The following is a 72,089-nucleotide window of genomic DNA, read 5'->3' as shown; positions in this document are numbered from 1 at the left end:
CTCTTGAGAGTTTATGTTTGAATTGAACACTTTAAGAACCTTAGTCATTTAAGCATATGAGAAGCACCTCAAGCTTGGGCAAAGTTCCCACAAACACTTAGCAAGCCAACAAGCACCTCATGCTTGGGTAGGATTCCCACCTCAAGGTCATCCCTAGCTTGCCTAAGGTCGGATTGCAAAGTGCAAGAGCTTCATCTCCTTCTCCAAGCTTGTTGAGAAGTAGAGAGCCTACACCAACACTCTTGGTTATGAAATGCAAATCCAACCAAGCGCCATGTTTCAATGCTTAAATTTGCCATCTTCTTCATCTTCATTACTATGCTATTATGCTATGCTAAGCAAGATGAGTGATGATAAGTGAGGAACTATTTCTTTCTCCTATGGATGATTCTTCTTCCTCTTCCCTACCCTCATTCCCCGCTAGCTCTCTCCACCTTCGAAGGTGTTTGAGGCCTTGGGACTGAGGCTTGGGATAATTAATGCTTTTTGCAAAGTTTATGTTATGCTCGTGATGCATGAAGCTTTCCATCTTCATAGCATCACCAAGGTCACAACAAGGAACACAATGATTGTATTGTACCAAGTCTCTCTTGATGGAAGAATCTATAGTACAAATGCCTTTTGGAGGGGGGACCGGCTCAAAGTAAATCCGATTTTCAACTATTGTCATGTTCTCTAATACTCTCTCTCTTGCAAAAGTATTGTTCATGACAAGTTAATTAAGTACTATGTTTATGTTGCTACCATCAATTAAGTTCCCCCTTTATGTTCTCAAAGTGATCCCCACTTTAATTCTCTTAATTCCGCTATTCTCAAAGTTCATAGGCCATTCCCATTACAATAATCATGATTGTTTGCTTTGGTAGATAATTGTGAGGAGATTGTGGAAGAAGATGCTCTAGTTTGTGTGGGAAAAACTTTGGGTTGTTTATCTAAAAAAACCCTTACTATTCCTTTTCATTAGGCATCCCCTCATCTTCGTTTGCCAAGTGTGGAATCCTTGTCCATTGAACATTTTTTATCCTTTTTCCTCATATTTGCCTTTAGGAGTGGTCTTAAGTACCTTTTGAAGACTCTTCAAATACGTGTCATTATCTAACCTCCTTTAGAATGGAATTATTATCTTCCCCATAAAGAAATATGATAAACATAGCCATTTTGATATAATGTGGGTTATGTTGAGGAGCTCACCCTTGTAGAATTTGGTTACTATATGTGATGATCCTCTTTTGTAGTTTTGCATGATGTAGAAAAATCTCTTATTGCCTACATGAAAGTCCCCTAATGCAAAGAATGGATTTCTAAAGAGTTGTGAGAATGGTCCACTGCTTGAAAAAGCAATGGGAACGAGGTGAGAGCGGCAACTAACTTTGAGGGGAGTGAGATTCCTCCAGACACACCCAAAGGCTTCAATTTGATCAATAGTACTTTGGCATCTGTGTATATCACAAAAAGAGGGCTACATGCCCATGGGGCTCCTTGCTAGTGGAACCACCAATCTAGTGAACCACTTGGAACAAAATATTTCAAGTGTACCCACGTTCTCTCCCAAAACCACGTGCTTGAACATAAGACCTCACCCAATATAGCCTTTCCACAAATAGCCTAGCCAAGTGGCCGACATCACGGCTATTGGAGAGAGCCTTTGAAAAGTTCTTTTACTCTTTACTTTAACTAACGTGAATCAACCTCTAATTGAGAGCAATAAAGAGGCCCAAATTATTCTTGTTCAGCACAATTCACACACACAATTTCTTGAAGCATTTGGGGCTTTGAATTATAGTACTTAAGGATGCAAAAAATTGAAAATGATGTACTAAATACCCTCAAACGAGAATGCTAATCAACCAAGCATCAATCCAACATCCAATTCAATTTCTGAAGCTTGGAAATGCTTCCAAAAGGTCCAATTGAAGAGGATGGATTGGATCAATGTGGAATTTTATCGTGCGAATGAGAGAAAACCTACACACAAAGGAAATGCCCTAATCTTCTCTAATCAAAACTTAATCAAGCAAGGCTATTAGTGGCTCATGAGACATAATACCCAAGAACAATTGATTAGAGAAGCGCACTAACACACTCCTAAGTATACGTATTAGGTTAGCAATGTGTTGGCCCTCATTAGGCTTTGAAACCACTTGTTAGGTGCGGAGCTATAGAGGATTAAGCAAAGTACCATTCATAATTCACATAATCATAAGCACACACAACAAGAGAGATTCAAAATGAAAGTAGAACTTGATTACTTAACTAGCAAAAGAAAGTACAAAGGGGCTATCTTTATAGCAAAAAGCTAGTCTTGCGATAAGGTGATATATGGTGTAGATACACACTCGTAAGAGGCCAAATGCATGTCCCAAATTACCAATGCACCTAATTTTCATATCATCTCATGTAATGTGATTTCATGTAAATGTTATGCCCTATGAATTTCCTAAGGGTAGGTTCATAGGCTAAAGCCCATACTCATTAATGTTGACATTTAGCTATTAACGAGGACTACAAGAAGAAAGAGTGCAACAAGATGTTGTCAAATATTTAGAGAGACAAAAGCAAAAAGGTGAAGAAGCTGCAAATGCTCAAGCTGACAAAATTAGGATAGCAAAAGAATCTAGCCATGAAAGAAGTGAAAAAAACAAAGTTACAATCTAAATCTCCATGAGATGAAGACAAAGAGTCAATTGATAAGTCTGAGAGTGAAGGGGACAAAGGGAAAAAGGGAGATGCGGACAAAGAGTAGCATGATGACTTCCAACACTCTTCTCCATTGAGAACAAATGAACCCACGCTCGTAGCAACATTTATTGTTCAAATTGGAGAAAAAAACAACCTAACAAGAAAAGGAAAAAATATAAAAGGAACTTTTGTTGGAATTAGGGTTGCAGAGAAACACACACAGCTTGGAGAAGACGAAGGAAGCTCAAGGCACACAATGGAGAGTGTGTTACTTAGTGTGCAATGGAAAGATTGATAGCCCTAGAGTGATGGGCGTATATACAATGCACGAGGGAAAAAACCTACTAAAGAGGGAAAAAATGCCCCGGCGGTCCTAGTGTGTTCACACACATCACTACCACATGTATATTGCTGGAATTAGGGTTGCAGAGAAACACACACAGCTTGGAGAAGACGAAGGAAGCTCAAGGCACACAATGGAGAGTGTGTTACTTAGTGTGCAATGGAAAGATTGATAGCCCTAGAGTGATGGGCGTATATACAATGCACGGGGGAAAAAACCTCCTAAAGAGGAAAAAATGCCCCGGCGGTCCTAGTGTGTTCACACACATCGCTACCACATGTATAAGGTAACAAATCCCCCCTGGAGTGATGCGATGAATGAGAGCTGGCACATGAGTAAAGGGAAGTGCCATGCCCTGAGGACATGATCAGTCCACAAAGGGGAGTAATCCCAAAGATTTGCGGAAAGCTTCAAGCTTCTCACGAGACAATGCCTTTGTGAAAAGATCTGCAAGGTTGTCCTGTGTTGGCACATAAGCCAAGCTGATCTCTCCTGTTGAGAGCCTCTCCCTGACATAGTGGTAATGCACCTCAATGTGCTTTGTGCGAGCATGAAAAACTGGGTTCCTTGCAACTGCCAATGCACTCTGACTGTCAGTGTAGATAGTGTTGGCAGTGTCTTGTCCAACACCCAAATTAGCCATAAGGCGTCTGAGCCATACACACTCAACCGTAGCTGTGAATACTACCCTGTACTCAGCCTCACAACTCGAAGTGGCCACAGTAGGTTGCTTCTTGCTCAACCATGATATACATGAACTGCCAAGCATGAAACAAAAACCACTTGTGGACACTCGCGTGTCAAAACAACCAGCCCAATCTGAGTCCGAAAAAGCATGTAAGTCTGGCGGCAATGATCCCCCCTTGGGATAAAACAAGCCAAGATGTAAAGTGCCACTAAGGTAGCGGAAAATCCTCTTGACAGCCTGCCAATGCTTAGACCCTAGGCTATGCATAAATCTGCTGACCTGTGAGACTGCAAACTGAATATCCGGCCTCGTGTTGCATACATAAATGAGGTAGCCAACAGCAGTTTGGTAAAGAGTGACATCAGCAGGATCGCCAGCATCATGTAGACTCAACTTCAAACCTGTTTCCATGGGAGTGGCAATAGGTTTGCAATCCTCAAGTCCAAACTTACATAGCAATGTCTCTATGTAACTTTTCTGACACAAGGCAATACCACCATCACACTGCTTAAACTGTATACCCAAATAATGATGCAACAGCCCCAAATCTTTCATCTTGAAAGTAGCATTCAAATCAGCCTTAAATTCAACAATATGTCTCTCATTTGGTCCAGTGATCAGCAAATCATCAACATAAAGAACCACAATGAGAAGTACATCACCCTCACGCTTTACATACAATGTGCTTTCTGTTGGACTGTTACGAAAGCCTTGTTTGACCAATGAGTGTCAGCTTTCTCATACCAATCACAAGGAGATTGCTTCAACCCATACAAAGCCTTGTTACATTTGCACACTTTGTCCTCTTGTCCTTTTATGACAAAACCGCGAGGCTGCGTTACATAAACTTCCTCAAATATGTCACCATACAAGAAAGCAGTAACAATGTCTGATTGATGTACATCCCAACCAAAATGAGCTGCCAATGCACATAGAAAATGCACAGTAGTACGACAAGTGGGAGCAAAAGTCTCTTCATAGTCTATGCCTTTTTGCTGTGCATAACCTTTTGCAACAAGTCGAGCCTTATGCCGATCGATCTCACCATCCGGTTTGCGTTTCAACTTGTAAACCCACTTCGTACCAATGGCCTTTTTGCCAGGAGGCAAATCACATAAAGTCCATGTGTCATTCTTTATAAGTGCATCATATTCTGATTGCATGGCAGCCATCCAATTTTTTGAGTTTTGTGCTTCATCAAAAGTCAGAGGCTCCTCAACATCATGTAAGCTAGACACAGCCAAAGCATAACAATCTGATGCATAAGATGCATGGTGAGAGCCTGAACGAGTACGACTAGACAAAGGTGCATCCAATTTACTGTCACGCAAAGTGTGCACCAGCCATTTTGGCAAACCTCTAGCCTGCTCATTTTCAGCCCTTTCCTCATCAAGTACATCATGTACATCTGCATCAGTAATAGGCTGATTTAAAACATTTTCAAAAACCCCCATAGGCTGTACATTTACCTCATTGGAACTTACATTCGTATTTCCACCACTGAAAAGAGGCAACAAAGTGTCATAAATGTCCTGTGAGCTTACATTACTGTCTCTAGTACATGACAGCAAGGGCTGAACAGAATCTTCCACAAACACTACATCCCGTGAGACCAGAATACGTTTTGTTTGCGGATGATACAACCTGTAACCTTTGCTTTCAGCACTATAACCAACAAAAATACATTTGACAGCCTTATCATCCAATTTTATGCGCTGCACTTGTGGCACCAAGGCATATGCCAAACAGCCAAAAACACGCATGTGCTCAATAGAAGGCTTTCTATCATGCCATGCTTCATATGGAGTAATAGACTGCAAAGCTTTCGTAGGACACCTTTTAAGTATATAAGTGGCACACATAATGGCCTCAAGCCAAAAAGAATGCGGCAAAGCTTGACTTTTGACTATACATCGTGCCATTTCCGTCAGTGACCTGTTTTTCCTCTCAGCAACACCATTTTGCTGAGGTGTATAAGGCACTGAACATTGGTGTTTTATCCCACGACTAGCCAGAAATGCATTAAATTCATGAGACATATACTCCCCCCCTTGATCAGAACGGAGGGTGCCCATAGTACATTCAAGACATTTTCAGCCATAGCCAGAAATTGTTTGAAGCACATAAAAACTTCGGACTTCGCTTTAAGCGTAAATACCCATGCATGCCTGGAGTGATCATCAATGAAAGTCACGAAGTAGAGGTAATTGCCCAAGGACGGAGTTTGCATGGGCCCACAAACATCACTATGCACAAGCTGCAACCTGCATGTGGCCCGAACTGAACCATCCTTTGGAAATTTAGAATGTTGCATCTTACCCAAAATACAGCTTTCACAAACATGTTTGACAGGTGCTTCAAGAGGCGACAAAGAAGCAACCATATCAGATTTCTGCAAACGCAGCAAACTGGCAAAATTCAGATGACCAAAACGTGCATGCCAAAGTTTTGCATCTGAAATAGCCCTTGAATCTGCAACAGCATTTGCAAAGTTTTGTCCACACTTGTCATACAAAGTGAGCTTATACAGCCCACAACACAAAAGCCCAGATGCAACAATTTCATCACCAAAACTGAGATCATGAACTGTACATCTGTCATCCACAAATTTGACTACAAGTCCAAGTCTAGCAAGTGCGGATACAGACAAGAGATTCTTCTTGATCCCAGGTACATAAAGTGCATCAACAAGTGTGAAAGAACTGCCATTAGTAGCAGTAAGCACAATCTTTCCAACTCCCTGAATTGGATAAGAGGCGTTGTTGGCACAAGTGACTGAATTCCCATGAGGGACAGACTCGAGAGAGGTAAACAATTCACGATGTGAGGTAATGTGCTTTGTAGCACCACTATCGAAATACCACACATGTGAATCTGCAGCAACTGACAAGCATGCATCATGGACAGCAGGATTGTAAGTGCACTCTGCGCTAAAAGCCCATTCTGCATCAACATCAGCATTACAGTCTCCTTTCACAAAAGACTCAACAATGGTTGCATTTGTAGTGGAACCAGCATTTGCAGTGGAACCACCCTCTTTCTTCTTAGCCTCTTTGGCCTTCAAGTTAGGACACGACTTGATCAAGTGATCATTGGCTTTACAATAATGGCAACGCATCTTCTTTTTGCCCTTATCACCAGAATTTCCAGACGAAGTAATACCAGCAGAAGCATTAGGAACATAATTTTTGCCACTCGCAGCAGAACCATAAGAAGTGGTTGCATTACTATTACCACCCTTTCTTTGAGAAGCAATAAAAGCCTGTTCAACTGCACGCTGCCTAGTCCTGTTTTTTCTGGAAAGTGACTCTTGCAACAGGAATGTGCCTAATGCATCAAACTTGACAACTTCATGATTTCCTTGGGTCATTAGTCTCCAAGTACTAGAAAAAGTCTGGTAGGAATCTGGTAAGGCATCAAGAACAGTCTGCACAAGGGAACTGTCTGAAATGACTTCACCTGCAGAAATAAGCAGCTCATTGATATCCTTGACACTAGCAAGGAAAGTGTTCATATCATCTTCCTCATGCATAATCTTCGACTCCAGCTCTTTACGCAGCAAAGCAATTTTAGCCTCATTGCGGCTTGCATAAAGACCTGCTAAAATATCCCAAGCTTGTTTTGTAGATTTTGCTGAACGAATGTGAGGAACAATGGTGCGCTTCACAGACAACGCAATCAATGCATGAGCCTGCGCATCCTTAACATCCCAACGAGCTTGTTCTACCGTAGGCAAAACAACTCTAACAGCTGCAATCCTTGCAGCAAGACCTGCAACATCCTCAACATCGCCTACATCCTCAGAACCAGGACGTACATCAATGCCCTGCACAATGTTCTAGACACCCTTTGACACAAGAACATGTTGCATCATATAAGCCCACATAGGGTAGTTGTCCCCATCCAACCTGTCCTCAGCAGCAAACATCTTGAACACATCTGTGTTGTTGTTGTCAGCCATGGTAAATGCTGCACCTGATGTGAAAACTGCCCGAAAATAGGAGAAACAGAGCGGGAACAACCTGTGCTATATAGCACAAACCGTAGAAGACTATAAGGCACATGTTATGCAGAAAACGGCATTGACAAAAATTCTGCACAAAATGACGAAATAGCCTGTGCAGTACTGCCTGTAGTGGAAACGGAGGCCGAAATGAGCCCAAATCAAAGTTCTGAGCAGAACCAGCTCTTTGAGCTGTCCCAAATTTTTTGTCGACCTGCGAACGCTCGCCAAAGCTCATTGAAATCGAAGAAAGTGAGCAGGCGTGTGCTGGAGCAGTTGGCGACTAAGCCCGAGAGGACGTGACCTGCTCTGATACCAATTGTTGGAATTAGGGTTGCAGAAAAACACACACAGCTTGGAGAAGACGAAGGAAGCTCAAGGCACACAATGGAGAATGTGTTACTTAGTGTGCAATGGAAAGATTGATAGCCCTAGAGTGATGGGCGTATATACAATGGACGGGGAAAAAACCTCCTAAAGAGGGAAAAAATGCCCCGACGGTCCTAGTGTGTTCACACACATCACTACCACATGTATATGGTAACAACTTTGTGAGTTCATTGCCATATTTTCACCCTTTTTAATTGTTTTATAGTGTTAAGCTTTTGAATGATTGCTTTGCAAATTTTCATTATATCATGCAAATGCATGTTCTGGTAGCCATGCATCCACGTGATGAGACTCATACCACAACATACATATGTGCATAAATTTTACTTGGAGGAGACCCCCTGGAAAATACTAAAAGCTCATTGCTATAGTGAGGAGACAAAATGCAAAGAAGATAGAGCCCTGGTATCCACTCACACACTGCTACTTGGGTAGATTGGTGGTGTTAAGTTCAAATGACAAAAGTGAAAGAAAAGAGGCTAGAACAGGTGAGCCATGGGAATCTCTAAGGAGGAACTAAAAAACAAGACATTAAAAAATCAACATGATTTGATAATGAAGTTTAATGATGGCATTGTAAATGTATTTGTATTTAGCTTCTATTTTAAACCTTTGAATATAACACATTGTTTTGATTACTTGGTCTAAATTAGTCTTTTAGCTACTCAACATTGTTGATCGAAACCTCAAATCCTTTTACTTTGATGAGATAAAGTTTGAAGCTAGGTCCCACCTCTTTCCTCTTGAGATGTCTTTGGAGAGAAAGACCAAGGATATAAAGAAGCAAACATTGAACAAAACAACACATTGTAGATGGTTGATCAACTCTTATCTCATATGTACATCATCTTTGTGGATATGTTTGTGTTGCTACATTTGTGCTAACGTTGGTTTCTATATGGATGCATATGTGTGGCCTCCTGTTTATTACAAGTGTTGCACTTTGTAAGTTCATGTTTGTCTTGGTGTCTAAGAGTTTGTAGCTATCCATTCCCTTCCTTTCAAGATAATGGGCACAATTAGCAATAGTGGATGCATGTATGTACTCCCCTTCTATGCATTCTCTCTTGGAAGATATATACTTGCCCTTGGTGGAGAGATATGGGGAAAGGCCAAGTACTTGCCCACAAGTGAGAGCTCTAGGAAGCGTTGTCAAGGGATGTTGCAACATCTATTCTTGCACCTCCACAATTGAGGAGATTGATACTGGTAGACTTCCTTCTTTTCTTTTATTGCTACATCTTGGAATGTGTTGATATGAAAATGCTCTTTGTAAGCTATGCACAATGTTTGTAAGGAGAAGGAGACGATTTTTGAGTCCACTCTTGAGGAGCACAAGGATCTAGAGCCCGATGAGCTGCAAATTTCGCTCCCATTGGTTTCATTGTCCCACTATACCATAGTCCCACTCTATTTTACTTCACTGTTGTAGTCACTCTTGGCACACCATTTCTTTTATCTACCTTGTAGAGACTCACTTACATTATACTTTCTATTTGCATGATTCTTTGTGATGACCACATTGCTCTAGTAGCTAAGTTTGACTGAACGTGATCCATCCAACATGGATCCTCATTCACGAGCTTGTGAATGAGGATGTGAGTTAGGCATGCTCGAATACAACTTTGTGCACTCGTAGTAGGAGGACCGTTTCATGGGATTCCCATCTCATTTTTTTGGATTTTCCCTTCAATGGAAGACACCTAACCTTTGTTGTTGCACCCCATTGGACCTTTGTACAAATATCATGTTTGTGCTGCCATCCATCTTGCATACTTGACCCTAGAAAAATCTAGATGGATGTTACTCGTGGCCTCTTATATAAGTATGTGCTACCAACTTTGAATTTCTACAAAGATTGACTCCCATTTGCTTTTGTATATGTTGTTTGCATTATGAAACACACTTTCAGGAGACACCACTAGCTGGTGTGAGAGGTTTTACCAAGCTTCTCAGATGGTTGATCTCGGTGCATAATGGTGCTTCATCATGGAGCAATTGACTTGCTGATAGCTATGTTGGTTGTGTTGAGGTGATGTTTTTTGCGAATCCACACCTATCCTCAACATCACTAAGTTTTGCTTTTTGGAATTATTTTGAGTGCCATTTATTTGTCTTGTGTATGGTACATAGCGTTGGTATGCATCCACCAAGCTACATAGCTAAGAACACCTCTCTATTCAATTGACTTGGTATGCAACCTTCATATTCCTTCATGAAATATCATCTCTAAAAGGCTTAAGGCTAGATTGTCATCAAGGGAGCCATCGAGTGGTGGATTGCAATTGAATCCATCCTTCATTGCATGCTTTGTAAAGCTCCTTTACAGGTGTGGAGGCATTTGTTTGGAGCTAGGACATGGAACAATCTCCGTACAGTGGCGTGCTTCACTTGGGTGCAATCTATCCTACATTGGAGATTGATGAGTCACTAATTTTGGGATATTTTCAGCCATTGCTTCACTCTAAAGTGGTGTAGAAAGGAGGCCTCCACCTCCCTTGATGCTGAGGAGAGGGTATCATGCCCTTGCTTGTCAACCCCTTTGAAGACGAGTGAGTCCTTACTCTCCCTTGCCATTGCATTGAGATCACTTTCATAAGTTTTACTCAATTTGTAGCTTGTATGTTGGTTTCGTATGTACTTGGGCCTTATTTGTTTTTTGTTTAATGGAAGTGCATTGGCAATGTACGTTGAAAGGACCACGAGAGCCATGACAACTGACACATAGTACGATTATGACATCCAAGTAGAACGACGAAGGCATAATATCCTCATTGAGGATGGTTGTGAGTCTTCGTCGTGTGATAGTGATTGGGTAAGTTGTGCTTGTATTTCTTTTATTTGAATGTTCTATGTGCTACTTCACATAGCTACATGAATTTCCCTTTTCGATTTAGTATGTACCAGATGTTCTGCTAGTTTTATTTGGACACTTTCTAAGTGCAATAACATTGCTGTGTTGGATTTGGGAAGTGACAACTTTGAGTTTGTTGACAATTTCACATATTCATATAGGTGAGGGAATGACATGTAAGTAAGTACACCATAGAACACACCACGTAGCACAATATGGGCCCATGCCATTCAGATCTTTGCTTGGGTTTTGAGCTTGCTTGGAAAATCTTGCTGCGGCTATGATAAGACTCAAACTAAGGTCCATGTCACATGTGGGCAGGCGGACAAGCCCAAAAAGAGTTGTTTTTGCAGCTTGCATGTCACACGCGGGCGAAAAAGGAACTAAAATGCATTTTCAACATAATTAACAACTAATCAACATAGCACAACCGACGTGATTTCGTGCAGGGAAGCAAAGGCTGCGGAGTCACTACACTCTTTCCTTGTGCTGCTTGCGGAGCGTGTTCGCTAACTACATGGCTTGGGCGTAAGGGTCACCAGGGGAGTATCTCTGTCCTTGCAGACATCCGTAGAACCACTCTTTTTGTGCCAACGCAGACTCACACAAGTCCGAGTGAACGTGTGTGATAGAGGCTTAAATGTCAATACATAAGATTCATTAGGCTCATCATATGCTCCTGTGCTAACATTGCACATTTCCATTATTCAAGCTAAGATGCACTTTTTTCCATTGGTTTCTTCCCTTTAGCTTGAATTTTCTAACTACAATTTAGACAAGAACATGCTATCTTCAACATTCATGTCTTGCCATGGGGCTAATAACATAGTTTAATGCTTTTAAGAAGTAGCTCAAATTGATCAGATGGTTATCCTTCTCAATCCATGTTTTTAGACCTACACCATAGCTCGTAGGTTCTTACCCCCCCCCCCCCCCGAGAGAGAGAGAGAGAGAAGCTCTGTTGTGCCTGCTAATCCTTCTCTCCTTGGCCCTGCTTCCCTTTGCACACACAACGATGACACCTAAAGAGAATTGGTGTGTGTGATAAGGACAAGGAGAATAGGTTAATGGAAGTTACGAGAGAGACAGAGAGTAGTCAACGAGGAAGAAAGGGAGAGATCCCAGACATGCTAGCCACCCATAAGGCATAAGCGAAACATTATCCCTGCCATGTCACCCTCACCCTTTCCCATCTGTAGATACCCTCTAAACAATTATTTTTTTAACATCCTGCACACATACCTGGGAGGCTATAAGGCCTTTTAAATGGTCGGGATTTCGGTTACCCCACTCTTGCATTGTCCACCAGGTGAATTGAGGCCCTTTGCTGAATGCAAACAAGCGACCGGTCCATGGCTCCATGCACCACCCAAGTTACTAATGCCTTCGAACCAAAAAGCCATTTAATTTCATCTGTGTGTTTCCCGCTGCCTCTTTACTAAACTCAGTCCGGACATGTGGACGGGCGGGAAGCTCGAAAGTGCGATCACGACGAGCCTGCATGCGTAAATCCGATATCACAGATTAAGCAGAAGTCTGCTGATTAGTGCAGACGTATGTGCGTGCAAGCTTTTCTTGCTTTTTTTTTTTTCTGTTTGTGAGCTCACTTTTAGGGTTTTCTCTTCGCATGTAATCTGATGCCCAGCGCCATTCAAAGATTGATAAGGGCATATTCAAGGTTGATTTGCATGTGAATTCCTGCTTTTCTTGTGCCAGCAGATTGAACGTTTGCAGAGACTTTGTAGAGAAGCTTCATGGCAAAGACTGATGAAGGAAAGAAAAAGAGACCAAGGCCAACCGGGTCTGAAGGGTCAGCAAAAAGCAACAAAGAAGATGGGAAAACCCCCCAGGATGTGGTTGCAAGTGCCGTGCAGGATAAATCTTCGTTGTTGTGGAGTAAAGAAAGCCCTCTCACTAAGAAGGTCCGCATGGATGAGCAGAATGTCAGCAAGACGCCGGAACATGCAGAAGACAAACAGATGAAAGTTTCTCCTATTCTTGATTCGACTGGTTCCAAGAAGAAGCCCAAGAGTTCTCCTGGTGTAGATGATTTGAGACTGTATGTGGAATCATTGGGTGGGATGCTCGAGGATGGCTGGCAGGTTGATTCATATAGGAGGCATGGAAAATTGACAAAGACATATATATCACCAACCAGTGAGAGGTTCCGGTCACGTGTTGAAGTGGCCAAGCATCTGGGCCTGGCTCGTAACTCGTTGAAGAAGGGTGAACCTTACTTGAGCAATGAAATAACTCCATCACAGATGGACAATGACAAAGAAGAGCAGCTGGACACAGCAACAGATGGTTATGTAACTTCGAGTCCACGAATTAAGAAAGGTTCTAAAAGTAAGCTTCACGAACATAGTTCTGCAGAGGTTTCAGTGCAAAAGAAGGTCAGTTGTTTCCTCTCTTTATGACTTTTCTCTCTTCTGGCCGTGCTTGAATCGGTGGTGCTTTGAGGATGGACAGGAACATGGCTCCAACATACCTGACTTTCACGAGGAATCTGTCATAAATACTACGAACGGTCCAACTTTGACATGTAGTGCATTTAAGGGAATTGCTGATGTACAGAAGACCCCTGTTACCTCCATTGTGACGGAACGTTGTCAAGATGCATTGAGGAGTATTATCTCAACTGAGAATTTTGCAACTCTTAGCAATATTCTTAATCGAGGATCTCCATCTGGTTCTATAGAGTCTCCTCTACAGCTCAAGGCACTCCCTGGATCCATCGACTTGCAGTTGATACATCTGAGGCTGTCAAATGGAGTATATGGGCTTACCCCTGAGTTGTTTTCTGCAGATATTAAGCAGGTATTGATTATTTCTTCTAGGTTTAGCTCTCAAATCTTATTAGGCATACAGAGACTTTAAGGACTGTTAGCGTTTTGTATTAGAAGTGTATTAATTCTGTGGTTAATGGGGAACAACAGCCTCTTGGCCTCTCAGGTCACTATTGTATATGTTCAATCATTGCTTTATGTTCTGCTCGTGACTTCCACTATATTTTTTGATTGTTAGGACTATCTGTCTGTTCATCTTATTGCATTGTATGTTTTGGACGGACTTATTACACGATTAGCTGCTTGTGTCTTTATTCCTCGAATTATATGGTGATGACATTTGCAGCTTTTTGAGTCTAGAGAGAGGGTTGCTCTGATTGTTATGCAGGGAATCATTTGGAAACACCTCCTGTTGTGGAAACTCGCGTGAGAATTGGTGAAGGTAAGTTTTTCAGTCGTCGCAGAGACAAGAGACTGCTTTTAGAGAAGGCTGTGGCTTATCTGGTTGTGTGTATTTATTGCGTGTCGGGGTTTGGCTGAGTCTGAAGGCAATATACCAACATGAACAAATTGATTTTCATTCTGATAACCATATTTGATTACAAGAGAGGTGATGAGAAGGAGTGCTATTTACAATCTCTTTCTTGGAAAGAGATTGTAGACTTAGAAGCTTTGGCTTTCTTTGGTGGTTTCTGGTTTTGTCAACGGGTCCGTCTCTTTGGAGTTTGGGGAGGACAACCATGGGGCATACGTGGTTCATAGTCACAGGGGACGCCCATTTTTGGGCTTCCCATCCCCACTTTTCCGTCCCGCCCTCTTTTTTACACTAAAAATCCATTTGAGCCCCGTCCCGCGTCCCCCATCCCCACTCCTTGGGACGCGTCCCTTGTGACTATGACGTGGTTACCTCGCAAATTTGTTAGTATGGTCAGGCAGTCTGATTTTCATATGCAATGGAGTGTTGAACGCCTGAATTGGTTTTTATTGCCACCACCTTGCATGGTCAATTTACGCTTGTCTTGGGGAAAGCAAGCGACAAGAAAGTAATTAAATGAATCCATTGCAATGTGATGCAAGGGCCAAGTTAAAGAATTCAAATATTGGATGGGACACACATGTTATCATCCACGTAGTGCAGAAAATGTGGAGGCTTCTATTTGAGTTCTGATTCCATGCCAAAACAAGAGAGGGTATGCAACTATGACCTGCCTGGACATGCACATCCTGCTAGAGGCTCACAAAGTGCCAGGCTGACGCTAGACTGTAGCATATATATATATATACATATATATATTGTGTGAGAGAGAGAGAGAGAGAGAGAGAGAGAGAGAGAGAGAGAGAGAGAGAGAGAGAGAGAGAGAGAGAGAGAGAGAGAGAGAGAGAGAGAGAGAGAGAGAGAGAGAGAGAGAGAGAGAGAGAGAGAGAGAGAGAGAGAGAGAGAGAGAGAGAGAGAGAGAGAGAGAAATGAAATGAAATGTTATATTAACGTCTTCAAAAGGCCAAAGTGACCTATGAGACCAGAAAGTTACAATGTGGTGGATCTGATACAAAGTCAGAGTCAGAGTAACAAGATGAAAACAATGACAAAAATGAAATGACAAATGTCACAATAAAATACTATGGAATCCTAAACTACTAGGTGTGAACAGCAGCTAGCTGGGATAGCTAGATCACAAGAGATCCAGCATCGGTCGTTGGCGAATCTCATCAATCTCCTCCATGGTCAATAGTCTGATCGGGTGTCGTGCATGTCGAGCCAAAGTGATCTGAATCCTCTGATGCAGCCTCCGCCGATGCTGTGTAGTCCTCCGCAGTCGTGGGCGTCTGGATCTTCCCAGCTCAGTCGCTCGGTCGATCAGTGTGCCTATGGTGTGAGACGACGAGCTCTGCTGTGGTAGTAACTCCTCCGAGTGTCCAGTTGGCAGCTCTAAAGAAATCTGTGATCTGTCTCTGGGACTGGCTAGCCTCTCCTCTCATCAGGCTCTCTCTGTGTCTGCGTAGCTCAAGAAAAAACAAACCCAAGCATCTCTGATCCTCGTACTGCATGACTCTGGAGAATGGTCCAAAGCCCTCTCTGAACAAGCAATGGAAGCGGCCTCGTATCTCGTGGCATGTGTAGTGCAACTCTGTCTCAGGCTCGATGTCACACAGGGGGCATGTCCTGGCCTCTGCTGGTACTCTGCTGTATCTCCCAGTCTCGATCCGCAGCTGGTGTGAAGATGTACGTATCTGGCCGATAGCACATCGTATCCCATGAGACAAGTGGGTGTTCATGTATCTGGGCCTCGTCACAAAACCATCAACCGTAAGCTGAAGGAGATGCTTTCTGTAGAAATCCATCTTCGTGCCCAGCTCCTGTGCTGGCTGTATCCATGTCCTCTTGGTGTCTAGCTGAGTCAAGTCCTGGCGGATGAGCTTGGTGATCTCGGACTGTGTAAGAGTCAGAGAGGGTGCATCCAATGAGTACTGGAAGGGAGGCAATCTGTCTATGCTGAACCCATGCGCCTGAAACCATGATGTCATCTCCCCATACCAGCATGCTGTATCTCTCTGCATGGCTAACTGTCGAGAGGACTCAAGTGCAAGGCGGGCATATCTGTCTTTGGGAAGTTCCCACATGCGGTGTATGAAGGAGACCGATCTGCTGAGCGTCTCAACCACTAGTGGGGGGGTAGCTTGCTCTGCTCGAACAATAGCACGTGGTACTGAGGCCTTGGCTCTAATGAGCCGCGAGATCATAGAGACCAGAGGCTTCTCCATGTCCCCCCATCCATCACTGCGGCCTGTCCTCTCGTGATGATCTAATGAAGGTCCCCAAATCTGAGCTCCATAAAGCAATGCTGAAGCCACCAGAGTGTCAAAGAGCCAGAGCTTCGTCCGAGGCTCCTAAAACTGAACCTGTGAACACATCCTTTCCAATCTACCCAATGCTGCATGGCCTCAATGAAAATGTTGGCCCACTAAAAACCACTCCGAGGTAAGTGTACGCATCTGTATACTCCACAGTCTCCTGGCCGTATGTGAATGCTGGCGCTGACCTCTTGATCCACTGTGGGGTGGTATTAAATAGCATGACCTTGGTTTTACCAAGGTCGAGGGACAAACCACTTTCCTGAGCAAACCTATTCAAAGCATCCAAGTGACGTTGCATCCCCTCCGGAGAGTCGGAGATCAACACAATATCATCAACATATAACAATAATGGAATCCATGTCCTTGCCAGCTGTGCACCTCTATCACCATCTCTCTCAATGTAGTCAGAAACCTCATTCACATACATACCAAATAGAGTAGGAGAGAGCGGGCAGACCTGCTTCACCCCAATAGTGGAGTGAATCGGTGTGGAGAGACCCTCTGAGGTGCGTACCTGTCCCACTATTGACCTGTATAATGCCATGACCCCCCAAATGAGCTCTGTGGGTACTCCCATCTGCTGTAATCTTCGCATCAATCTAGCTCTAGGCAGTGAGTCAAATGCTTTGCGGAAATCCACAAAGCTACAATAGATCCGTCTCCCACGCGATCTACCCTCCTCAATGATGGCTCTGAGTGTCAGGATATGGTCAAGAGTAGAAAAACCCCTCCTGAAAATGAAATGAAATGTTATATTAACATCTTCAAAAGGCCAAAGTGACCTATGAGACCAGAAAGTTACAATGTGGTGGATCTAATACAAAGTCAGAGTAACAAAATAACAACATAGTAAAACAAAAATATATACTATGGGATCCTAGACTGGTCAATGTGAACTAAGCCAAATGGGCGGCTTGTTCGGATAGCTAAATCAGAGGAGATCTAGCATCGGTTGTTGGCGGATTTCATCAATCTCCTCCATGGTCAGTAGTCTGACTGGGCGTCGTGCATGCCTGGCCATAGTGCTCCGAATCTTTTGATGTAGTCTCCGTCGATGCCATGTAGTCCTCCGCAATCGTGGGCACCTGGATTTCCTCTGCTCAATCGCTCGGTCGATTAGTGTGCATCTCGTGTTAGACGAAAGGGAGCTCTGTTGTGGGAGTGGCTCTTGCGGCTGCCCCGTGTCTGCTCTGAAGAAGTTTGTGATCCGTCTCTAAGACTGGCTAGCCTCTCCACTCATTAGGCTATCTCTGTGTCTGCGTAGCTCGAGCAAGAACAAACCCAAGCATCTCTGATCCTTGTATCCCATGACTCTGGAGAGTGGTCCAAAACCCTCTTTGAACAAGCAATGGAAGCGGCCTCGTATCTCGTAGTAGACGGGGCAGCGGCAATACTTAGCAGGAGCTTGAATGCTCTGGGAAACTGGAGCAACATAGATGAATGCCGCTTGTGCTCCTCGTCGTAATTCACGCTTTACTTGCACATGAGAGATGAGAGGCAAAGAATTCAAGCCCTCCTCAGCAGGAATGATGAGGGGGGAGTCAGTTTTGGCATGCAAAGTGAGAGTGTTATCCTCCCAATCAATGAGAGGGTTAAGCTCACGAAACCATTTTATGCCCAAAAATATATCACATCCTGAGAGAGGAGGCACAAGAAATTTTCTACGGAAAGCAGCTTGTTGAACGGTAAACATCACAACAAGGCACTCTTTTGTGATGAGAGAGTCCATACCAGGAGCGAAGCCAGAAACCTCTAGAGGAGATTTCTGACTAACCTCTAGGCGGGCTCTCTCAACAAGAGAGGGATTGATCACATATGCATACTACCTGGATCAAACAATATAATAAAACACTGACCCTTTACATGATCATAACACTTGATGAGAGACTCATCAATGTGTGTGTCAGAGTCATGAGAAGATTTAGCTTGGTTCACTATAGTGCTTGTGGTTGCTGCGGGTACCTTTGGTTCTTTAGGTGGGGCTGTCTTATGACAAGCCTTCTTAATGTGACTCTTGACGTGACATTGATAACATCTACCTTCCTTAGCATAAATCACTTGTTCTTCAGCCGTGATGTATCCTCCTATAATTCCTTGTGCAGCTTTTTTATCGGGGGTTAGCTTAGGTTTTGCAGGTGCTTTAGCTTTACCCTTAGATTCATTGTTAGAGTTCTTTTTCGAGGAATTGGAGGAAGAAGGGCGAGAAGAGTTACCATTCTTACCGTTCTTACCATTCTGCAATTCTGAGGGGTTCCTTGAGAAGTCTTGTTTTCCGTAGGCTTTGCCTTGTTGTGCTTCATCTCGTGTGCGAGAGCAATCGCTACTGCCTTGTTGAGGTCGATTGGATCAAGTATCTCGACATCATACTTGATATACTCGTCCAATCCATAAAGGAATGCCTCCTTGCGCTCCGTGTCCGATTTGCGTAATTAAGTGCCGAGCTGTAAAACACGATTAGAGAAAGACGTAACCGGCATACCATTTTGCTTGAGAGCGCGCCAATTGTCCTTCAATTGTGCAAGGTACTGAGGTGGCATAAACCGCGCCTTGAGCTTGTCTTGGAAATCAGCCCAATTGAAAGAAAGGGGCGTGAGTTTGTCGGCTTTTTCTAGGTGCGCGGCTAACTGTGCCTCTTGCGATGCGTGGTACCAATTGATGGCATCACTGGCAAGGTACATAGCTGCCGTCAAAACCTTGCTATTCCCTGTCTTCTTAGTTGTCGCAAAATAAGCATTAAATTGATGCAACCAAGAATGAGTAACAATAGCATCCATCCTACCATCATACTTACTGAAAGTCAACTTCTCTGTGACTGGATTGTTGGCGTCCGCATCACGGCTTGCGTCACTTGAGGAACTACCAACCTCTTTTGTTGGTTCAGACTTCGAGGCAAGAACTTGTCGAACCAATTCTTGAGTGCGGAGTTCTCTTTGAGCCTCACGCTCGGCCTCCAAGGTCGCTCGTTGAGCCTCTCGATTGGCCTCCCAGGCCGCTCGTCTCGCTTCAACTTCCTCCTTTCTTTGTGCCTTTCTTTCTTTTCATTCGTCGCGCTCACGTTCCAAGGCAATGTGAGTCGCTTCTTGTTTGGCCATCATGTCCGTCATTGTCTTGACCATCGCCTCCGTAGGATTTGGTACAATTCGTGGCGTAGATGGCGAAGGGGGAGGGTCGGAAAAATCTCTTGGTGGGGAAAATCCTTCGTCGCCTCTCTCATGCCATCACCTGTATGCGAAGTACCCATTCCGCTGCGGGTGATGACCATGCACTATGATCTTTGGTTCTTAAGTTCACGAGGAACTTGGGTTCTTGAGGGTCTTGAGGTTCTTGAGGGTTTTCTTTCGCTTGCAATCTGTGTTTGAGAAGGATCTTCTCTTCACCTGAGTTCTACTCTTTTCCGCGGGCGCACCCCTTGGTGGCCTTGCGCTCACACCAAGGTTGCTTTTTCCCACGACGTGAGGCCGATCACATCAAGGTTGCTTTTTCCCACCTCACGTCGATTGGCCGGCTGCTAAGTGCACGGTCCGCTCTCAATGAGTAAAAAACGGCACAAGGGGAGGTTGGACAAGCCCTTCTTTCTTGGGATTCCTTTCACTCTTCAAAAACATGATACGCCCAAGCGAACTTGGGTTCGTGCGATCGCAACAAGCAAAAAAAATTCTTGTGATTCTTGTGGTTCTTTCCTTGAGTGATACAGAACACTGCCAAAGCTCTGATACCAATGTAAGGTGCAACGGAATGAATGTTGTTCCTTCTCAAGATGAGTGCTCCATTATGTGCTCAAGGTTCCTTTTGGTTCTTATGGAAGGGAGAGCCTTCCGTCTTTAATGAGAGAGTGAAATGATCACGAACAAAGTGAGTGGACACTGTGCGTGCAAGTGTATGAGATTGAGAGATAGAGAGAGAAGAGAATACGACACCAAGATGTTGTAAAACCCTCCTCCGAAGGCCCCACTCTTGTTGGCGAGAGTGGTCTATGATTGATTGCACAAACTGGTACAAAGTGTATGCATGAAACTGATGCAAGTATAGACTAGGTCGATGTCGACGACGGGGATGATGAGACCGACATTGTGGCTGAAATCTGATGGTCTTTATGTGCTGTCCAAAAAACGCTGCTGGCTGAATTCTGCTACTGCTGAAAACGCTGTGGAAAACGCTGATTTTGCTGGTCTTTATGGCTGAAAATCTGTTGCTACTGTGGGGCTGAAATGGCTATGGAAAGGGGCTGAAAACAACGGGCTGAAAATCGCCAAATGCTGAAATCTGCAACGGTTGCAATGCCTGGATGAAAAACGCTAGGTTGGATGAGGCTTGGCGATGGGTGTTCTGCTGAAAACGCTAGGTCTTGTGATGGCTCTGCGGTGATGATCTGCTGAAAACGCCATGTTGAGGGAGGCTAGGCGATGATGACCAAAAACGCTAGGACTTGCTTGAGGGGAAAATCGCCCAAGTGGGAGTCTTGCTGAGAGAGAGGGAAACCTGTTGCCAAAGGCCCGTGTTCTTCTTGCTCATCTGCCGAAGAGTGCTAAGCTTGGTTTGCTTATATATTATCTTACCCAATTTGCCCTACCTACTTTCCAACAAAAGACTTAACAAGTGAAAAATGTCAAAAATAGGTAAAATAGGCTAAATGCACTGGAAAATTCCCCTTAAGGATTCTGATGGATTCTGACGGGAATGCTTATGATTATGCTGTGTGCAACCAGAGGATATGCATCTACACTAAGTGCCTGGTCATGCACGATCTGCGAACAGACTCACAAAAGTGTCAGAACACTTCTAATCTAGACTGACTGGTCTGACGAAACCCTTGTTATTGAAGTAGCTTGTCCAGGGACACACAGGGTTGGATGTGTCACGTGACAATGGCGGCCACTGCACGTGCATCGAGCGTCATGACGACTATCCATGCACCCTTCACTTGGACATCTTACCTGATTATGAAGGACCTAGCAAGTATCGAGGCGGCCACTAGACGTTATCTGGGCCGGAGAGTGGTTGGGTCTATGGTAGGCCTCTTCCCTTTATGTGGCACGGTTTGAGAGTGGCTCCAAAATGCCCTTGGTGGCTTTGAAGGCAGCATCTTGGAGCTCATCATGTTGGGTAGTGGCATCTTTCAGGTATAGCTTTGAGACGACGGTTGCGTTTCGTCTCTCTATGGTCGCTCTCCTATTGTCGCAGGCATAGTTGCCACGGAGTTTCGAAACATTTCGTTTGAAACGAGTTTCAGAAGTTTCGAAACGGTTTCGTCCAAGAAAGAAACGCCAAAACAAAAGTTTCGTGCAAATTAAAGAAATGTACGTAAGTTTAAGTGGTATAAGATGAGATCTATGTTTTAAGCATTACATTACAATTAGACATGAAAAAGAGGGAGAATAGGATTAACTTTCATCATTAGAAGCAAGACAGAAGCTACATTCATGACATCGAGGATTTCATGACCGAAACAAAGAACAAGAGGCTTCAAGGTTTACATGTAACATGAGCCTTGACTTCTTTACCTTTGAAACGTCCAAACTCGTACAGAAACGTTTCATACGTTTCATGAGTGAAGAAACGCGTTTCTTGGCAACATTGGTCGCAGGGACTCGGTTATTGGTTTTAGAGCATTGGACGCTGAAACTAATTTGACTATCTTGTTTCTAATTTCTATTTTCTATTTTCTAGAATTAGGACTTTAATAAGAAATGTGCACAAGTTAACTAATAAGTTAAGGAATCACAGATCTGTAAGAAAAACCATCAGGAAACAAACAACTTTGGTGTGTCATATGATGGGTGACAAGAAGCACCGTGAAGGAGTTGGCCTGTTAGTTCGGTGGGAGAAGACCAGGTATTGGTGGTCTCTAATGAGTCACAAGATGGGTGACAGGTTCATCGGTAAGGGGACACACTAAGGGTCTAAGGAGGAAATCCGAACTGAGTAAGAAAAGACGCGTAAGAACGCAAGCACAAGAATAAAGATGGGTTCAATGAAGCTTTTTACGAAAAGTAGGGACAATCGCGGGAAGGCAGACGCTTTCCCACGAGGAATCTATGTTTGCATTGCATTCATGCATGTGGTTGCATCCAGGGACGCCTGGGAAGTGTTGTTAAATGCATTGGTTTTAACTTATAAGGTTTTATTGAGTTTTTGGGCAGGTTCAGACCAATTTTAAAATATGCCGGCCGTTCACTTAATAAGTGGGCAGCCACTTAGAAGATAAAGCAACAAAACCAGCCAACGAATTCTCTCTCTCTCTCTCTCTCTCTCTCTCTCTCTCTCTCTCTCTCTTTCGGGTAGAACATCGCAAAAAAAAAAAAAGAAAAAAAAAAAAAGAGAACCCCGGGCCGCGATCTCTACGCGAGCAGTTATTCGTGCCGTGGCCAGGGAGCTATAAAAGCACCACATGCCCTCACTCACCGGAGGTACCAACATCAACAAGAGAAGGCTCTGCCGCAAGAGATCATGAGACTACGAAGCACGGAAGTCGCTTTTCCCGCGCAAGAGCGACAGGTATCTATTGTGGATTCGCCATACGAATTGTTGTCGTGTGTTTGTGTGGTTTGTTTTGCAGGAATCTCCCGTCTTACGGGAAGGCCCTTCACGGGAAGTACGGCTTCACGCCTAAGTCCCTTACGGGAAAGTACGGCTTCACGCCTAAGTCCCTTATGGGAAAGTACGGCTTTGTGCCTAAGTCCCTTACGGGAAGGAACGGCCTTGTGTCCAAGCCCTTTACGGGAAAGCATGACCTTCGGGTCTAAGATTACAGAACGGAGGAGTTTCCTCGGGTTCTCGTGCTTGTATACGAATTCTCCTTGAATAAAAGAATAGTCTTAACGGGGGGGGGGGGGGGGGGGACCAGCCCATCTTCTAGTCCCCAATACTGTGTCGATCTTCGCCCTTCTCTCATGTTTGCAAAGTATTATAATTTTCAGATTTTCTAAGTGCTCGTGTACGCTCCCGTTTTGTGACAGTGGTATCAGAGCATGGTCTCCTCTCTTTCTCTGTAAAGGAGGACGACTCTGGGAAGATACGGGAAGAAGCCATGACAAGCCAAGAGAGAAGTAAGCAGGCGGAACCCTAAGTCCTGCAAGGAAAAGCTTGCAGAGTTGGAAATTTTCTTTTCTCTCTGCAAGAAGTCGACACAAGGCTTGGGATTCTCTGAGAAGGCGACAAGAGCATGATGCTCGAGAACTTAGAGAATCCAAGGAGCGGAATGCTCGAGATTCTTCAGAATCCAGAAAATATCCATGAACGTCCATCCAGAACTATAGCCATGAAATCCCGTCATTCCGGGAAGGATATGAAGAAGGTCTCTAGACCTAGGAACACTTCCAGTCAGGTTTGATACTTTTGACGGAAGAGAAGATGGCCCGAAAGCTACCGCTTTGATTCGACAAGTTTGAAGTTGCCTTTGCAAACGGCAATTTCTGAAAAAGCGTCGAAGATGAGGCATGTGATTAAACACCTCAAGGGGGATTGCAAGTACTTGGTGGTATACCAAAGCTTTGCAAGGAACTCACAACAAGACTTGGATTCAATCCAAGGCTGAATTTTCCGACAAATTTTTTTCCTCTACGCTTTGAGGAAGGCATTCAAGCAGATTGGGATTGGTTTGCCCAATAGGAACACGAGTGAGTCAAAGCAAGTAGTGGTTCACTCTTGCCAAGGTAGCTCCACTCTCGATCCTCTCTGAGGAAGGAAAGATGAACAAATTTAACGAAGGACTTTTGCCCGAATTTTGTAAACCCATCTACAAGATACTTTGCAGCAGATGGTGGAGTCAGCAATAAAAGCTGAAAGTGTACACCTTGATGTACATAAAATACAATCCCCGCAGTGGGACGAGAACCATTGAACACAGAAACAACGAATTTTTGTTACCTCTCCTCGAAGGATACATTGCTATCCGGAGAAAGTTTGGAGTAACAGAACTCAATCTAACTCTTGAATTTTTGACCCTCAAACTTTAAGTGAGAGGGCAAATCTTTGATCAAAGTTAAATCTTTGAGGAACTCATAAAATGCGTATTGCTTTTATACACAACATATGCACGTGTCTAACCAGGACAATCACTCTCGAGTGTTTATGAGAGTAGGGTTGAGTCAGAACATTGTTTTATACGATGAACTACTTTGCTTAACCATCCGAAAGGCCCATGATTGATCTGGTATCTGGTAGTTCTCCAACAAATTGCTTGCTAGTGCGGGTAGGAAATTATGAAGGAACCATTCTGAGCTTTCAAGCAAAGAACAACTTTTATCAAGCTTAAGTACCTTACAAACCAACACTCCCTACCCGGTAAGGGAAGACCAATCTTTGCAAGGAAGAGATGCTGCTACAGATTTCAGCCGTAAAGAAGACGCTGCTGGTGATGCCCATGGCTGCCCCCAGTGTACCAGATGTCGTCAAGACCCAGTGTGCGAGTTCCCTCGCGAAGAAGTGCCTACGGAGCGTGTTTTCATCGCAACAAGCTGCTGTTTTTCTCTGTTTTCAGCCCATAAACGTCGTAGATTGGGCTGATTTACGAGAAGGAACCCGAGAACACACCTCTTTTGTGTGTAGGATTGGAAGAGAGGATTTTCTATGCAGAGATCTCTTTCGGGGAATTGCTTTTTCGAGAACCGAGTTGGGTTACGAGCATCGTGACTTTGAAGGTACGATTTTTATGTTATGATCTCTAAGTATTTGATTGCAGGTGTACTTCTTCTTCGTGAGGGAGTAGGAGCAGAGGAAGGCATGAGCCTCTGCAAGATAAAAGTGCTCTGAGGAACTAGAGCCAGATCAGCCCAAGGGTTTCGTACCCAAGTTCGGGAAGCAGATCCACGGATTGAAGAGAGGTAGACTCTCAAGATGTGATCCGGAAGTTGAAATTCCTAAGGAAAGGACTTCGTGTCCAAGAAAGCGGAGTTACTCTGCAGGAACAGGACTCTGGAAACAGAGTCGGAAAAGCGTTGCAGGGATGCCATGCCCTGAGTAGGACGGCAAAAAGGAAGGAACCATTCCGAGATTCCAAGCAAAGAAAAGCTTTCATTAAGCTTGAATACTCTTTAAGCCCACACCCCCTACCCGGTCAGGGAGGACATGGTAGTGCTTTTCGCACAAATGAATGAACACTCTCTTTATGAGAGAAGGAACAAGCGACGACTACGGCTTGTGCTCGAGGAATCCAAGGATTGAAATCCTAGTTATTTAATGAGCGGGTTTTGTTCTAAGATCGAGCCAAGGGATCGTCAAGTTGAGCGTCTTCGCTCTAAGGATCTTACGAAGGGAAGGTAATTTCCCAGGTTCACCAAAACTCTAACACAGCTTAAGAATTATGTACACCTTTGGGTACATGGATAACACATGAAGATGCAGACCTATGCCAAGGAACTGGACGAGAGTTTACTATACCCTCTTGAGCGCCTTTTTATGCGCAAGGATATTCCGACACAAGAATTAGATGTGTTCGGTAGAAGGATTCTCTACAGAGAAGAGGTTTTCTGATGGTCGTTGATTATTGACTCTTGAGTACGCTATGTGCTTTTATTATTACAGTAGCAACTTTTGGTTGCGGTATATGTTTCTCCATGAGCAGGTCAAGTAGCATTTACACGTTGCTGGAATAAATTCGAACTATTATGTTCGTAAGAGTAAAATTTGCCAACCATTTTAAAATGGTAAGAATTACCTTAACCACATATGGGAGAACATCCTTGAGATCCAAAGCGGGTTCATACATTATTTGAGCATCGGTGGGAGCATAGTGTTTGTGCATATACATACATTTCGTCCATGCTGAAATTTCCCATTATATCCTCCTTTTTTCCTTTCATGTTGCGCCATGCTTTCTTGGGCTCTTTCTTAAATCTGATCACCTCTTGCTCCTCCTTCAAAAGTTCATGCATCCTTCTCTTTTTCCTTTTCAGCATCCTGTATTCCTTGGCTGCACTTTCCCACTCCTTCGTGGACTTATTGAAGCACTTTAACTTGCGTTTGGGTGCTTTACATTCTTCATCAAACCATGGGTTATGAGGGAGACCTTTCACTTGTTGGTGATTTCTCTTAGATCGCCCCATAGTGATCTCTGCAACCTCTTCTATTGCTTGACGAAAGGTAGCCCAATTTTCTGAAATGTTTTGGGACATGCATTGGCTACTCAATAGGTTGTCCAGAAAAGTGGCATAATCGGATTTCTTTGTGGCTTGCATTCGATATGCCCAACTTGTCGCCTTTTGGATGCGTTGTGTAGGCATGTGTGGGAGGTCTAGACATACATGAATTGGAGTATGGTCCGAGTTCGGTGACCGAGCCCCAATTTTAAAGTGTCCAATTAAATCCAATGCATTGTGGCTAACTAATGCATAGTCATTAGTGCTTCTTCCATGGTTTGATGTATAGCATGTGTATGTTCCGGAGCTTGCAAATTTCTTGGTGCCATTCATGACTACAAGTTGCATAGAATTCATCATGGATATCAAAGCCGAACCTTGTTCATTCATGAGGTGATCGCATGAGCATCTATCCCATATTGCATCTAATACAAGATTGCCATCTTTGTCGGCGGGATGGGTTGAGTAGTCAACCAATTGAACCTGTATGTTGGCTATGCGAGCATTAAGATCCCCGAGTATCATCGTTGCCCCCTGTGGTGTGTAGGTTGCAATATCTGTATATAGGTCGGCAAAAGGGTCATTCTTGGAGAGATTATGCAAATCATAGAACGGGGATTCCCGATGTGGGATGTAGCATCCCGCAATGAACATCGATCTCCCAGATGTACAAATCTCAGCCCATATGTATCGTTTGTGTTCATCTCTCTTGCATATCTTAACTTGATTTTGCATTTCCTCCTTGTACATTATAGCAACACCCCCTTGCCCGCGCATCTTAATACCAGGCCACCAAACTGAGTGTGTAATATATCCTGGAATACTTGGCAGTCTACATGTGTCCTGTTCCCACGTTTCAAGTAGAAAAAGGTCTGCTTGTGGTAGAACCTCTGTTAATCCTTCCCCTTTGTGCCAAGGGAAACCTCTGCAATTCCAACTTGTGACGTGTATGTTCGTGGTCCCATGGGTTTCCCCTTGTCATGCTTTTGGTGGTGTTGCCCTTGTGGGGGTGTTGTTCTTTTTCATTCGTTCTTCATATGCTGGTCTTCTTTCCTTTTGTTTCGCGGGTGTCCTGTCTTCACTGATGTAAATTGGGCTGTCCCTTAGATAAATGCGAGCATTTTCGAGTATGATGGCTCTTTTACATGCATCCAACATTGTGTATACAATTGCGCAATTGTTCTCAGATCTCTGCTTACCCACACGGTGTGCCCCATACACCACTACATCATGCATGCTAAATGTGTTTGCAAGGAGGTCCGTGACCTCCGCATTCAACATGAGTACTTTCTCATTGTCAGATTCGGGTATGCCTCGGATCTGCGTTTCTCTCGCTCATTATACTCTGTGTCATCTACATTTGCATACGTCTCATGTGTCTGCGGAATGGCATTTGGAGTACTTCTTACTACATGTGCCCAGGAGGTCGTATTTCCTATTGCATTATCATTGATGTGTGCAAGCTTCTCGTCGTGTGTAGCTAGAGCGTCTTGCACATTGGAGACGTGTTCGTTTAATGCATCTTGCAGGTCCTGAATTTTCTCATCTTGATGTTGCATTTTCAAATTCTGTATTTGGATTGTGTGCTCCAATTCCTGGTTCTTTAGTGCAAGATTTTTGATGTCTTCACCTTGCTTCATCACCATTTCCTTTAAGGATGAGATAAAACCCCAAATGTCTTGCATCGAGCATAGCACCGATTTTTCGGTTCTTGCACCTGTGTCTTTACCTGTCCCTGTATTTGTACCTGTACCTGTATCCATCTTGGATGGGGGTGTTTGTTTATCCTTTGCATTTGGCATGTTTCTTGTCGGTGACGATCGCACGGAGAAACCACTGTTTGAAACCCGCAGGCTGACTGGTTCACTCATTCATATGGGGTTCACCCTTGCTGCAGTGTTGCGCACAGGTGTCCACGGCAGTTCTGCGGAGTGTAACAGGGCTGGCAAGGGCAATGGCGGCAGGTGTGCTCCACAGCAATGCTGCGCAGGGGTGCTGGGCTGTTGAGGACTGTGGCGGGATTTGCCGAGCAGCAGGCAGCTCATGGAGTCCCGCGCAAGCAACAGATTGTCATGGCCTGCTGGTGTAGGCAGGGCCACGTGTAGGCAAGGCTGCGCGCAGGCAAGGCTGCGCGCAGGCAGAGAGAGAGTGCAGCAGACGACGCGCAAGTAGAGAGAGAGAGAGAGAGAGAGAGAGAGAGAGAGAGAGAGAGAGAGAGAGAGAGAGAGAGAGAGAGAGAGAGAGAGAGAGAGAGAGAGAGAGAGAGAGAGAGAGAGAGAGAGTCTTCTGAACCTTGGCAATGAATAATTGAATGTGTATACAATGGAGGCAGGGGGTTGCTTATATAGCAATCCCAGTAAATTGCCCTACCAAAGACTTTGGAGTTTCCCATTGAGTCTTCTGATCCGAAATGTAAGACTACAATAAATCTAGTATGACTGAATTTGCAATCTCAGATTGCCCATCTGTCCGCGGGTGGAGAGATGATGAGAACTACAACCGCGTGCCAATGTTTTCCCAAATAGCCTTCCAAAACAAACTTGTGAATTGGGGATCTGGCAGAGACAATTGTGTCAAGCATACCATGTAATCTGAATATTTGGGCAATGAAGAGTCTCGCCAAATGATCCGGCTTGACTGTTTTCTTCACTGGAATGAAATGAGCTTGCTTGCTAAATCTGTCAATAGCATTCTAGATACCATCGTGCCCACTTTGTGTCTTCGGGAGATCAAAAATGAAATCCATAACAATACTTTCCCAGGGGCGGGTGAGAATGGGCAAAGGCTGCAACAATCTCGGTGCTTTATGCCTATCAAACTTGACCTTCTGGAATAGCAAGCAATTGCGTACAAAATCGTCCACGTCCTTCTTGAGTCTCGGCCAAAAGAAGTATCTCTCTACAACTTTCAAGGTGGTATCAATGCCGCAATGACCCGTAAATGGTGGACAATGCATTCGGTTAGAACCTTTTCCCTCAATGGCTACGTAACGCACAACATCGTTTTCTTCATCAAGTAGCCATCCCGAATGGAATATCCCGCTACTATCTCCCCATTCTGTATTCAACTGAATACATCTGCAAAATCTGGATGTGTGGGGTACTGATCGACCATGTCCTCGAAGCTTCTATAATGTATCGCGGAAATAGCCAAGACCAACGGCTTCTGGGACAAAGCATCTGCCACCAAGTTCTTTTGTCCCTGCACATGGACAGTCTGGAAGTGAATTTGTGACAAAATGTTAGCCCACCGCGTCTGCTTTTCCGATAGCTGCTTCTGTGACAAGAAGTAGCGTAAACTCTGAAAATCAATGAAGACCGTAAAATCGGCTCCGAGTAGGTAATGTCGCCACTAAGTAAGAGCATGGATAACCGCCGAAAGCTTTTTCTCATATATATGTGTTATCAATTCCGGCCTTGAAAACCATCGGCTCTCATAGGCAATGACATGGCCTTCTTGCATTAAGACCGCACCTAGACTACGACCACAAGCATCACAATATACTTCGAAAGACTTTTGCAAATCCGGCAAAGTCAAAACTGGTCTCGTAGTCAATTTCTCTTTCAATGTCTGAAAGGCAGTCACCTCTGTGGTCCCCACGAGAAAGGGAGTCCTTTCTGTGTCAATATATGCAAAGGGAAAGCAACCTCTGCAAACTTTCTAATGAATTGCTGGTACTAAGAACATAAGCCCAAGAAGCTTCTAACTTCATGGACATTCTTCAAATCGGGCCAATCACGTATAGTCACAATCTTGGCGAGGTCCATGTGCACTCTTGCTGTTGAGACGATGTGTCCCAAAAAGTGTATCTCTGATAAGAAAAAATCACTTTTCTTTGCATTGATCACCAAGTTGTGATCTCTCAATGCCTGAAAGACCTGTAGCAGATGTTTTGTATGTTCTACCTCATCATTGGAGAAGACAATAATGTCATCAAAGAAAGCGCCAACAAAAGATCTGTACTCTGTGAAAATCCCGTCCATCATTCGGTTAAAGGTCGCTGGAGCATTTATAAGGCCAAAAGGCATCACCAAAATTTCAAATAAACCGAAGATTGCCCGAAAAGTTGTCTTGTAGACATCTCTGGGCACGATTCCGATCGATGACCGCTCTTCCAATTGATCCTGCTGAAACAAGAGGATCCTTGTAGTCGGTCAAGAATATCATCCATCCTCGGATTCGGAAATCTGTTCTTGATGGTGATTTTATTGAGAGCTCTATAATCAATGCACATTCTCCAAGATCGGTCTTTCCTCAAAACCAACAACACCGGAGAGCAGTAAGGTGAAGTACTCGGCTAGATAAGACCCTTTTCCAAGAGGTCTTTCACTTGGTTCATAATCTTTTCATTCTGGGCTCGGCTCACACGGTAAGGTGGCCGGTTCAGTGGTGTGCTTCCACGTATCATATCAATGGTTGATCCTCCGGACGAGCTGGTGGCAACTCGCTTGGCAGACCCTCAAATAAGCAATCGATATGAGTGTGGAGAAAATCTTGGCGTTCTTTATCAAGTTCAAACATATTTGTCCTATGTTCATCATTCTTTCAAAAAGATCGAGTAAACAAACAGACTGGATTTCATTAATTTCGAAATGGCCGAAGCCGATACAATAGGGATAGACTCGCCCTTCAGTTTCACAACATGTACAATGTTTCGGCCCTTTTCAGTAGTCAATGTCGCTTTCTTTGCCCGATAATCAACCACGGTGTTGTTCTTATGGTACTAAGGGACTCCTAGGAGGACATCACAACCTTCCAAGGGCATTATGTAGAAGTCCTCGTGCCCCAAATACCCCTGACAATGCAATCGAAGTTTGCCAACGACAGGTGTAATGGCCACGTCCTTGTCGTGTGCCGCTAGAACTGCCTCTGCTTGTGGTCCCATCCGATCCGATGAAATCTCGAGGCTTGTCGTCAATTCAGATGAAATGAAGTTGGCCTTGGCTCCTCCATCAAAGAAAATTAGGGCTTCTTGATCTTTCACTTTGCCCCAAGCTCGGCAAAGTTCTGCACTTTCATCAATCGTGCTTGGGCCAGTACCCATGCAATCTGGAACCAATCCTGCTTTCATCTTGCCTTTCGGTCCACGTTCCTCAGCTGCTCTCGAACTCTCTGGCCTGTCTTCATTCTGTTCTTGCTGTGCCTTTTTAGGGCACTTCGCGGAGACGTGCTCATGTTCCCCGCATCCAAAACACTTCCCCTCTTTGATGTAGTTGGCCCTCTCCTGAAGAGTGAGCCGGGGTCGTGAATCCTTATCTTTCTTATCTTGGGGGCTCTTTTTCTTCTACTTTCATTATTAGAAGTCTGTTGGGTTCTCTGAGTCAAAATCTCATCAGTGGGGTAAGTGAGATTACTTGAATGTATGGCAAAACCCCGTTTCGCATGACCATCAATTCTTGAATAGAATTTGACTTTTGTTCTAAGTAGTGATCTTGGATCTCTGTAGGAAGTCCACAGCAAAACCGCTCAATATGTTCTTTAAACGAGATCTTCTAAATGAAGAAGCTTGTAGAAAAGAGCTCTAAAATCTCTCGCAATATGTGTCCAGAGAATCTCCCTTGGTCATCCGAAGATGATTCCAAGCAGTTCGTATATCTCGTTCGTACTCCCGAGTCAACCAAGAAGAAATAAAAAGCCTTTTGAATTTCAACCATTTAACCGGAGCTTCCTTCTTCAGTAGAAGAGTGGACCACCATGTTCGAGCATTTCCCTTGAAGAAAGAGGTAGCCCTCCAAATCTTGGAGTGCTGTGAGTAATGTCCTCCAGAAAAAGCTATGTCAAACTGCTGTACGAAGGCCAAAGCCCTCGAAGCATCTTGGAATCTAAAAAAAGTGTCAAACTTAATTGATTGTCCACTCTCTTTAAACTCTCTAACTTTCTTGCTTTTATCTTCGAGGAAGTCATGCTGGTTGGCTTTATAGAAATGCTTCTTCTTTGCATAAAATCTGTGATCGTCGGAGTCCGAACTATCTGAGGACGAGTAGTCTGTATAACTGTCAGAAACTGAGTGAAACTTAGGCTTCTTTGCCTTTTTCTTGCCCTTTCCGAAGCTTTGCTTTTTGCTTCGCTTTTTTCCTTTTCTGTCTTCTTCGCTTGAGTCGGAAGAGCTAGAAGAATTGTCAGAAGAAGAAGAAGAGAAGAAGTGGATAGTCCTTCAAATCGCACATGCTTCTTTTGTTTTCTTGCCGAGGCAAAAGTAGATTGACGACCCAAATAACCCAGAAAGTCAGATCCTTTCTTCTGCTTTTTGTCGTGCTTTTTGGCTTTATTGTTCGCGTCCAAAAGCCGACCGATCTGTGTATCAACCACCTCTTCCAATTCTTGCTCTGTAAACATCCTTGGAGCAGGAGGTTTCTTGTGTGCCGGTTTGATAGGCGGCTTTGTGACCTTTTGCCATTGGGTGTGCACTTCTTCGAAGGATTGTTGAGTCAAAAATTTTGCAAATTTTGGATCCTTCGCAATGTTGATCATCATCTTTGTCGCGTCGTCAACCACTTGTCGACGTTCCATCTCTTCAATCTCTGCCTGAGTTGGCCGAGGTGGGCCGTACTCTTCATGCGAATCTTCTTCGTGATCTCCTCCCGCATTCCCCGATGCAGAAGAAGTCGACTGCTCTCTGTTGGAATCCATAAGGGTCTCGAGAAAAGGATTGAATTTCCCGGTAGAAGAGGAATCGGCCGCGCTCTGATACCACTGTAACAAACTTGGACACTCCAAGTCAAGATTCTATCGCGACACAGCAGAGATTCACTTCAAAAACAGTTCACAATTCAAACTTGAGTCGACACGGCCCGGCGTGGTTCTGTGCCTAGAGATATTGGCTGGCGCCCCTTTCGGTATTTCTTTTTGTATTTATCTATGTTCAAAGTACAAGAGAGTGGGTAGGTGCTCACTCTCAGACTTTGCGTCCAAATGCTCTGAGAAGTGAGGGCCTAACCACTTATTTATTGGTTACAAGGGATGCCCAAAAGCAGAGCCCCAAAAGCAGTAAGTGAAGCTTTCAAAAATAAAGCAACTATCCCCAAAAGCTGTCAAATCAGCCATCATAATTTCAGCCAGCGAAAAAGTAGAATTTCCGTATTGCTACCCGCTTTTTGAGCTGCAATTCGCGGAGATTCCGTATAGGTGCCATGTCAGCCTAGCATCGGGTTTTGCGCCGAGATTTTCGGGACTGCCGCACTGTCTGCCACATGTGCTACCCGCCAGACGGGGTGTGTTCGGATCTGCTGCCACGTCACCATTTTGTGACGTTTCTACATTCCATCTACAGTCATTTACGAAGCATAGTCTTTCTCCAGTCACTCGACAAGGAGCAAATGTGTATATGATATTGTGATTGAAGTGGTTTCAAGAATATTCCCCAAAAAAGATTCTTGAAGAAGATGAACCTGAGATCAAAGACAAAGTTGAAGACATGGGGCTGAAGCAGATTAATTTGCATCACATTAGCATCGCAGACCACCTTGAAGTTCAAGTATCGTGGGATCCACGCAACAAAGTGAGCCGGCGAAGACTTCTTCGCAGACTCCCAAGAGTTATCGGTGGACTATGTGGAAGCCATACAACTCGGTACCAATACCTCACCTTGAAAAGGGGGGGATGTCACATGCCTATGTGCATGTGGACAAGTTGTACTTATGCTAGGGTTTAGGCCAGCCTAGGAAGTGTTATGGCACCTTTGTGAGCCTGTACGCAAGACATGCATGTCCATGCACTTAGAGTAGTTGCATACCCTGTGATTGCACAACCAATACCCTGCATCAAGCATAAGCATTTTCACCGCATAAAACCTTTTTCCCTACTGCGCATGAACAACCTCTTACATGGAATTTTATTAAAAGGTGACTTTACAATTCCCAAATCTCTAGCAATAGAGAGGGGGGCCCTTGGAGGGATGTGTGTGTGTGTGCGTGCGCGCGTGTCTCTCTCTCTCTCTCTCTCTCACAACACCTTCTCACAATTTTTCATTCTCTTTTGTTTTGGTCTATTTTTCAGTTCAGCTGTTTCCAATTAGATTGATGGAATAGGCACTGTTCATTGGGCCCTTGATAATGGGCAAGAACTTGTTTTGCACGATGTCAGTTATGTTCTTGGCATCAAGAAGAGTCCGCTCTTTGTTGAAGAGCTTGATATGCATGGTTACAACACCATTTTCATTGGTGGTACTTGGAAGCTTACAAAAGGTACTATGCAAAATTGTTAAGGGCACAAAGAGGGGGCACTTTATTTCTTGCGTTGCAAAGCCTTGTTAGGCAAATTTGTTGCTTTAGCAGAAATTGCGTTTCACTTAGAGATTTGGCACAAAAGATTAGGCCATATGAGCAAGAAAGGACTTGATGTTCTTTCCTCTTTACGTGTTGATACTAAGGGCTTAAAGCTTGATTTTTGACATGAATGCCAATATGGAAAACAAGTGAGAAATTCTTATTGCTATGGTGTCTCTCGGAAATCTAATCGTCTTGATATGCTTCATTCTTATGTGTGTAGCATGTTTGTCAAGAGTATGGGTGGTGCAACATATTTGTTTCTTTTGTTGATGATTTTTCTAAAAAAAGATGGGTTTGTTTGCTCAAGAATAAAAGTGACACGTTTGCTTGTTTGAAGATTTTTCATGCATTTGTGACCACCCAAACAGGTAGGAAGCTGAAATGCTTGCGTAAAGGCAATGTGGGTGAGCCGAAATGCTTGCAAATCACATCTGTTGATTTTGTTAAGTTTTGCCAAGAAAATGGTATAAAGAGGGAGCTAACAGCCCCTTATAGTCCATCTAATGGTGCGAATGAGATATAGTAGAACGGTGTGTGAGAGGGTCCAATGCATAATCTCCCTTAAGGATTTTGGGAAGAGGCGCTTAAAACTACAGTTCATGTTTGCAATCGTTGACCCCATACTACATTGAAAGTTGGTATCCCTAGAGAGGTTTGGTATGGCAAAAGCTCTTCATACGACGACCACTTACGCATTTTCGGTTGTGAGGCATTTGTGCATGTAAGGCCTGAGTTGAGAAGTAACTTGATGCTAAGTCCATGAAAGGAATCTTCATGGGATATGGAGATGAAGATGAAATGGGCTATAGAGTCTGGCTACCCCAACTTAAAAGGGTTATACGTAGCCGAGATGTTGTATTTAATGAGGCAAAGTTGCTTAAAAACAATGTTGCCTCTAATGTTGACCCTAAAAAGGTCAAATTTCAGCATATTCAGCCTCTTATTAGTTCTGAAATTGAGCCTCAAGATGCACCACAAGCTCCATATACAAAAATTGGCTCATGAAAGGTGCTCGAAATCTTTAATGAGCAGAGTGGTTATTGAGCCAGAAGATGTTGGACAGCCATTGCATGCACCTGAAGGCGATTTGCAGCCAAGAGAACATGTTGAAAATAGGGTTGAAGATGATATACAGCAACCCATAAATGATGATGATGTCATGGGAACCTATGCCAGATAATGTAGATCATTTGGTTAGGAGAGCTACTAGAGTGAGGAGACCAATTCAGAGATTGACCCCTCTTTGCAATACATTATGTTGACTCATGAGAGACGGCCTCTTACATGTAGAGAGGCCATGTCGTGTGATTCTAAGAGCAAGTGGGAGCTCACAATGCAGGAAGAAATCAAGGCACTGCATGCTAATAATACTTGAGATTTGGTTAACCTACCCAAAGGTAGGAAAGCCATTCCTAACAAGTGGATGTACAAAATCAAAGTTGTTAATGGCTAACCCAAATACAAAGCTAGACTTGTTGCCAAAGGATATGCACACAAGGGAAACATTGATTTTTAGAAGGTGTTTCCACTCTGCAACTTCGATCGAGAGCTTGACAAACATATTTTCTGTATATTTTTGGTCCACAATTTTGGGTCTCTACATGCATTATGCTCCATTTATTGGCCTTTGGGCCACTTGGACTATTTTTTAAGTGTTCACATTGTCCAACTGGCAAAATGGCCCATTTTAATTAAAGGTCCCAAACCTCATCATTGTGTGGTTTTGTGGACTTAAAAAAAAAACGTGAGCGCCTCTGTGTACCAGAGGACAGAACTCATGCTCTCTCTCTCTCTCTCTCTCTCTCTCTCTCTCTCTCACACACACACACACACACACACACACACACACACACACACACACACTTAGTGTGTGTGTGTATCTGTCTGTATCTGCAATCGACCTGCACACTCACACCGCTGCTCAATCTCACCCAACTTGGGTTTGCGAACCTCCTCTTTCATCGCGTACAACATATCTCGATCATGAATCATTGATCCCGTTTGAACATATCTTCCTTTGGCAAACAGAGTCTACCATCTCGCCAAAATTGCCTAAAGGTCATCCAAAATTTCCACCTCGCAAGTATCAATAATGGCTTGCAAAATCTTAGGAAGATAACATTCTAGCCATAGCATCCGCTAAACGTATGTTCGTAACTCGGTTCACATAAGAGCGAACCCGCTTTGGATCTCAGGGATGTTCTCCTATATGTGGTTAAGCCAGCTCTTTCCGTCTTGCAACGGTTGGCCAATCATACACGCACAACATAATAGTTCATGCTTAGTCTAGCAGTATGTCATGCTTCGTATCCCATTACTCTTGAGAGTGGTCCAAAACCCTCTCTGAACAAGCAATGGAAGCGGCCTCGTATCTCGTAGTAGACGGGGCAGCGGCATGTAGAATGTAGCTCTGTCTCAGGTTCCATGTCACACAAGGGGCATGTCCTTGCCTCTGCTGGTACTCCGCTGTATCTCCCAGTTTCAATCCGTAGCTGGTGAGACGATGTGCGTAACTGGCCAATAGCACATCGTATCCCATGAGACAAGTGGGTATCCATGTATCTTGGTCTCGTCACAAAACCATCTTCCGTAAGCTGGAGAAGGTGATCTCTGTAGAAATCCATCTTCGTGCCCAATTCTTGTGCTGGTTGTATCCATGTCCTCCTGGTGTCTAGCTGGGTCAGGTCTTGGCGGATGAGCTTGGTGATCTTCGACTGTGTAAGAATGAGAGATGGCGCATCCAATGAGTACTGGAATGGTGGCAGCCTGTCTATGCTGAACCCATGCGCCTGAAACCATGATGTCATCTCCCCATACCAGCATGTTGTATCTCCTTGTATGGCTAACTGTCGAGAGGACTCAAGTGCTATGCGAGCATATCTGTCTCTGGGAAGTTCCCATGTGCGGTTTATGAAGGAGACTGATCTGGTGAGCGCCTCCACCACTAGTGGGGGGGCCGCTAGCTCTGCTCGGATAATGGCCCGTGGTATTGATGCCTTGGCTCTAATGAGCCGCGAGATCATAGAGACGAGAGGTTTCTCCATGTTCCCCCATCCGTCTGTGCGACCCAGCCTCCCATGGTGATCCAATGAAGGTCCTCATATCTCAGCCCCATAGAGCAATGCTTGAAGCCACCAACGTGTCAAAGAGCCAGAGCTTCGTCCGGGGCTCCTGAAACTGAACCTGCGAACACATCCTCTCCAATCTACCCAATGCTGCGTGGGCTCTAGTCAGTTTGGTCTCTGTTGCTCTTTTGAGTGAGAATGTAGGTCCGCTAAAAACCACTCCAAGGTAAGTGTAAGCGTTTGTGTACTCCACAGTCTCTTGGTCGTATGTGAATGTAGGTGCTGACCTCTTGATCCACTGTGGGGTGGTATTAAACACCATAACCTTGGTTTTACCGAGGTTTACAGACAAACCACTTTCGTGGGCAAACGTATGCAAAGCATCCGATTGACGTTGCATTTCCTTTGGGGATTCGGAGATCAACACAATATCATCAGCATATAACAAAAGTGGAATCCATGTCCCTGCCAGTTGTTCACCTTTATCCCCATCGTTGTCAATGTAGTCGGAAACCTCATCCACATACTTACCGAAAAGAGTAGGAGAGAGCGGGCAGCCCTGCTTCACCCCAAATAGTGGAGTGAACCGGTGTAGAAAGTCCCTCCGGGGTGCGTACATGCCGTACTACTGATCTGTACAATGCCGTGATCCCTCAAATGAGCTCTGTGGGTACTCCCATTTCCTGTAATTTGCGCATCAATCTAGCTCTGGGTAGTGTGTGAAAAGCTTTGCGGAAGTCCACAAAGCTACAATAGATCTGTCTCCCATGAGATCTGCCTTCCTTGATGATGGCCCTGAGTGTCAAGATATGGTCAAGAGTAGAGAAGCCTCTCTTGAACCTTGCCTGCCCAGTTGCACGCATTCCTTCCCTCTCTGCCCAGCTCCTCAGCTGTTGCTCAAGAATGGATGCATACAACCGCGCCAATATGTGCCCAATCATAATAGTGCGATAATTCCCAGGCTCCATGGGGTCTCCTGACTTGAAGATAGGTACGATCGTAGATAGGCTCCAAGTGTTCGGTAGGCCCTCACACAAGGCACGGTTAAACATAACTGCTAGAAGCTCTGCTTGTAGGTCTTTGGCAGGCATGAAATGCTCAGCGACTAAGCCATCATGATCATATGCTCTCCTTGTCCTCATCGTGTCAATAGCTTTCTTCACCATCTTAGCGGTGAAAAAAGCACATGTGTGTGGGTATGGGTCGGGGGGGTTGGGGAGGGGCGGCTGTCCAAGTACTGTGTACAAAGATGATGCGTACTGACCCCAGGTCTCCGTGGAGGAAATGGCAAGGGGGGGGGGGGGGGGGACTGCTCATGAAAGAGCCGCCACGTCTCACGCGAGTCCCGACTCAAGAATAGCTGATATAGATCCTACTCGAGTCACGCCAAAAAAGCCCTCTTCTTTCGCCGTACCAGGCGTCGGAAGTCAATCTGTGACTGTCTGTGAGTGACGTCCCCCAAAAGCACCTCCCTCTGAGGTCTGGCTCTAGTCTGGCGGCACTCCTCATCGTACCAGCTGTTCTGAGGCATGCTTCTTGATCGGCGGCTCTGCTCAGGCTGGGTGTGTGGGTATGCTTCTGCTTCTGCCTCATGTAATGTCTGTGTCAGTATAGTAGTTAGCTCCTCCAGAGGTCGCCCCGGGTCCTCAGTGCATAGGCGTCTGTAGATCTCGTCCATGTATACTGAATCCGTCTCCCGTGTGAATGTGTAGTGAGTAGGGGCTGCTACCCATGGCCTGTGTGCTACACTGAACTGGAAAGAGATGGTCATCGACACCAGAGCATGATCTACTGCTACCCCGACCGGTCTGGGCCCAACTGTGAGATCCTGGATACTAGAGATGAGATTCGGTTGTGCCATGACATAGTCCACGGTGCTGGCTCCATGCCTGTGTGGGAAGCATGTAAAACCTCCCGCAACAGGAAATCTCTATAGGCCATTCAAGATGGCCAATCCATGTGCAGTGCCCATGTCTATCAGGTGTCGCCCATACTCAGTATATTCCACATTGTGTGACAGTCTGGACAGGCCCGTCTCCACAACATCTAGCTCTCTTAGCATCTCCTCCGAAGTATCATAAAACACTGCCTGGTGATGGGCAGTCCTAGCATTGAAGTCCCTTAGGATGATAATGTCACCATCCCTAGAGAACTGCCATATGTCATCATCCAAAATAGAGAAAGGGGACTGTCCTCTGGGTGATGCATAAATTGATGTACTCGGGGGAAAGTAGCAAATAGCTAGGTAGAGATATCTGCTTGTCTCTGCTTTCAATCTCACCCATATGTACCTAGCCTGCTCATCGCTGCGGGCTATATGTATCAGTGGCTGCAGATCCTCTCTAAATAACACTGCCACTCCCCCCGAGCCCCGCCCTCTGTGCTTTGAGCGTGTCTCCTGTCTGTAAGCTGTCTCCCACTTGTATCCACTGATGTGAGGCATGGATTGCCCAGGGGCCTGGTGTGTCTCAAAGTAAAAGATGATGTCTCTTCCAGTAAAGCTATCCTCAAAAGCACCTACATCAAGACGCATAGATCCATTACAGTTCCAGGCAGCCACTCTGAGTGTGGTCCCATAAGTCTCGCACCGTCATGTGGAGCGTCGCTCTAGTATTACCACTTTTCCATCTCGGTAAAAGGCAATCTTGCCTTTTCCCCTTGCCGCTCTAATCTCCGACATTACTTCCTGCATATGAGCGATCTGCGAGAGGGTGAGATCATCCCCGAGAAAGATGCCAGTCTCTTTAAGAGTTGGTCTTTTCTTCAAGAAGGACTTCTTTGCTTCCATGGAGGGAAAACGGAGGATGAGTGCTCTTTCTTTTGAGGTTTCTCCACTGCTTCCATTTTTCTTTATGCTGCCCACTCTCCATGCCCTTGTGTGCGTCGGCTCATGAACCCCCATCAAGGCTGTGAGTTCTTTTACTTCTTCGTCCACATTGCCTTTGTCTTTAAGACCGCAAATTCTCACATGTAAAGCGCGCACCCGTCTCCTTTGCTCCTCCTCTAGTGTCTGATTAATGATAGTGGGTGTGGACGTGGGCGTTATCTCCTTGCCTTTTCCTTTCTTGGGCACCTCGATCCATTTCTCGGCTTCATCCGCCTTTTGTTGAGTTTTGGTAAGAACATCCACCCAAGAAGTTGTCATTTCTTTGTGTTGCTCTTCTACCTCTTTGATGGCCCGTACTTGCTCCTTGATTGTGTTTATTTCTTCGATTACTGAGGGTTGTAGTTCGCCCTCTTCCAATGTGTTTCTTGATCGTGCTTCGGCGAGATCTTTCTTGAGCGATGCAATCTCTTCCTCTTGAGTTGTCACTCGGTCTTCTAGCGTACTTATCTTGCTCTCTTGGATCAGCACGCGTCCTTCGAGCATGTTTATTGTGCCCAAGAGATTGCGGTTCATCTCGGTAATGATCTCCTTCATTTCCTCTTTGCACTTATGAATGGCATCCTCTAGGGGGTCGGCTTTATCGTTCAGCTTCCTCATGCTTGATCGCCGTCCGCCAAGGAGTCACTAAACGTACGTGTGCACGCACACTAGCAGCCGGCGCGGTAGCTGGGCGAGTGGGGGAGCGTGGGGCGGTATGGCAAGGGAGGGGAGCGATAGAGTGCAGACGAGAGAGAGAGGGGGAAGAAGGGGGGGGGGGGGGGGGGGGGTGGAGTATCGAAAAGAAATAAAATGATATAGTAACGTCTTCAAAAGGCCAAATTGACCTATGAGACCAAGCTGATACAACATAGTGAATCTGATACCATGTCCGAAAAAAAAAGGAAAAAAAAAGAAAAAAGGCTTCCTACGCGTGGAAGAAGGGGGGGTACATCCTACGCGTAAAAGAAAGAGGAGGGGGGGGGGGGGACAACCTACACGTAGAAGAAAGGGGGGGGGGGGGGGGGACATCCTACGCGTAGAAGAAGGGGAGGGGGGGGGGGGGGGGGACACCTTACGCGGGGAGCGGCGCGTGGCGGGGCTGTAGGCGGAGCGAGGGGGGGTGGGGTTGCAGAGGCAGCGCGAGGGGAGGCGGCAGCGCAGGGGTAGAGAGAGCGGGAGGGCAGGGCAGCAAGCAGGGTGAGGGGGGGGCGGGCACAACAGAGAGAGAGAGAGAGAGAGAGAGAGAGAGAGAGAGAGAGAGAGAGAGAGAGAGAGAGAGAGAGAGAGAGAGACCCAATGGAGTCCCAACAAGGCCCCCCACACCGTTGCCGATGTAGTATTTGCTTTTGATTGTGTAAATGGAATGTACACACATGCAATACCTCAAGTGCAGACTCTACTAACTCGAATGGGGAATGTCACTATAGGAACTATATACCTTCATAAGTTCAGAATAGTGTGAACTCATGAGAGGGTATAAAGCACTCATAAAACTATAAAAGCAAGGGACATATACCTTCATAAGTTCAAAATAGTTTGAACTCACGAATTATAAGAGGGAATAAAGCACTCATAAAACTATAAAAGCAAGGGACACAAGAAAAGAAAAGAAAAAGAAAAAGAAAAAGAAAAACTAAATCACTTTATTTGCTATGAAACAAAACTAGATAAAACAAAACATTATTAACTTAAAAATGTATTTAGAAAAGGCATGCGCAAAATAAGTTGACGCAGCTTACTTGTCTAGAACTTACAACAAGTACTCAACTTTAAACAAAAGAGGATAAGACATCTTAAAACCTTAATCCTAGAAATCAAACTTCACACAACAACTTCTAAAGGAACAATTTGTGAGAGTGCGTGTGCACGGAAGTGTGAGAGAGAGAGAGAGAAGAAGAAGAAGAGAGAGAGAGAGAGAGAGAGAGAGAGAGAGAGAGAGAGAGAGAGAGAGAGAGAGAGAGAACACAAACGCTAGTTATGGTGAAGAGGAAGAGGGGGCGATCAACGCCCCATGACTACCATGAGCAGAAGACCCAATACACAATGACAAGATGATGGCAGTGGGGACCCCCTTGACTACACAAACTCTTTAAAATGAAGCCCGAGGCTGATTTGAAGCACCTTTGGATCCGTTGCGATGAGGGGTTGCTGATGGTCATCAAAGGGGTAGATATGGGGCTGATTTGCGCTCCCGATGTGAGAGGAATCAAGGGCTGAAAGCTGGCTGCAAAAACACAGATCTGGCACGCCAAGCAGGGCTGAAAACGCAGATGATGATCATGCTGATGATGGACAGCAATGGGAGCACTTGATGCGGCGAGGGAGTGGCCAGTGGGTTGCCAAAGTACCAGGCTGCAGCGAAGAGGCTAGCATTAGCAAATCTGGGCCGCCACCGGCGAGGGGAAGAAAACGCTAGGCTGATCTGTGTATTGGGAGCAAAAATGTTGGGTGATGCAAAACGCTAGGGCTGCTCTCTGCTAGCACTGGCTTATCTGATCCAAATCGTTGGCTCCTTGCTCGCTTTATAGGCTAGGATACTCGTTAAGAACTTTTTAAGGCTTAAGTAGGGCAAAAGTTGAAGACAAAGTTATTAAAATAAACCAATGAAATGATTTATTAATAAACTTGACTTCGGCTACATTTTTGGGTGAAACTATCGCACATCAGCCCACCCAAGAATCCAATTGACACGAGAATGGCTCGTTGGATTCCTCTAACCTAAAACTACATACACGTCATGCGAGATGCCCACCGTAGTGTAATAACGTCTGTAAAAACGCTTGAACAATCCATTTATGCAAGAGGGTTTTAAAACTGGAAAACCTAATCTACTGGACTCGCCCGCACATGAACAGGCTCACAAAATTGCCTGGACTAATCCTCCTAGGATTCTAGACACTCTTCTCTAGAAATCGATGAAGAATGTCCATGCAGCACACAATGACACGGTATGCCAATATTCCTCCACCTGCTTATGAAGAAGCGTATGCTACAATTATAACTTGCTACTCTAGTGGTCAAACCACCGAGCGTACTCGATTATCAACCACCACCAGAGAAACCCCTTCTTAGTAGAGAAACTCCGAGCTGCCAAACACATCTCAAGTAGAGAATCTCGTGTCGGAATATCATTATAGACAAAGGGGCGCTCAAGAGAAGTATCTCCAATGCCAATCCACTCCCAAAAATGGAAGTTTCTTATCTCATTGTAATAGACTTGAACACTCCAAGCCGGAGATCTATAGCAACACATGTGAGGGAAAACTAGAAACAACTCAAAAATAGAGAGAGGACGGCACAACACAGCGGGGATCCGTGCTCAGATACATTGACCCAGAGACTCGTGCCCCTTCTCGGTATTTCTTTATTATTATGCTTCGGTCCTCTCTCTGACGATGCTCCCAAGCAACATTGCCTAAGAGATGAGGCCCTAGTGTCACAAATTGTTGACGTGTCAAATCCTAAAGAATGGAGCCAACTTACAGATGCCGGCCGAGGGGCCTAAACCCTAAGAAGAGCAAGTAAGAGAAGAAGTCCTACCAACTAATGGGGACCCCGTCCGATGGGGCCCTAGGTGACATAAAGGATTAAAATAAAGCAGGACCCGCGCACACGCAAAAACTGATGACATGGTAGATTTTCGAAAATTGCGCTGGCATGATGACGTGGTAGGCTGTACGGACTTCCGGGTTTTGGGCTAGCTGATGAGGTGGCAGCTGTACGGATTTCCATAAATTACGATGGCAGCTTTTGGAATTGCTTTTGGGACCAGAAGCTTTTGAGTTTGAAGGCTTTTCTGTAAAGTGTGAGCTTTGTCCTAAAGTGTGAGTCAAGGAGAGGAGAGTGGATTTATCCCACATGCTGTGGAGCAAGGCTGTAGAGCTACTTAAAGCTCATTTGATGAATGAATAAACACAACTCTATTTTGCACTACATGCTTATCTATGGTGAGCTTGTGCTAAGCTAAGTCAATACTCAAGATTGTGTTTATGAGTCCAAGCTAATTGTATCTTGGAACCTAATTCACTTGAGTGATAACCTTGCTTACACACACTCACACATTGACGCTATGTTTCTCTTTCATCCACCATAGCTAGCACGATCCAATTCCTATTATTTGGTATCAGAGCTTGGGTATGCTAGCTAGGATTGCTATTATGCATTGGCATGTTTGTACAATTAGCATTCATTGATCATCATTAGATAGATCCATTAGGTTTGCTCTTGTATTGCATAATGCATGCCTAATTAGTATTCCATTGGCTAGCATGAGCATGTTCTTGAGCTAAAGACTCTTGAGCCACTACTCACTGGCTTATTGGAAGCTTAATTAGCGTCAAAGTTCATTAATTTGCCATTAGGAACTTGCATTTTGCATCCAAAATCTGCTCCTTGTTTTAGTAAAATTGGCATTTACGATTGGTGTGTGTGCGTGGCCTGTCTCGAGAGCTTTCCATTGAGCCCAAGATTGTTGCATTCCGATTGTTCTTCTTTATGCTCCAAGCTTAGCTTTTTCACTCTCGTTCTCTGAATTTTCTGCAGAACAGAGCCACAGAGGCTCTTTGTGTGTGTGGGGAGGAAGGAGCATTTAATGCATTTACCCATTGTCCGGTTTTTGAGATAGGGTCGGTGGGACCACTACCTAATAAGGCTAAAAGCAAGTTGACCTTGGCGTGAGCACGCGCGTGAAGGCCTACTGGCGGACCTAAGCCCGGTGGTCAACTACATTGTAATCACTTTTCGGCTCCGAACGACCGCAGGCAGTTGGCACTGCATTAAGTGCCTCCGACCGGTGCCTTGCCCGTTGCTGCCCCGCCTGCCCGATCGGCCGCAAGCGCTTTCCCTCATCGTCCGGCCACGGGCCTCAACCAAGGCGCCAAATTGATTTTGATACCATCTTCGGGTCCACCCTTCTCGGGTCCCCCTTGATGAGCGCGCGGCGGTGTGTGCAAGTGATAGAGCACGAGAAGATGTGCAGGCCTTGCGGCTTGAAGCGGAGGCACTGTGCTGCAGAAGGGAAGCGCTAGCAGAACGAAAAGGGAGAGAGAGAGGGCTCACGTTTTTGGGGAAAACTCAATAAGTGAGTTTTGGGTTTTCCCACTTTTATTATAAGTGACCTTTAAAAAATGTGTCCAGGTTCAATATGAACGTGCACAAAGTATAAAAATGTACAAAAAGGGGTTATTTACGCCTTTAACCCAACAACCTCCCACTTAAAGGCATAAATGACGCCTTTAAGTTAACCAACTCCCACCAGTTGTATGCAATGCTCATGTTGAGCCTTAGCAAGACTCTTGGTGAGAACATCTGCAGGGTTATCCTGTGTACGGATCTTAGTCAAGCTGACTAGACCATCCTCCAATACCTGTCGTATGAAGTGGTACCGCACATCTATGTGTTTGGTACGTGCATGAAACATGGCATTTTTGGCTAAATAGACAGCACTCTGGCTATCACAACCCAACACGGGTGTATGAGCAGGCATGCCAAGTTCTTTCGCAAGTCTGCCCAACCAAATGGCCTCTTTTGAAGCCTCTGTGGCTGAAATATATTCAGCCTCAGTAGTACTTAATGCCACAATTTCTTCTTTGTGTGCATATCCTTTTGCAACCAATCTTGCCTTGTACTTGGGTTTTTCATCCACAATCTTAATCTTGTATACCCATTTGTTAGGAAGAGCCTTTCTCCCTTTAGGCAATGGCAAGTATCATTTGCATACAAGGATTTCATTTCCTCTTGCATTGCAAGCTTCCACTTACTGCTTGACTCACATGTCTTTGCCTCTTTATACGTAAGAGGCTCTCTCTCATCTGTCAACATAACATGATGCAAAGAGGGCTCAAAGCGTTGTATCAACCTTCTGACACGAGTAGACCTGCATACCCAATGATCTACATTCTCAGGCACAGGTTCTACATCAGGAGGCAACTCATTTTCAACATGCTGATGCTGCTGAAAATCATTTTCAGCCATGACAGGTGGCTGTCCATCCTCATTTGGAGCATCTAAATCATGTCCTACCTCTTCTGGCTCAAGGTTAACCGGTTGATTATCAATTTCAGCTTGCGGTAATGCATCCTGAGGTTCTTTTGCAACATCAATAGGTGACAAGAGAGGCTGAAATTTGATCGATTTCTTGTCAATTTCAGAAGATGTAGCATTTTTCAGCAATTTAGCCTCATTGAACACTACATCTCGGCTGCGTACTACCCTCTTAAACTGAGGCAACCATATCCTGTAGCCCATTTCACCCTCTTCCCCATAACCTAGGAAGAGTCCTTGGATGGACTTGGCATCTAGCTTTGTCCTCAAGTCATTACGAACATGGACAAAAGCCTCGCAACTAAACACTCTCAAATGATCATAAGAGGCAGGTTTGCCAGACCAAACCTCCTCTGGAATGTCATTTTTCAGCGTACTGTTAGGAGAGCGATTGCATACATGAACTGCAGTTGTCAAAGCCTCTCCCCAAAACCCGTGAGGGAGATTAGCCGTGGACAACAGGCAACGCACTCTCACATAAAGTACGATTATACCTCTCAGCCACACCATTAGAAGATGGATTATAAGGGGCTGTCAACTCCCTTTTAATCCCATATTCTTCGCAATAACGCTGAAATTCAGCAGACGTGTACTCCCCCCCATTGTCAGATCTCAGACATTTAAGCTTACTATCCTTTTGCGTGGTCACAAAAGCATGAAACCTCTTAAATGCATTAAATGTCTCACTCTTATTCTTTAACAAATATGCCCAGCCTTTCCTAGTGCAATCATCAATGAATGTGATGCACCACCAAAAGACTTGAACATACATCGGAGTGAATTAAATCAAGAGCATTAGCTTTGCGCGAGACACCAGAATAATAAGAAGACTTCTTTTGTTTACCATACAAACAATCATTACAAAAATCTAACTTGGTGCCCTTTGCATCAACCCTCTTCAAAGAGGAGAGCACATCAAGTCCCTTCTGGCTCATCTGGCCAAGTCTTTTGTGCCACAACTCCAAATGAGAAGCAACTTCGGCCACTGCAAGAAACTTGCCAGGCAAAGCTTTGCCATGTAAATAGTACAATGTACTACTCTTGCATCCCTTGACAATGAGCATTGATCCCTTAAGCAACTTCCATGAACCCCCAGCAAAAATGGTTGTATAACCCTGTGCATCCATCTGGCCAACGGACAAAAGACTCTTCTTGATGCCTGGTACATACCTTACATCTTTAAGCATAAACTCTTGGCCATTGTTTAATGCCAAGCGCACAGTGCCCATTCCTTCAATGTCACAAGCATGGTTATCCCCAAGGTAAACCTTGCCATACTTGCCTGCATGATAAGAAGCAAAACACTCCACAGATGGAGTCACATGAAATGAGGCACCCGAATCTACTATCCAAGACTGTGTAAGGCCATCATTTGCACTTAGCAATGCATCAATGACATCTCTACGTGAGATAAGCATGTCTTCTGCATTTGCTACAACAAAATCTGAGGGGCATGAAGCTGCAACCAAGATCTTCTCACTGTCGGATAACTCTGTGATAACCGTACTAGAGGATACATTAGTCTCCGAATCCTTGGAGGAGATACCTGCTGATTTTTCCCCTTTCTTATCCTCTGTCTTCTTCTTCTCCTGTGATTCCTTCTTTCTTTCCTGCTCTTTCTTGAAATACCTGTAATCTGGCTTCTTACGGCCTTTTCTACCACATTGGTAACAAGTCACATCCTTATCCCTAAACTTGCTTTTGCTCCCGTTTTGAGTCTTGGTACCTGTATTTTGCTTTTGACTTCTGCCTCTCGCATTGTAAGCCACCTTCCCTACTACTAGACTTGCGTCTAATTTCCTCATTTAAGATGGAGCCTCGCACTCCATCATATGTGAGGTTGGGGCGATTACTCAAAGAAACCACAAGCGTTTCCCAAGAGTCTGGCAAAGTCATAAAAAAAAATATGGCTTTCAACTTGTCATCAAAAGGTTGAATCCCAGTATCCTGTAGCTGACTCATAACACTGGTGAAAGCACTTAAGTGCTCAGAAGCCGACTTGGCTTCATCAAGCATCATGTTCACCAGTTTGTGCATCAAATGCACATGATTCACAGGGGTGGCATTCTCATAAGTGGCCTTCAACTTATGCCAAATTGCATGTGCACTGTCCAAGCCCTTTATGTCCACCAGAATGTCATCGGTCACAGCCATTTTGATGTAGGCCTTTGCCCTCTTGTTGAGCTTGGCCCAATCCTCATCCGGCATATCCTCAGGCTTTACAGCCAAAAGAGCGTCCTCTCAATCCTTGAGTAACAAAATCCCCTGCATCTTGTCCTGCTATAGGTCGAAACCTGTACCGTCAAATCGCTTGATTTCCATCAAGCTCTTGGCATCAGACGACGAGGAAGTAGAGGCCATTTGCACGGATAAAAATGCAGTAGAAAGTGTCTACACAATTTGAAAATTTTCAGTGATCACAATGTACCGCACGTTGCATACAATGTGCTGAAAAATTTCAGCAATTAACAAGTATCCCCAATGCGTACTTGCATAAATCTACAAAAGACGTACATAAACCTCAATTTGTGTACATATAAACAGTTCAATTCTGAATTTTCTGCAAATTTACTGTTTTGGCGCATCAATTTGCATCAAATGGACCTATTTTGTGGGAAAAGCAAGGGGCATTCACGGGAATCAATTTAGAACACCTGTGTTTTGTTGTTTTGACCTGTAATTTTCTAGTTTTTACCTGTTTTGACCTAATTTCAGCCTTCCCCCTTCCCGCGCTGCTTCAAGAGCCTCAAGAGCTCACCATCCAACTCCCAACTCCCTCAAGGGGGAAGTCTCACAAGCTTGGTACCTCAAGCCTCCGAGACCCCTTTAAGGGCTTGCTCCCACCAAACTGCAGCAAGGCACCCAAAAGCTTTCAAAGCCTCAAAGGCATCAAAGAACCCGACCAGAGGCTGCCAAGCATCTCAAAGACTACAAGCAATTAGCCCATTGTAATTGCCATTTTGCACTTCTTGCATCAAAGATTGGGTAGACACTGCCTTGAAGAGAGTCTCTTCAATTGGAAAGACTCCCAATTGCATCCATGCACTGACATCCAATAAATCAACCAAAGGTGACTATTGTGAAGAGGGGCTTCACCGACGGTGAAGAGGTGCTTCACATAGGGATTTCTCTCTCTCTCTCTCTCTCTAACTTGCAATGAAATGAACGCAACCAAGCACAATAACTTGCAAATAAATATCATCTTTCTTTATTTGTGCACCGTGTAAAGAGGCAGACACTGGCTAGGAGAGTCTCCTAAGCTAAGACCCCTCTATTAGCACAAATGGGGGACAAGGGAATAGAGAAATTCAACGGGGAAGGGTTTCACACCTGACAAACGAAGTTAAGAGGTTACCTTATGAAAAAATGTTTGTGGTCTGTCATGGGCAGTGCCTTAGAGCAACAAGCCGAACCCGATGGAGTGCACACTAGGGCATCTACACTCATAGCAAGTGCATAGAATTTGGCCAAAGACGAACAAGCATTGGGAATCATCATCACCTCCTTGCATGACAACTACGTGTATTTCATAGATGAATGTAAGCATGCACATGATGCCTGGCATGTCCTAGAAAGTAATTTTGGAGCTAGGGCCAAAAGAAGCAAAGTTAGTCTTAAAAGACAGCTTTACAAAGTTACTATGATTGAAGGGGAGGATATTGCTAGCTTAATGAATAGGCTTAAGAGCATTGTCACGCAGCTCACTTACATCCAGGTTGAAGTACCAGAAGATGACAAAGTGGCCATACTATTAAGTGCACTTCCACCTTCTTATGAACACTTAGTCACAATTCGTGAAGAAAAAGAACCAGCGCCACCATTTCAAGATGTCATCAACTCAGTCCAAGCAGAAGAAAGAAAGCAAAGAGGTTCACTCACCTCATCAGGAGGAGTTTTTATCGCAACATCTTCAAGGGGAAGATATTCACCATCGACATCAACAAACGGAAGAAAATGTTATGAATGTGGAAGAATGGGACACGTGGCGAAAGACTGCTACACATATAAACCTTGCAACAAATGTGGTAAGAAGGGACACCCTCCTTCTCGGTGCTACTCAAATGGAGGCAGTAGCAGTGAAGAAAGCAACAGCAGTAGAAGCAAGAGCAGAAGCAACGAAGGCAAGAGACCTGACAGAGGATCAACTCACATAGTAGGAGACAAAAAGGATGAAGACAAGAGAAACATTGTCTTTTTTGAAGACCCATTTTGAAGATGCAGACTCTCTACTTGTAGGGGAGGACTTTTTCCAGTGTGGATTTCATCATCCTGTGTGGATATCACCATTCTTTGTGGATTTTTTCTGTGTGGATTTTATCATCCTGTGTGGATATCACCATCCTTTGTGGACTTTATTTTCCTGTGTGGATATCACCATCCTATGTGGATTTTGTTAGCCTGTGTGGATCATGCATCTTCAGTATCTTGTCATAGTCCAAACCTCAAGGGGAGGATTGTGAAGTGTGAGCTTTGTCCTAAAGTGTGAGTCAAGGAGAGGAGAGTGGATTTATCCCACATGTTGTGGAGCAAGGCTGTAGAGCTACTTAAAGCTCATTTGATGAATGAATAAACACAACTCTATTTTGCACTATATGCTTGTTTATGGTGAGCTTGTGCTAAGCTAAGTCAATACTCAAGATTGTGTTTATGAGTCCAAGCTAATTCTATCTTGGAACCTATTCACTTGAGTGATAACCTTGCTTACACACACACTCACACATTGACGCTATGTTTCTCTTTCATCCACCATAGCTAGCACGATCCAATTCCTAACATTTTCATGTAAACTGCTTTTCAGGCCAAGGGCCTTTAAATATGAGGTTAGGGCTCATTCTCTGGCACCGGAGAAGGTGCGGAGTCTGGAGTACCGACGTGTACTGTGTCGATGCAATATAAAGAAATACCGAAAGGGGCACCAAGGTTTGGGGCCAATACGTTGGGGTGGAATTCCACCACTCCGTGTCGTGTGTCATCTCTCGCTCTCTCTCAGTTCAATTGTTAATGAAGTGCTAAAAGTATGTTTAGTCTATTCTTTTCTATTGTCACGTGGTGCCCATCTTGTGACACCTGGCACCCTTATAAAGGCCCCTCGACAAGGCAAAAGCACCTACATGAAAAGCTTCATTTCTAAAAGCATCTTACCCGAAAGCTAAGTGCCCAAATGGCTGCATGTAAAACCTCGTTGCAAATGGCGAAAATCGGTACAACTACAACATGTTATCTCCACAATATGCGAGCCAATTCGTACGCTCCTTCCACATGTCACTTTTACGCAATTTGGGTCCTAGGTTTTAGGGTCCTCGAGCGGGTTCCATTAGTAGGGCGGATAGGATTTTAATTTTTGATTCCTAACCCCTCAGGGCCCCTCGGCCATAATTGGCAAGTTGGAACAACTTCTTCTTCTACTTCTTTTTTCCATAGGGTTTAGGCCCCTTGTGTCCGTTCTCTGTCCTTTCAACCATTCCATATCATCACTTTGAGACATAACCCCCTCTTGAAAGAATTGTAATCACCCTCTATTACACCTGCAAAACAAACATAGGACAAAAACTAGTTCAATGAAATTGACTCTAAGTACCGACGTACTTGTAACAAACTTGGACACTTCAAGTCGAGAATCTACCACGACACATGTGAGAAAACTGAAAGAACTAAACAAAACTAAGATAGAGAGAGACGACACGGCACAAAAAAGTTCAGTGTCTCAGAGACTGACGCCCGCGGCCCCTTTTGGTATTGCTTCATTATTGATGCTTCAGAAAGTACAATGTCCGAGGGTCCTCGTCTCAACAGTGATGCCAAGCTTATCTGCTTGATATTGAGGTCCTGGCACTTTATTTATAAGCCTTGGGCCTTCCAAAAGCAGTGTACATGAAAAGCTTCAAGTCTAAAAGCATCTGGGTCCCAAAAGCTAGCCAACGCAAATCGCGGAATTTTCGTACAGGTGCCACGTTATTCGCGAAAATTGTGGAAATCCGTATGGACATTCACGTCACCAACGTAAATCGCGAGAGTTCGTACAGCTGCCTATTACCATATACATGTGGTAGTGATGTGTGTGAACACACTTACGACCGCCGGGGCATTTTTTCCCTCACTAGGAGGTTTTCTCCCCCGTGCATTGTATACACGCCCATCACTCTTAGGGCTATCTTATCTTTCCATTGCACACTAAGCAATACATTCTTTGTTGTGTGCCTTGAGCTTCCTTCGTCTTCACAAAGCTGTGTGTCTTTTCGTGATTAACACTTAAGCACACACACGGCTCGGAAGCTAGAATGCTCCGAGCAGACGCCGACAACCTGTAGGCTCCAAAATTGGCATTTCTTTATACTTTGAGAGGGTAAATTACAAAGTAGAGTCTTGGGAATTCTTTATTTGTATCCAGCTAGATACCACCTGTTTTGGCCAAACTTCGGCAGCATAAGAACCCCAAAACTTGCGTGAAACCTATTCCCCTGCTGGAACTCATTTCCACTGGCATAAACTCTCTGATTTCTGCCCAAAAACAGTAAATTCAGCTCGCTGTACTTACTGGTTTTTACCCTGTTTTCAGCCTAAACAGTCCCCGAACTGTCCTCTGTTAGTGGGGCACTGTCCCCAATGGTTCTCGCGTGCATATGGCTGAAAAAGAGTCAAAATACAACGCATAACCAGCATTGAAAACGCACCTGTTTGGTGAGGCTATGACCCTCCCCGGTGCCTGCTTTGGAGTAGCAGTTAGCTACTCCTGTTCCTGCTCAAGGAGGCGCTTGCCTCGGCACAAAACCATGAAACCACACAGCTGTACATCAGTCAAATGAAGAGCCCTCTTGTGGGGCATCACATAGCTGCACGTAGGGGGGAGAGAGAGCAGTGTGTAGCGTGCAGGTCATCACTCCTAGCACCACACTGTACATAGAGTGGAAAGGAAGCACTCCATAGCTCTTAACGTGTGACAATTTGTAAAATGAGGCCTCCCAGCTACAAAAATCAGCGCCCATTGCAGGAGGAAAGTGCACCATTTTGTGCCACTTAGCGCAATTACAGGCATTTTCCCGTTTCAGGGTTGTCGCCTAAAAATCTCCTCACTGGTTGCCCAATAAACTTTGCGGTAGAGCTGTAAAATGTTCCCCTTGTCATTCCAAAGATAATGACGCGAACACATTTCATGGCCCAAAACAACAGTTCCGTAATTTTTAGGAGATGCTTCCGTTTGGCTCCCACTTGTCTTCTGACCATCTATCCCCATTGGGGCCGCATCCAAAGATGCAATGTGGCCCAACTGTCGGATACTTTCCTTTGGTGATCCCACCTTGGCTTTCTGCCTTTATTGAGTTCACTCCTAGTATCCACCAACTTGCTAAGTGCGAATGGGGGGACCGACATGATCTTGCACTGAGCCTAGACATCCTCTTACGATACGAATTCCAGTGCCGACCAACTTCCCGTCTGCGGGTGAAACTACCGTTCACATTGGCCATACAATGTCCGACCATTTGGAATTTCAAAAAGAGGGTCTCAAAAATAAAACAAAAATCATTAGAAAGAAACCACCTACTCAGGTTAGCAGTTGCCACGTCCTTGTGACATAGTTAACAGTTGCCACGTCCTCGTGACATACCCCCTTCTTGAAATCGCAAACGTCCTCGATTGCATACCATAAATACACACCATTGATGATCTTGTGTTGTTAGCACTCTTTTATCATCGTAGGTATCCGCAAGAAAGGTCGTAACACATAGTTACAAATGACTTAATGAGACCTTCATACTTTTGTCATTTCCATCTATTACATTGAATTCATATGTACATTTGATGTGCTAGCTCTATCATTACCCCTCCTTTGCACACGTTGGGTTGGGGCATAAGTAGGTTGTAACCCAAATCATGTAGGTCCCCCCGTCGCACTTAGCAAGTTGGTGGATACTAGGAAGTGAACTCAATAAAGGCATAAAGCCAAGGTGGGCTCACCAAAGGAAAGTATCCAACAGTTGGGCCACATTGCATTTTTGGATGCGGTCCCAATCGGGATAGATGGTCAGAGACCAGTGGGAGTCTGTTGCTAATTGGACTATTTTCTTATTCTTTTAATGATTAAATCTCTTTTTCAGGATATTTTATTATGTGCACTAAGAACTGTTAAAAAGATTGTAGCTACAGGAACTGCCATCAGGAACGGACAACTCTGATGTGTCATTTGATGGGTGACGGTAAACATCGCGAAGGAGTTTTCGTAAGTTTGATGGAAAGGGCCGGGTTACGAGTGCCTCTGATGCGTCACATGATGGGTGACGGGTGCATCAGTAAGGGGGCATCCCGTAGGCTAAGGAGGAAATCCGAATTGAGTAAGAAAATACGCGTAAGAACGCAAGCACAAGAATAAAGATGGGTTCAATGAAGCTTTTTACGAAAAGCAGGAACAGTCGCGGGAGGACAGATGTTTTCCCGCGAGGAGTTTGTGTCTGCATTGCATCTGTGTCGTGTCCAGCACCCGAGGACGCCTGGAATGTGTCCGTGTAGCATTGTTTCACTAATTGAGTGAGTTTTTAAAGTTTGAACAGGTTCACACTTTATTTTATAAAGTGACCGGTTACTTTTAAGTGACCGGCCCCTTTATTAATAAAATAAAGCAGGCAAGGCTCTTATAGAAAAAGCATGCGCTAAAATCAACGCAGGGGGGCTGAATTGCGATCTCTCTCTCCTCTCTCTAGAAAACGCGATTTTCTCTCTCCTCTCTCTAGGAGCGCCAAGCTCTGCTTTTGGACCCCTATTCCTGTCGGGTGTCAGACCCTATAAAAGGGTAGCCAGCGTTTGAGTTTGAAGGAGCCGGAAGTAGCAGGAAGTGCAAGCGCTGGGATTCTGGAGCAGAGACTGGTGACGGAATTTGCAAGTGCTCGCGTGACGACTGAGTACGGAGGTTGATTCTCTGAGCAAGGAGCGATAGGTATAAGGTGTTGATACACATTGAGAATTGTTGCTTTGTGTGGTTTGTTTTGCAAGAATCTCCCGTCTCACGGGAAGTCCCTTCACGTGAAGTACGGCTTCACGCCTAAGTCCGTTACGGGAAAGTACGGCTTCGCGCCTAAGTCCCTTACGGGAAGCAACGGCCTTGTGCCCAAGCCCTTTACGGGAAAGCACGACCTTCGGGTCTAAGACTACAGAACGGAGGGGTTTCCTCGGGTTCTCGTGCTTGTATAAGAATTCTCCTTGAATAAAAGAATACTCTTAACGGGGGGGGGGGACCAGCCCATCTTCTGGTCCCCAATATTGTGTCGATCTTCTCCCTTCTTTCATGTTTTCAAAGAATTATAATTTTCAGATTTTCTAAGTGCTCGTGTACGCTCCCGTTTTGTGACAGTGGTATCAGAGCTCGGACTCCTCTCTTTCTCTGCAAAGAAGGACGATTCCGAGAAGAACGGGAAGAACCATGTCGAGCCAAGGGAGAAGCGTTGAAGAGGAACTTCAACAAGTGCAAGCTCAGCTTGCGGAGTTGCAACAAATTTTACTGTTGCCGGACGTCCAAAAGCTTTTGGGCGGAATGAAGAAAACGAATGGAACTGATGCAGCTAAGCATCCAGACAACACTGTTGGCGTGAGACCACAGGAGGCAAGAGAAGAAGCACGTGCCGAGGTGCACAAAGGATCTTCGGATCGGAATGAACGGCCTACTTCAAGGAAAGGCCAGGAAAAAGCGCTCTCTCTGCTAGACGAGAGCAAGGACATCTCTATCTCATCTCCATCTTACTCTCCTGATTATACTTCTACTTCTCGATCATCTCGTCAGAAGAAGGAAGCAGCTACTACCGCCACTACCATACATCAACCTAAAGATAAGCATCGATTCAAGAAGCAAGGTCGCAAGTCTCAACATCGCATGAGAGTCTTCAAATCAGGCGACAAGGACATCAAGTTCGAAACCTACAACGGACGAAGAGACATCTCCAAAGCACTGTCCTTCATCAGAAAGTTTGAAGTCGCCTTTACCAATGGGCACTTCACAGAAAAATCCAAATTACGCCATGTGGGGATGCACCTCAAGGAAACGGCAAGTAATTGGTGGTTAGCCAAGAGTCTGGAAAGTTCTCAGGCCAGAACTTGGGAGAGCTTCAAATCTGAATTTTATAAACAATTTCTTCCGCGTGACTTCGAGCAGGACATACGGAAGGAATGGGACTGGCTTGCCCAGAAGGAACATGAAAGAGTAACGACCTATGTGGACAAGTATTGGTTGGTTCTTCTGAAGGTCACTCCGTTCATGAAGATTGCCGACGAGGAAAAGAAAAGAAAGTTCGAAGCGGGTCTCCAACCGCAGCTTCGAAAGAGTATGAAGGTGTATCCGCATGATACTCTTCAGAGGATGATGGAGTCAGCAATCATTGCTGAGGATTTGCACTCAACTGGGACGCCCAGAAAGATGGATCATAGCACTTACCGTGCAAGACAAAGAGGGGTCTACGATGACCAAGGGGGCCAAAGAAAACGTCCTCCATCGAGGGACGATGATCATTCTAAGAAGCCAGAGGGCACTGGCAAGCGAACTAAGTATCTTTCTCCTACTCAACTTCAAACTTTCAGAGAGGAAGGAAGATGCTTCTACTGTGGCGAGAAAGGACATATGAAACCGGACTGCCCGCTAAAGCAGCAACGGCAAGAACAAGCCTCTACGAGGCAAGAGAAAGCAAGGAAGGAATCCACACCGCCAAGCTCGAACTCAATTCCAGATGTTCAAGGAAACACAGAAACGGAGAAAGGGAAGCGTCAACTTCTGAAGGGCTGGGGGTCTTTGAACAACCAGCGAGTATTGATTCTTTATGATCCAGGATCCACGGATAACTTCATCTCCTTGGATACTGCAAAACGTTTGTGCCTTACACCGGCTCAGCTTGGCACTCCGGTTACATCCGGATCGGCATTCGAGGGGTTGACAACCAATGCAACTCCCGTGCAAGGACAACTCAATCTTCGGATTGGCGAGTACAAGGACCGCGAATCATTTTTGATGGCACCCATCGAGGGATGTGATATCATCTTGGGTATGCCATGGCACGTGCACATGACACCTATTGCCGATTATGTGGAAAAGACCCTCACTTTTGATCATGTGGGTAAGAAAATAAAGATTCAAGCTGATGCAGGAGATTGGCAGTTCCCAATTGTAAGCCATATCTCCATTAAGAAAGAAATGAAGAAGTGTGTTTCTGCTTACTTGATTTGTGCAAAGGATAAAACTAGTAGGGACTCTCTCTCTAGTCAGGAAATTAAGCGTCTTCAATTTATTGAAAAGTACAAGGATCGTTTCACGGAAACACTTCCTGATGAACTCCCTCCGGTACGCCCGGAAGATCACTGCATAGATCTCATACTGGGTAGCTCGCCTCCCAATCAACCCCCTTATTGGGTAAGTCTTGCTCAGCAAGAGGAAATTTTGAAGCAAGTCAACGAGCTTCTAGAGAAAGGGCTAGTACGGCCCAGTGCTTCACCCTACTGCCCTCCAGTTCTACTGGTGCAGAAGAAAGATGGCACGTTTCGAATGTGCATAGACTATCGGTCTTTAAACAAGATCACAATCAAGAATCGCTTTCCGATCCCTCGGATTGATGATATACTTGATAAGTTGCAGGGTGCAAGTATCTTTAGTCGCATAGACTTAAAGAGTGGGTATCATCAGATACGGATCGCCCTTGAGGATGTCCATAAGACTGCTTTCCGCACAACCTTTGGACTATATGAATTTTTGGTAATGCCTTTCGGCTTGACCAATGCTCCTGCGACGTTCAATCGCATGATGGACCGCATTTTCAGCCCGTATCGAGCTTTTACGGGAGTATTCTTTGACGACATACTCATCTTCTCTAAGTCAGAAGAGGAACATCAGAAGCACTTGGACTTAGTGTTTCAAGAATTGCCAAAGCATGAGTTGCATATGAATGCAAAGAAGAGCGAGTTCTTTCTCTCTGAGATACACTATCTTGGCCATATAGTCTCCCACAATAAAGTGAGTATGGATCCTTCCAAGATCCGAGTGGTAGAAGATTGGCCTATTCCCACTACGGTACATGATGTACGTAGCTTTCTGGGATTATGTTCATATTATCGAAGGTTTGTCCGAGGATTTGCTCATGGAGCAGGACCACTTCATGATTTGACAAAGAAGATTCCTTTCAGATGGGGATCGAGACAACAAGGAGCTTTTGATCGGCTCAAGTACTTGCTAAGCCATGGACCTATTTTGATAGTGCGCGACTTAAGGAAACCATTTGAGGTTCACTGCGATGCTTCAGGTGATTGCATCGGAGCAGTGTTAAACCAAGAAGGCCATGCAGTGGCTTATGAAAGCAGACGGCTTAAGGATGCAGAGTTGCATGCATCAATCTACGAAAAGGAACTCACGGCTGTGATTCACGCCTTATCCAACTGGAAGCACTATCTTCTAGGAGCGGATTTTGTGATCAAGACTGATCACCAAAGTTTGCGGTATTTTCTCACGCAAAGGAAACTATCTGAGAAGCAGATGAGATGGGCAAACTTTTTGTCTATGTTTCACTTCCAGATCCTTCACACGGCTCGGAGTAAGAATGTGGTCGCAGACGCATTATCTAGGCGGCCAAGGGTGAACGCTATCACTTCGGTGTATCACCAAGAATTAGAAGCACTACCGGATTTGTATCCGAATGATCCAGACTTCTCCACCATTTGGGGAAAGCTACATCGTGGAGAGAATGAGTTTCCCTATTCCATTCGGGACGGTTATCTCTACCACCATCAGGCTATATGTGTGGCGGAACCATTAAGAAAGAAGATCATGGATGAAGCACACGCTTCGCCTTATGCGGGTCATCGGGGTATTCTCCCTACGACCTTAGCAATGGAAAGATATTTCTTTTGGCCTAGCCTTAGAACTGACATTGATAAGTATGTCAGGGAATGCTTGGTTTGCCAAAAAGTGAAGTATGATTGGCATAAGACGCCTGGGTTGCTACAACCTTTGTCTGTGCCTAATGAACCTTGGGAAAGTATTGCCATGGACTTTATCATGGACCTCCCTAGAACTCAAACCGGAAATGACGCGATCTGGACCATTGTGGACAGGCTTAGCAAGCAAGCACACTTTATACCAGTCAAGAAAACGATCAAAGCAGATCATATGGCTAGGGTCTTCCTGGCACAGATCTTTAAGCTTCATGGAATGCCTAAGTCAATTGTGAGTGATCGAGATCCTCGCATGACAGGAAATTTTTGGCATGCCTTGATGGATAATCTTGGTACAAAGCTGAATTTTTCATCTGCCTACCATCCTCAAACAGATGGGCAAAGTGAGATAGCCAATTCCACAGTATTGGATATGTTAAAAGCTTATATGTCAGACCGGCAATCTGATTGGGAGAAATATTTGCCTCTTGTCGAGTATGCGTATAACAATACCATACACTCATTGACGGGGAAAGCACCTTTTGAGATTCTTTATGGTAAGCCTTTGCTTCCACCCATCCTTTTAACTAAGGATAAGATCTTTGCAGCAGATGAATTTGTCCGGGATTTGGACGCAGCCTACGGGCAAGTTAGGAGAGCTATTCTACGCTCTCAGGAAAAGCATAAGAAAGCTGCAGACAAGCACAGAAGGAATCTAGACTTAACAGTCGAACAATTAGTCTTACTCAAGTTTGAGAAGGCAAGACTTAAGAAACAAGCGTCTCATAAGGGGAAAGTGGTAAAACTTTCTACCCGTTATTATGGGCCGTTTAAGATCACTGAGCGAGTGAATGATGTCGCTTTCCGATTAGAGCTACCGCCTAATTGGAAGATCCATAATGCTTTCCATGTGAGTTTACTCCGGCCGTATGTGGGACCGCCTCCAAGCCAGCCTAGTGCTGAGGAACCTCCTGAGGTTGAGGAAACAGAAGAAATACTCCAATCGGAGCAGATAGTAAGTCATCAGGAGCGGTCTCTCAAATCCGGAAAGATAACACGGAAGTATTTGGTTAAGTTTAAGAACTATTCGAACTTAGATGCTCAATGGATGACGCAGAAGGAATTAGCAGCTTATCCCGAGATACTAGAGGAATATGTCCAAGCACTACAGTTGAGGTCAACTGTTTAGAAGCCAGAGGGATGTTGCTAATTGGACTATTTTCTTATTTTTTTAATGATTAAATCTCTTTTTTAGGATATTTTATTATGTGCACTAAGAAGTGTTAAAAAGATTGTAGCTACAGGAACTGCCATCAAGAACGGACAACTCTGATGTGTCATTTGATGGGTGACGGTAAACATCGCGAAGGAGTTTCGGTAAGTTCGGTGGAAAGGGCCGGGTTACGAGTGCCTCTGATGCGTCACATCATGGTTGACGGGTGCATCAGTAAGGGGGCATCCCGTAGGCTAAGGAGGAAATCCGAACTGAGTAAGAAAATACGCGTAAGAACGCAAGCACAAGAATAAAAATGGGTTCAATGAAGCTTTTTACGAAAAGCAGGAACAGTCGCGGGAGGACAGATGTTTTCCCGCGAGGAGTTTGTGTCTGCATTGCATCTGTGTCGTGTCCAGCACCCGAGGACGCCTGGAATGTGTCCGTGTAGCATTGTTTCACTAATTGAGTGAGTTTTTAAAGTTTGAACAGGTTCACACTTTATTTTATAAAGTGACCGGTTACTTTTAAGTGACCGGCCCCTTTATTAATAAAATAAAGCAGGCAAGGCTCTTATAGAAAAAGCATGCACTAAAACCAACGCAGGGGGGCTGAATTGCGATCTCTCTCTCTCCTCTCTCTAGAAAACGCGATTTTCTCTCTCCTCTCTCTAGGAGCGCCAAGCTCTGCTTTTGGACCCCTATTCCTGCCGGGTGTCAAACCCTATAAAAGGGTAGCCAGCGTTTCAGTTTGGAGGAGCCGGAAGCAACAGGAAGTGCAAGCGTTGGGATTCTGGAGCAGAGACTGGCGACGGAATTTGCAAGTGCTCGCGTGACGACTGAGTACGCAGGTTGATTCTCCGAGCAAGGAGCGACAGGTATAAGGTGTTGATACACATTGAGAATTGTTGCTTTGTGTGGTTTGTTTTGCAGGAATCTCCCGTCTCACGGGAAGTCCTTTCATGGGAAGTACGGCTTTACGCCTAAGTCCCTTACGGGAAAGTACGGCTTCGCGCCTAAGTCCCTTATAGGAAGGAACGGCCTTGTGCCCAAGCCCTTTACGGCAAAGCACGACCTTCGGGTCTAAGACTGCAGAACGGAGGGGTTTCCTCGGGTTCTCGTGCTTGTATAAGAATTCTCCTTGAATAAAAGAATACTCTTAACGGGGGGGGACCAGCCCATCTTTTGGTCCCCAATACTGTGTCGATCTTCTCCCTTCTTTCATGTTTTCAAAGAATTATAATTTTCAGATTTTCTAAGTGCTCGTGTACGCTCCCGTTTTGTGATAGAGTCCAGCGGAAGCATCTCCTAAAAATTAGGAAATTGCTATTTTGGGCCATGAAATGTGTTAGCGTCATTACCTTCGGGGAATGACAAGGGGAACATTTTAGAACTCTGTTGCAAAGTCAACTGGGCAACCAATCGGGATATTTTTAGGCGGAAACCCCGAAACGGGAAATGGCCTGTAAACGTGCCAAGTGGCACATTTCTGTGCACTTTCATCATGCAAGAAGAAGTGGCGCTGAATTTATAGGTGGGAGGCTCATTTTGCAACTTCCTGTCACAGGTTAAGAGCTATGGAGTGCATGCTTTCCATTCTATGTACCGTGTGGTGCTAGGAGTGATTACTACACACTGCTCTCTCTCTCTCTCTCCCTACATGTAGTTATATGATGCCCCACAAGAGGGCTCTTCATTTGACTGATGTACAGTTGTGTGGTTTCATACTTCTGTGCTGAGGCAAGAGCCTCTTTGAGCAAGAACAAGAGTAGCTAACTACTACTACAAAAGCAGGCACCGGTGAGGGTGATAACCTCATCGTACAGGTGCGATTTTAGCACTGATTATGCGTTGTATTTTGACTGTTTTTCAGCCATACGGACGCCAAAACCCTTGGGAATAGTGGTCTCTGATACAGGACACTTCGGGGACTGTTTAGGGCTGAAGGCAAGGAAAAGTCTAGTAAATACAGCGAGCTGAATTTACTGTTTTTGGGCAGGAATCAGAGGGTTTATGCGAGTGGAAGTGAGTTCCAACAGGGGAATTGTTTTCGGGCAAGTTTTGGGGTTGTTATGTTGCTGAAATTTTACCAAAACAGGTGGTATCTAGTTGGATACAGGTAAAGAATTCCCAGGGCTCTACTTTGTAATTTACCCTCTTAAAGAATAAAGAAATACCGAAAGGGGCGCCAAATTTGGGGCCTATAGGTTGTTGGCGTCGCTCGGAGCATTCTAGCTTCCAAACCGTGTGTGTGCATAAGTAATAATTCCATGGCAGGATACCTTTCTAAAGTGCTCTCTGTGTGTGTCTAAAGTGTCTAAAGTAAAGAATTTCGGGTGAAAGCCAAAGCCTACCGCCTCTCGGGCCGGTTTCAACCCAAACCCTAGAAGTAGGACCAGCTTGTCCACGTGCACGTTAGGTTAGATGTGCACGTGACATGCTACTTATAGTGAACATTTTTGGGACACCTTTTTGCCTTTTCGGAAGATCTCTCTAGTGGTTTTGTAGCGGATTACCTAAAGAAATTTGGTGATACTGTTTGAAACAGAAGTCCATGAGCATAGGGTTGACACATGCGGTTAGGTATGATGTGTACACGTACGATGAGGTACGGTACTAGTTGAACTAAAAAAAATTTAGACGTACGTTGCCGCGGCGTATGACAAAAAAATAGAAAACATGCATCTTTTTGACTTAAGAGTCTAGAGTTAACATCTACAAGTAGGAATGTCCATTGCCTAGGGCTTAAGCCTTACAGGTAAGAGTCTAGAGTCTAAGTAGCAAGACTTGGCTGCTTATGCGTGCCGGCATGCGGTACATCAATATTCAAGGCTACATGAAGTTTGACCTTATGCCTTAGCAATAGGTTAACAATCTCTATAATCTACAAGTATTATTTATCAAGACTCTCTAGTCTGAAGTGACGTGACTACAAGTTTGAAGTGCCACATTTTCAAAATGTAGACAATGGAGAGTGACGAGTCGAGAGATTGGACAAAAATGTTCAAAAAAGAGAGGCATGATTGCATTATGCGTTACAAAAAGTAGAGAATGTCCAAAATTGAGTCTTAACTAGACTCAACATTATAATACTATATGTGAAAAAAAACTAGTGCCGACAAATTGTGGCCGCTTACGCTCCAGCAGCGTCTCAATTGATGATTATCCAAAATATAATGTATTTTTACGTACCTTACAACTCAATTGAGACAGTACTCCATACCTTTTGAACAAAACACGTTTTGTACAATACGTATGGCTCCACCTTGTAATATAGTTTTTAGGTGCTTCTCCGATGAGTTCTTCAAATTATGTACTGACTGGGGACTGTGGAGGGATTGGAAGACCAGGGAGTTTTTTTTTTGGGGGCGGGTTGTTTGAGGCTAGTGAGGGCAACTTTATCGGTTGCCTCTTGACGGCTGAAAGAAGTTGGACAGAAAAGACAAAATTTGAGATGAACTCTATTGCTTCTTTTCTGTATGTTTTGTGCAATGAGAATGTTTTGGGCTACTTGGGGAAGAAACCTGGGGGGATGGGGCTTCCAGAGTTCAGCTGGGGCAAATTTTGGTTAGTCTCTTTTGATTTTTGGAATCTGGAAGACAGCCTACAGGGTCGATGATTTCTACTGTCTCTACCTTTAAGTGCCTTTTGTAATTGTCTTTGGGTCTCTAGAACATTAACGTGATTTGCAAAGCAAAAGACAGAGGCTAGTTTAAGATGTCACCTCAGATTCAGCCATTATTTTTGTCAAGTCCCTATCAAGGTTTTAGTATATCATTCGCTTAGCACCACCAATATGAACCTTTTTGCGTTAGGAGCTGCTTTAGTCTTTTTTAGCTAGCCTCGCATTTGAATGCAACTTTTTAAGACCATGATCGTTTCTTACTGCACCAGGTTGTTTCTTGTTATCCAATTCCAAATTTGAAATATTTGGTGTTTCTTTCTGCAGTTGATGTTTTCTTTAAAACCAAATACCACCTGTAGCAATCAATCACATCCTCTTGATGCATTTCTTGGTCTTTGTCTAGTGATATCCCTCACATTCACATTGCTCTACTTGTGGCCACCTGCGTGCCTTCCCCCACACACCGAAAAAAAAGTCCACCCACCCATCCTCCCTCCCAAAAGAAATTCCCCTTTGCTTGAGAGGTATTGGCTTATAACTATGTCTTAATTTATGGGTGAAAATGTGTTTGGTGTTGTAGGTCTGGAGGAATATTTCTGCTGTTGGAAACGAGCTTGTTGCCCTTGCGCAGTCTCTTCTGGAGTTTTCAGACAAACTGTACAAGCAGCAGGTTATGATTTTGTGATTCTTAGATGCATCCCCATCCCCCTTCCCCCTCCCCCCCGCCCCCACCCAAAAAAAACCACATTTCGTGTATGATCATGCATGTATCTATACAAGGACGGAAAGGTGGCCGAGAAGAGGGGGAAGGTGAAATAAAGCAGAAGTCAAAGTTGTGAAAAACGCACAGAAGATCATTAACAGCAACAACTTGAAGAGGATAAACATAAGCATTAACAGACCCAATTAGATGATAAACATATGATGAACAGATGAAATTCCATGTTTAATGTCTGAAAGGCTAAACTACCGTTTCAGACAAATGAGAAAGCACGCTGTCCTATGTCTGTATATCACAGAAATGGATTAAAAAAGGTATAGCTGCAGCTGCTATGCAGTGCCCACAGGGTGGCTGGTAATGTCATCACTGTTTCAGCCTTAGCACATGCACCCTATATCTATATGCCATTGCTATACAACAACCGTGGTTTAGGATATGGCGGTGAGATAGCCTTTTTCAAGGCTGTTGTGAAGGAGACAGTCATCGGCTTACTTTCCCAATAATTTCTCAATCCATCTGCGTGTCGGGTGATGTCTCCGTCCAGAGGAGCCTTGAGCTTCTGCTTATCTCCAAGATGAAACCCTTGCTCCCCTTTTATGCTTCCTTTAACTATCTGGCTATTTCTAAATAGCTGGCTTCTCAAAGAAGGCATTTATATCACTGGCATGGCAGTATATAACCAATGATCACACCTCAATGGTGGTTTTGTAAATGATCAAGGAGAGGCTACGCTTGAAATGGAGAATATAGGTTTCCCTTTCTTGTGATGGATGAGGCATTGGCATTTTCGGTCATGTGTAAGGCATTAGTTTTTTAGACAGCAGTAAGAGGCCATACTGCCCGTCCTGGTACTTTGGAAGTTCTTGTGAGTGATTTTCACTTGCTGTTAAATGCATGGATCTCTCATGGTCTTTCGTTGCTCCTAGGACCGATGCGTCTCCCTGATGAGTAGGCCAGTTCACTGTTTTCTTGTATCTTTTATTACTGTTTAATATATATATATATATAATTTTTTTAAAAAGATTTTGCATTGTGTAAGGGGGGGGGGGGGCGGTTTGGCTTTGTCCTGATGTGTTTCTATTCATTGTTAGGTGCAATATAGTTTTCATAGAACTTGGTGAGGGGTAAGACTTTGTCCTGATGTGTTTCTATTCATTGTTAGGTGCAATATAGTTTTCATAGAACTTCGTGAAAGTGGGATGAAAAATCCCATGCATGGCACTTTGTTTCGGCTTCTGTAGAGTACCTAGACTCTTGCATATGAGCATAGAGGATGTAAGGCTAATCTTGAAAAGATGCTGAGTGCCTCCTCAAGGAGGGTGATGCTATCTTGGCCCATGAATCTAGCATCAGCATCAAGTACTCCTGCTATACCGTCTCTTTGTGCAACTTCTCAATGGAACTTGACAATGAACTCAGCATTAATGGATGTGGCAGTTTATTGTGTTTCGTCAATTTCATTGCGAACAGCATCTTTAGTTTACATTGTTCATGTTGCAAGCAATGTTTAATGATGATCTATACAGCACACATGCATGAATTGTTTCTTTTCGCCACATAGTAATTGTTCATATTGTTTTGTTTTGTTCAGATAATAAGCTTGTTTCAAGGTGCTGCTCTAAAGGATGTTTCTGAAGGAAAGGGGCAGCTTCATATTGATGCTCAACATGGCAAGCCTTGTAATGAAGAGAATTTGATCTCACTGAAAGATTCTCATGTTCTGAAAGGCAACCCTCCAGGGAAGCCTACAGTTTTACAGACCAATAAGGGCCCTTCTGTTCAGGAAAAAGAACTTCCAACTCAAACTTACAAAAGCAAACGGCTGTCAAAAAAAGAAGTCAAATCCAAAAAGCCTTTGGTATTTAAAATGAAGGTTGCAGACAAGGTATCAGGGGTGTGCAAGAGCTGTGGGCTTGAGCAAGGCATGGACTACATCATGTGCAGGCTCTGTCAGGCAGCGTTTCACATGGATTGCACGGGAATTCCGTCGAATAAACTGCAAGAAGGTGAATGGTGTTGCCCCTCATGTACAAAAAACGAGAATAAGAGCAAGAAACTAGCTGCAAGTGATGAAACGACCAAGCAGCTCCACAAGAGCGCCGGCAAAAGTGGAGTTTGTGAAGCCTGTAAGACAGAGGATGATAACGTTCTTCGATGTGATGGGTGTGAAGCTGCTTATCATATGAACTGCATTATCCCTGCAATTGGCAGTGTGCCAGATGAATCCTGGTACTGTCCTAAATGCGCTGAAAATCAAAGGTCGTCTGGTAAAGATGTTCACGATGATTCCTCCAAACCAGATGGTCACAATTGTTCTGTATGCATCCGGATACCAAAAGTTTCTGCAGTCGCGAATGATACGGAACATGACGCCGAGCATGAAGTTTCTGAACATCCTTCACCCATTTCAGAAGGGAGACCTCCAGATGAGAGCGTTGAGAATGCTGCACCAAAGGAAGTAAAGGAACCTGGATCTTCAGTGGCTACTGTGGATGATGAACCTCCGGAACCTCGATTTCTTCTGGGAAATGAGAATGCGTGCAAGGTCTGTGGCAGCGAGAGCACCAAGTCCATGATTTCATGCTCTTTTTGTACAAATCGTTTTCACATGTCCTGTCTTCAGCCTCCTCTGAAGAGGATGCCTCGCAATACTTGGTACTGCCCTTCCTGCCTCTGCCGGGTATGCAAAATCGATGCAGATGATGATAAAATTCTCCTTTGTGATACTTGTGATGAGGGCTATCATACGTACTGCCTGAATCCTCCCCTGACAGACAAGCCTAAGGGAGCATGGTTCTGTCCATCATGCGCGAAACCAGAAGAGGTGCCCGATTCAACCTCACCAAAGCAAAATGAGGTGTCGAAAAGGAAGCGAAAAAGCACTGAGCCAAGGAGGTCCACCTGATTCATGCCTCAAGCCTTAGGGTTAGCTTTTTGTACATGCTCCAAACAGTTTAGGTTTAATTTCACCTACAGTAGGCAAATGCAGGGTTAGTTAACATTGATTTTATTTTTTTTTTTGGCGGGGGGGTGGGGGGGATAGCTTATTCTAGGTGTTTCATGTGACTTCCAATTCATATCATTAGAAAGCTGGCACCAGAATTCTTATTCTTACCAGCCTGTCATGGTGGCTGTATACTGCTTGCAATTTGTTCATCATGACCCGTCTAGTTTGATCCTAAAAGTTACTGCATGGAAGTGTGTGCCATTTTGAACGCTTCAAGGTTTTTCGGCACTCAGTAGTCCTTATATTGGGGTCTTCTTTGGGGCACTCGGGTCCAGTTTTCCTGCTACATTTCCTGCCCAAGTGCAGAATCAAACTTAACACCACCTGGTTGACATAGATTGGTTTCTACATTACTGGCACCCTTGCATTGATTTGTGGGCCAAGCATGTTGTGCGTATATTAGATTTATGTCTTTCTCAAGGACTTAAAATATAGGGTGGCCAAATAAACCATAAGTGGTAGGGAATCAGGTAAAGTGGTGCTTGGAAGATTGGTTAGTGTACTGTCACTTGGGTCTGGATGATCTAAAGCAGGAATTCCACACATTTGCTTGATAAAGACACAGCATATCGCTACTCATCATGCTGTAATACTCCGGCCATTGGCATATCGCCATCTTAGCTTTGTTTTTCTTGTTCTTATGGCTTAACCAATTTCATTTCAAGTACTCCTACCTACTCCCTTTCGCACATAATTGTGGAGCAAATATTGGTGTTGTGGGTAAAGAAAGATGAAGGGTTGAACGTCTCTCTCTCTCTCTCTCTCTCTCTCTCTCTCTCTCTCTCTCACAGGGATTGTTGGCTATAACTAAAAAACTACTTTTGCTACACTATCTGCCCAAAATATAACTAACAGAACTGTTCAAAATAGTTTTTCTTTACTACATTGCAGAGATTACTTGAGTTCTTGGCAGGTTTTTCAACCTCCTCACTTTTTTACTCCACTTAAGGAATTATGTTTTCTAAAAAGCCATTGTCATGTCCCTTGGCCTAATACTTTGTGACTTCTTTGTGACTTGGACACTTTTGTGTAGACAGTCCTCTCTTCATCATGGAGATAGTAACGATTTCCATTGAAGATCCTCTTGTCCGCTTCCATTGCACTTATTACTTGAACCCATGGATAGACAAGGAGATTGCTTCTTGTGTCATCTTCTCAGGTGCCCTCCTTGTTTTCACTCCGTTTTGACTAGGCTTGATTTAAGCTGGCTTATATTCTTGCATAAGCGAATCGATAAAACATGGGCTCCGGATAGAACACATTTGTGTCCCTACATTGGTTACTAGATTGGCAATGTAGAGGATGTCAAGACTTTGCACCTACATACAATTGTTCTTTGTAAGTTCTAATCTTTTTGACCTAAGAACCTTGTTGGGTATCTAGTCTGATAATTTTGGTTAAACCTTGCCTTTGTAGAATAAGATGTTGACTTTTATGAGGGAGTTCTACAATACACTTAAAGGAAATACAAGTGAGATTTGGATAAGAAAGTAGACAGCTGATTTTATGTTTAATGTCTTACCAATGCTAGTTGCTACTACGGTATCTGGATATTTATGAAGCTACAATGTGTTAATGCTCTTATGAAAGGGTATATCTTTTGTGGGAGACTTGAAATAGGTTGAGGTAATTTGTCCCTATTGATGCCACTTTAGTAATTGTTGTAGGGAGAAATTGTAAAAAAGGAAAATTGTCGAAAGGGCATTCTGAATTATTATTGGACATGTTGAATCTAGATACTAGTAACGCCTTGAGTAATGGTTTGTCGGTCTATGGTCCTATCCTCTTTACAAAGTGGGTATATTAGGAAATTTTGAATGCATGCTAATGTGTGAGAATAATAAACTTATCTTCTATCATATATGAATGAGATATTTATGAATACTTTGACAAGTTATACATGTTAGATTTGACTAGATTTTGTCATTCATATATGGCTTTCTTTTATCATCAAATACATTGTATGTATATGAATAAAATCATTTTGTTGTTTGGAGACATGGATAACAAGTGGTTAGGGTCTATCAACACCTATAAAACACATCCAAGCCTAAAATTATTTTTGCTTGTTTGTATGGATATAGGGAGGACACACTCTCTCTCTCTCTCTCTCTCTCTCTCTCTCTCTCTCTCTCTCTCTCTCTCTCTGTCTTACTTTTGGTCACTTCATTTGGCTACGATTGCTTCACCCAGCTACACACACTTACACCTGAGCTATTGATATAGCTAATGATTATTTTTTTCAAAGGTTACTTTTGCAATGGCTTACTAACAGAACAATATCCCTGATTACTCATGTACCCTTTCTCTCTCCCTTAGCAGATGACACTTTTAATGGATTTTTTTTTTGCTCAAGTCCTCCTTAGAACTTGATAGGTGACTTGAACTATGAATCTTATCCTCTTTAGCATAACCTATCCCCAGTAATATAACACACTCACTCAAACTGGTTAAGATAAGTAGGACCTCACCCTTAGATAGTACTTGGGTATAGGGGTAAATTAACCCCCATCCACTTTGTTTGAGCGTTGTAAATAACCTTCATTATGAGATTGATGACCCACTCGCTGCCTCACTCTTTGCTCGCTTATTGGGACCTTTGAAATCCCCCCTCGCCCCCCTCCCCCCCACCCATACCTTGGTGTGTATTTGTGTGCGTGTCTTTATGCTGCTTCCTCCTCCCAAAGTTCTAAGGATCTCCTTCCTATGGCACACTCGCCTAATCAAGAACACTGCACATATTCCTCTCCCCTTTGGGAATTTAGTCGAGTCGGCCCTGTGGACCAGTTTGCGGCTCTATGGGCTTGAGGTGCCTTAGCTTTTGCTGCATCGTGACTCTCTTCAAGTGCATTTGGAGATTGAGTGGCTCTACCTGTGCCTATAAAAAAGGTGAGTGTTTTTTTCCCTCACTTAGCCTTGAATATGTTTTGATGGCAGAGATGGTCGTTGATTTGGCTTGTTGACCTACAATATGGAAATGATTTTGCCTCACAAGTTGGGGATGTGCTAAATGATATGGTTTCTTTAATTGGAATCAATGTGTGATTTTTCTTGTGATTTATTTCATAAGAAAAGGCTTAACCTGTTGATTAGCAGTTGCATTTGTTGTTATAATCCTGTAATTGGTTGCCTATCATTGGTGGAAAGGTTGTGCCGAACCAGGTCATGATTGTTTTAATTTCTTCACAAAAGATAACACCATGAGAGTGACTGAGCAATATGTGCTCCTTCTCAGTGGTTTGGTTTCTTCTGAAAATTTTAGAAATTTATACATCTTTTCAAATTTCTCTATGCAACACTTAGATATACTCAATGTTTTTTTCTTAAATGCTTTACTGCTTGGTTGTTGTTGGCTAGCTTGGATTACTTGGCTAATTAATGAGCTTTTAAACTTTCATACTTTGTTTTGCTCTGTTAAATGGTGCACATTCTTTTCTTATAGGGTTTTAAAGGGTATGGTTTATCTCAAAACAGACACTGGTTCACTCTTTGGTGACTGACGGTTCTTAACTTACCGAGTGCTGGGTTGATAAAATGACTAAATATAGGGGTATCTGTTTACTTACAAAGTGATAATGTTGGTCATCTGCTGGCTCCAATTACTTAGCTAAAATAGATTTATTAAACGTTCCTACTTATATTTTGAAGGACTTAAAAATAATCCACTTTTTCTGGCTTGGGATGCCTAGCTGCTATGAGGTTAAGAAACTTTTCTATT

At 44.2% G+C, this 72,089-nt stretch overlaps 1 protein-coding gene across 3 annotated transcripts; it reads left to right on the top strand.

Annotated features, from left to right (window-relative positions):
- The first annotated feature begins 12,320 nt into the window (after nt 1-12,320).
- LOC147429756 (uncharacterized) lies at nt 12,321-68,599 on the top strand. 3 transcript variants are annotated; one of them, XM_086495996.1, is made up of 5 exons: nt 12,321-12,511; nt 12,674-13,353; nt 13,430-13,777; nt 65,224-65,313; nt 66,956-68,599. In XM_086495996.1, the coding sequence occupies exons 2-5, from the start codon at nt 12,712-12,714 to the stop codon at nt 68,267-68,269; spliced, it is 2,394 nt and encodes a 797-aa protein (XP_086352122.1). In that variant the 5' UTR covers nt 12,321-12,511; nt 12,674-12,711; the 3' UTR covers nt 68,270-68,599. The 3 variants fall into 3 exon arrangements, with proteins under 3 accessions (XP_086352122.1, XP_086352123.1, XP_086352121.1); XM_086495997.1 differs by having other exon boundaries at nt 12,321-12,515; nt 12,677-13,353; XM_086495995.1 differs by having other exon boundaries at nt 12,324-12,511; nt 12,677-13,353.
- Nucleotides 68,600-72,089: the final 3,490 nt, after the last annotated feature.

Source organism: Adiantum capillus-veneris, chromosome 22 (assembly GCF_014529385.1).
Source record: "Adiantum capillus-veneris isolate H3 chromosome 22, ASM1452938v2, whole genome shotgun sequence".
NCBI lineage: Eukaryota > Viridiplantae > Streptophyta > Polypodiopsida > Polypodiales > Pteridaceae > Adiantum > Adiantum capillus-veneris.
The sequence above is the reverse complement of the archived record's forward strand: the minus strand, read 5'-3'. Positions and strand labels throughout refer to the sequence as shown.

Excerpts from the sequence above, each read along its gene's own strand:
- LOC147429756 (XM_086495996.1), top strand. The coding sequence starts at position 12,712 with ATGGCAAAGACTGATGAAGGAAAGAAAAAGAGACCAAGGCCAACCGGG. Across the intron at positions 13,354-13,429 it reads AGGTTTCAGTGCAAAAGAAG|GAACATGGCTCCAACATACC; the intron begins GTCAGTTGTTTC and ends GAGGATGGACAG. Across the intron at positions 13,778-65,223 it reads TTTCTGCAGATATTAAGCAG|GTCTGGAGGAATATTTCTGC; the intron begins GTATTGATTATT and ends TTGGTGTTGTAG.